Genomic DNA, 54,292 nt, shown 5'->3' with positions numbered 1-54,292 from the left:
CTATTTAACCAGAACATTCTTTTTATAAGACTTGTTGGGAGCACTAGTCTGGACATTCATGTTGCTTCCTTTGTGCACTATTGGAAATGTGGGAAGGGAGTCCATGTGTTCAGGTGGGAGACAAATGGTAAAATACCATCTGATTTGAGTTCACCACTCTACCTGCCTGATCCAATGCACGAGTACTCAAAAATAAGTCCCACTTAGTTTTTATGGGACTTGACCCAAAGTAAGTATGCATAAGAGCATCGCACCAATAACGCAGCACTTTGCTCTTGTTTCCTTTCACCCTAATTCTGAAGAGATTTACACTTACGCAGCTTTGCTGAAGCATTACCCATGGTCATTTTGCAGTGCATGACTAGGTCCAGCTGTTGTAACATTAAAAATTTCCTTTTGGGCATCTGCTCCTATAACTGAGGTCATCAGCTATGCCTAAACCCTGAGCAAGTACCACCATTTCAATGTCCTCTCACAGCTACATAACCCCACACATGGCTGTCTGTACCCAGCCTCTCCTTCTGTATCAAAGCGTTGTCATTAGGAACGTGTGTCACATTTGTACAGCAGCTTATGCAACATTGCTCATAAATCACGGGCCTATGCATTTCAGGGATCCTTCTCAAGATAAAATATTAATATATGGTCACTAAGTATTTTGTATTGTATTTGTATTGTAATCGCGTGTAGTGAAGCTAAAGGCATGAAGACAAAATAAAATGACTGTAAAGGAAGGCATGTGTTTGGCTGTGTATTATCTCTGCAATAACTCACCAAACCAATTAGCCTTGTATTTGGTCAGAACATGAACTGATAAAGCTTGGCCAGCAGGTAGAGTGGTTGAGCGGTTGTCTAATAATGATTGCAGCAAGGTTTCTAAGCTAGAAACTAATATTGAATAATAAACCTCTTTTTGACCCTGAGGTCAAGAAAATTCCATTTGGATCTATGCTACCAGATGGAGGTTAACATCTTCTGCATTGGTTACAGAAGATCCCTAACCCAGATGGAAAGGTACAGCTGTTCTAAACACATTGCTAATGCCATTTTAGGGCTTAGATTTTTCAGAATTACATCAGCCTTCCCCAACCTGGTTCCCTCCAGATGTTTTGGAGTACCGTTCCCAACAGCCCCAACCAACATGGCCTGGAATGACGGGAGCTTAAAAAAAAATCCCTTCCCAGCTGAGCCCCTTTCTGGTCCACTCACACCCTGACTGGGAAGGAGCAGTTTGCAGGAGCCTCTTGCAAAGCCTAGCCGAGTCCGACTCCTTTTCACCCCGACTGCACCCCTTTCAGGATGCGAGCGGGTTGGGAATGTGCTCCTTAACTTGGCTGGCATTTGCAGGAGCCAGAGCCTGCAATCACTGGCCAAGTCCCCTTCTGTCCTGCTCAGGGTGCAAACAGGGTGGAAAGAAGCTGCTCAATGCAAGAGGGGCAGGAAGGCCAATACGATGGCAATTTGCTAATTAGTATGATGGTAGTAAGTATAGTGTAGGCCTTGTACCATACTCAAAGGTCTACACCACATTCACATTACTATCATATTAGTTGGCAAATAGGAGGCCATACCTCACCTAAGATGGCATAACCAATAATAACAGGTTAATTAACATTTCTGAAGGTGCTAAATAACATTATATGGCTCTCCACACTTTCAGGAAAGTGAGGAAAGTAAATGCGTAATGGAGTAATAGGGTCAAGCCTGCTCCAGCATGCATGCAGTAATTCGTATATGCTCAAATCTGAGAATATGAATTGCACATTATAAGAGGTACATCATGTGCCATCCATGCTCATGTGCAAGTACAGACTGCATTATAGTAACTATATGGGGATGTCTGTCTAGTGTCTACTAAGAAATCTGACTAAGGGCACAATCCTATGGGGAAAGTCGTCCGCCTCCGAACTCAGAGGCCACCAACTATACAATACAGGGCAGGCGGAGTGCGGAGGGGATCTTCTCCTCTGCATTCCAGCCGCCCTGCATTTGTGGCTAGACAGCCGATTTTGGCTGTCTAGCCAGAGCAGCTCAGAGCAGGAGGTGGTGGCTGGACAGCGATTTTGTTGTCCCCTCCCCACCCTCAGGAACGCCCCCTTTTCCCCTCTCTGCACTGCTCTTCTGAGCGCGGAGCCGGGGATGAAGCGTGCTGCCAATGAGGTGGCAGGGGAGGGGGCAGGGAGGTGTTTTTCTGGGAATCCGCCTTCCCGCCCCCTCCCCTGCCGCCTGCTTTATTACATCTGTATTAAAGCAGATGTAGTTATTACATATTACATCTGCTTTATTATATTACAGTTGCTGCTCACTATCCTAAGTACATAATCTTCAAGTCAACATTTAAAGAAAGTGATTCAAAAAAAGATACTACTTCGGAGCGCTGGCTCCGAGGTTGGTTCCCAGAAAACGAAAAATCCTATGGCCGTCTAGCTGCTATCTAGCGGCCATAGTATCGCGTCCTAAAACAAATTCAGGCTGCAATCCTATACTTACTTACTCCCAAGTCCCACTGAACTCAATGGGGCTTTCATCTGGGTACAAATGTAGAGGATTGCTCTACAACATTTGACTATGTTGAACAACTTTTGATTTAAGTAAACCAAGTTCCATTACTATGGTTGTCAGAGTAGTGATAAAGACCAAGACTTTGTGAAGCACATAACCACAGTAAAAGATAGTAATAACCTGTGAATACTATGCATACATATTGATATTTTGGTGATGGAATTGCCACACAATGGGAAATCTATCTGCAAGTATCAAGAAATTGCTGTCTTTTAATGCTATCTGGGAGCCTCATTACTCAAAGAAGTGGAGGACAGCAAAAATACAGGGAATGCATAAACATTTTTAGTTTCAAGATTGGCATATCTATAGAATACGTCACTATCTTATAGACATAAAAAGGTATTTAAAACATCTGCTTTATTACATTACAGCTGCTGCTCACTATCCTAAGTACACAATCTGCAAGTCAACATTTAAAGAAAGTGATTCAAAAAAGGATACTCTGTGATAGCTCAATTTTCTTAAAAGCAATGGGCATGGTTACTGTCACACAACTATTATCAGAAGTCTTATGAAAAAATAAAATTTAAACAAGGAAACAGACGTTGGACATGGCAAGGTTCAGTGATTCAAGGTACATCTGCATCCTCAAATACAGAGCACTAGTTTTCAGATGGCTTATAACTAAAAGCAAGCTTATAGTCACAATTTACTACTGTTACCTTAAAAATATGCATTAGCAATATTGCAGCTTTTTCATGTTTAGTGCAGATTAGGATAATTGTAATGCTGAAAATATAATACATACTTTTATAAATTGCTAACATTTAATCAAAAATAAGAGACTAATATCACTTTAAATTGTTTTACTTTTAAGTGCAATTTGACAAGACACCTCATTTTCAAAGATAACGCCATCATGTTATTTCTGTGGCTTTTATGTTATATGAATACATATTATAAGAGTCAAAATACGCCAAACAATTAAGACGTATGATGTCTTTCATATCAATAGAAATGATACATTCATAATCCGTTATTTAAAAGTGTTTTTAATGCTGTGCGTGTGTTTTTCAAGATACACCAATATGTCATGCTTTTCGCAACATTGAAGCTATTAAAGAAAACTAGAAAGGGCTTCATCACAAAACACTATGACTAGCTTTTTCAAACGATGTGCCCACAGTGATAGAGAATTCTTATTGTGCACTATACAGAACATCAAAGACCAAATGGCTTTGGGGATGCAAGCACCATATGGCCTAACTCACCCCCTAGGCTGTGGCTAGCTTGCCATAATGGCTCCAGCTAAAGATCCTGAGTCAGCCTGAGGGCTATCCTAGGAGAAGGAGAAACTTGCAGCTGCAGTAATACTGGAATCATCCAGAGGTTTTCAGCAACTTCTCCTCCAAGATGGCAGTCATGATCAGACCACGCTTAACCCAAGCTGGGAACTCTGGCAATGGCTCCTGCTATCACAAGCCACGAGGAAGAGAGACTGCCTCCCCGCCTCCCCAGGCCAGGAGGGTACATGTTCCTACAGGCAGGACTGGGTGCACCTCCATGCACACATGATCTTGGCCTGTTATCTCTACCTGACCTCAAAGTGACCCATCAGCTAATCTAGCTGCTGTCTGGAAAGCTTTACTAGACAGCTTTTAGTACATATAAAATGTTGCAGTGCTACAGACTGCAGACTCAACTGAGAAAACCATTTCTCCAAAACATCAGGGAAAAGCTCTCCACAGAGGAGAAATAAAAGTGCATCATCCTTGTGACAACCATATTTCTGGAAGTGCTTCTGGCATGCTGCTGTCTTTTTTTTTTAAAACACACGCACACATAGATACTGTTAAAAAGTGCTTTTACTACAAACCTGAAAATATTTGTGCTCTTGTATTAGCTCCCCCCACCAGGCCTTTATTAGGGCTGCTCGTTTTCATAGCACTGAAGAAGCATATTCTTCTCTCTAGACTCTTTCCAACTGGTTATTCTGCGCTTTGGGGGAGCTGTCTGAATAATAAGATAACAGCTTCTCAATATTTCCCCCCACCCCCAAATACTGTCGTTTTCCTCCTTCATTATTGCTATATATATTTTTCTAGAGAAGGTGAAGACAGTTGACAAATCCTACTGCTTTGTTCAACAAGCTCTGCTACATCAATTCGCATTACAGCTTCATGAGGACATGGGATGAAAAAGCGCATTTGTGAAGTGGCAAAGCATGGCAATATGGAGCCAAAGGGAAAACAGTCTGTTATTCAAATAATATGGCAGCTCAACCCCAAGATGTCTTTTATACAATAAGCGCTCAGGCAAGGACTGTTCTGTAGGGGAAGCTATTAAGATGACAGTCCTCTGAGTCCTAATGCGCTCCAATCTGGCTAGAGCTCTTTCTTGTTACAGAAGTGCTGCTTTAGGACTTTAGATAAGACAGAACTCCATGCAGGCGATGGGCAGGATTCCTTTGTGTGCTTTATTTCTTACACCCTCACATCCCAGGGCTAGGGCATTTTCTTCAACAGATGTCATCCACAAGTTTCATCCCATTAATCCCACGATATGTGACTCTGCTTGGCCGCACCAAGACTCCATAGTTTGGCCTGCAAGTGAAGTAGCGCTTGTCACCCACAGAGCCATCGTTTTTGCCCCTGGCGCTCCGCAGTTCCAGGCCAAGCCATATGCCTGGGGCAAAGTCCGTGGGCCCAATGTAGCGAATTGTGCCCATCTCACTGGAGCTGCTCAAGAGGACCTGGGAGCCCTCGTGGAGTTTCACAGGGCCCTCGGCGCTGGCTGTAGTAGTGGTGTTGCTCCAACTGCGTCGCAGCGAAGAGGTTTTGGATCTGGGCAGAGAAGAAGACAACAACTTGATGCTTTGTTTTGAAAAATAAAATAAGAACAAAACTAAGACTGCACCTGCACACAGAGAGGAGATTTGCCGCGTAATATTACGACTCCAGGGGGGCCCCTTTACAAAGATCAGATTGCTTCTGATCTGGTCTCAGTAACAAAACATGCATTCAATTAGTTTAAAGGCCACAAAGTACACTCACTGTCAGTCCAAGAGGAAACCCTGCATATGTTCTGCTTTATACACTTTAGGTACATCAAAGTCAAGGAGGTCAGAGAAAGTGTAAAATGGTGATGCTTTCCTCCCAATGCAAATTTTAGCTTTGGAAAAGCTGTTTTTCTTGTCAGGAAGCAACACTGGAGGAAAGGTTTACACTTCCTTCCTCAGCAGATGTGATCCCAATAATTATCACACACCCTTTCCCATCAGTTGCTAATTATTAGAGAAATATTTAATGTCACATCTAGTTTTGCCCCAAGCAAGGCCCCATTAAAATGTAGCAGGAAATATTTGGGGGGAGGGAAGGGTAGGGAGACAAACATTGTTTTAAAAAGTCATCTACTTTGGCCTCACTTGAACTGGCAGGGAATACAGACAATGATTCTCAGAGCTGAGATTCTGGCCAAAGCCACTTTCTCTATCATTCTGATTTTAGTTATTTCACTTTTACATGTACAGCCAGCTGTTTCTAACAACTATCATCACCCAGAGCGGAAAAAAGGGTAAGGGGAAAGCAAAAGCCATCATTGCCATTGCTTCTTCCTAGAACCATTCAGGATGAGAGCTGGGAGTTACACACCTATATCAAAATGCCTCCTTAATCACAAAGATGTGGGTCAAAGGGACAAAAAGATATAATCACAGCAGATGACAGAATACACATATTCTGCTTATTTTAAAAGAAGTCACTCACTTGACAAAGGAATTTTTCCTGTTTATCTCCTTCTGGGAAGATGCAGAGGTTGTACTGAAGCTGCGTCGAAAACCTGAATACAAATGATAAGGAACTTTTTAGACCAGTCTAATAAGCAGCAAACCCATATTTCAGCCTTCTCTGACCATGTGCCCTCCAGATATGTTGGACTACAACTCTCAACATGCCCAGGCAGCAAGGCCAATGGCCACCATCCCCTACACATCTGGAGGAAGCTGTGCTGGAGAAGGCTGCTATATACATACTGAAAAGCCACAGCACAAGAAACTAAGAACAGCCACCTTCCCTCCACCCTCATTTATCCAGGCCCTTATTGATAGTGGAGTTGTCTACTCAACCTAGATGGCACCCCATCTTCTAAGCTTCAGCTACGAATAGTGCAAATGAAAGCACTGGACACTGCACAGCATCACAGCCTGCTGAACTGTAACACTCCAGGTGAGAGATGGAGTGTGCATGAACCTACCGTAGTAGCTCTGAATGACTGGGAAATAGTTTGCTGGTGGGTTGGCAAGCCTGATGCGCTTTATGTGACCAGTGGCTGGTTATTTCCACTAACTATTATCTGTTACTATGTTAGGTTGGCTGTGGGTGATTGACTGGATGAACTGAGTATGTGAGTTTTGAATGGTTGTTGGCATGTTTGAGTTGTGAGTGGGTGTTGGCAGTGTGTGGGAAGCTCTATTGTGTAGCAAGGATGTGCTTAGAAAATACAGAGATCCATGGAGATGGTGCCTCTATCCCAGTGACTTGGGGCAGAAGGAAATATGATAGGAGGAGGGGGTTGGGACATCACAGTAGAATGGGTCACAGATTTTTATACATTGTTCCCCTTCTACTCCCTCCCCCCACTCCTCCTCTAGCTCTCATGTACCTGGTAGTTTATCCACTGTGCCCTCCTGTCTTGTGGTGCTGCTATTTAATGCCAGATCGGTCTACAATAAGACCACACTCATCCATGACCTAATCATGGATGAGAAGGCCGATCTGGTGTGTATTACCGAGACCTAGGTGGGTGAGCTGGGTTGGCTTAACCTGACTCAGCTTTTCCCACCTGGGTACTCGGTGCAGCACCAACATAGGTTGGAGAGCCAGGCCGGGCGGGGCCGTGGCGGAGAGTCACTTTGGTTCATAAAACCTCCATCTCTATCACCAGGAAACCACTCCACCTTAGAGCTGGCCTTGAGGGGCTGCACCTGGAGTTGGGCCATACAGACAGATTGGAGATGCTGCTGGTGTACTGCCCACCCTGCTGCCCAGAAGCCTCCTGACTGAGCTGGCGGAGGTGGTCTCAAGTGTGGTATGGGAGGAATCCAGGACGGTAGTTCTGGGTGACTTCCACTTCCACGCTGAGGCTGTCTCTGGAGGTCTAGCTCAGGACTTCATGGCCTCCATGACAACCATGGGGCTGTCTCAGTTTGTCTTTGGCCCAACACATGAAGCAAGGCATACCCTTGACTAGGTTTTTGCTCCAAGTGCCGCAATGAGTAATCTGAAAATCCAGGGGAGGGGGGATATCCAAGTAACCCCATTGTATGGCCAGACCATTTCCTGGTGAGATTTGAACTCATGGCATTACTTCCCTCCTGCAGGGGAGGGGAACCCATTCGGATGATCCGCCCTAGGAGACAGATGGAATCTGATGGATTTCTGAATGCTCTTTGGGATTTCCCAGTGGAGAAAGCTGGTGATCGATCCAGCCGAGGCCCTAGCCTCACTGTGGAACAGTGAGATGCAGAGGGCCATCGACTCGATTGCAGCCGAGTGCCGTCTCCGGTGCTGTGGAGCCCGTTCTGCTCCCTGGTATACTGGGGAGCTACGAGCAATGAAAGAGCCTGGACACTGGCTAGAGCGCAAATGGCGCAAGTCTCGAAGCGAAGATGACCAAGCACGCTCTAGAGCACATAATCGTGCCTATTGTGTGGCGGTGTGGGCAGCAAAGCAGGCTTACTTTGTTGCCTCCATTGCATCCTCAAGTAGCTGTCCAGTGGAGCTCTTTTGGGTGGTCCAGGGGCTAACACTCTCCCAGCGAATGGGGCCCTAGTCCTCCCAAGGACCTGCTATGACCTTTTTGCATCGCACTTTGAGGACAAAATCACTTGTCCCCACAGCAAACTTGATGCTGTTGTTAGCGCAGCCCCAATTGAGGTGTCTGATGCCACCATCTGCCTAATTTTGCAGGATCAGTTTCAGTTGTTGCAGCCTGATGTGGACGAGGTGCTTGCAGCAATGCAACTGACCATGTGCCCTCTCAATCCTTGCCCTTCCTGGCTAATAAAAGCTAACCAAGGGAGTATGACTGGGTGGGTCCAGGGTGTGGTGAATGCTTCCCTTCGGGAAACGGTGGTCCCTGCTCTAAGGAGGCAGTAGTGCAACCACTCCTGAAGAAGCCCACTCTGGACCCAATGGTATTAGACAACTACCACCCAGTTGCAAATACCCCTTTTTTAGGGGAGGTTCTGGAGAGGGTAGTGGCGGAACAACTGCAGGCACTCTTGGAGGATACTGATTAGCTAGACCCATTTCAATCTGCATTTCATCCTGGTTACAGGACTGAATCAGCCTTGGTCGCCTTGATGGATGACCTTCATCGAGAGAGGGATGGGGGAGTGCAACCCTGTTAATTCTCCTCAATCTCTCATTGGCTTTTGATCTATCTATCTATCACCTCCTGATAACAGCACTGTTAAGAGGCTTAATTGACCAGTCACAGTTTTTATTGGCATTGTGTGTATGTGTGTGTGTTTTTTAAACAAGTATAATTTCAATGTGGTGTTTTAATCTTTTTATTCTTTTATTGTTTTATTTCTTGTGTTCATCACTCCAAAATCTGTTCTAGATATGGAGCGGTGTATAAACATTGTAAATACATAAATAAACTAGGTCTTGACTGAATCTTACAAGCTTAGTCCATATACATAAAGGTGACCTGCTACACAATATAAAGGCAAGGTTTTCAAAGCTCCTACCTTCAAGGCATTTCCATTGCAGTCTCACTCCCCCCAAAATGCCCCATTTGCAATTGGCATAGATAACGTAGATAACAAAATGAGATGCATGTCCAATTCTTACCAGGGAAAGAATTATTCATTTTACTTGATGAAACATCTGTGAGGGAGCCCACTGACCCTGTTAGCCTGAAAGTGAAATCATGTGTTAATACTTCTCTCTCTCAAAAAGAACAAACCAAAAAAAAATAGGTTCAATTCTTTACTTATGACAGAGGTGGCAGCAATTGACTTCAGTGCGTAACAAAAGCCTCCAGCTGGAATTAACAGAAAGGTGAGATTCCTCCAAAGCTGTGAATTTCACACTGACCCAAAGGAATAAAGATTAAATGCAGCAGGAATAAAGGAAAAGCTATGACATCTCTGCACAGAAACTGGTTAAATAATGTAATGCATATGTGGAAATGCTATATTTGCATCATTAGAAAAGATAAGTACTTCTTTTCTTCTGGATTATGAACAGTGGGAAATTGGCTGTGCAGATTACAAAACCTGTCCTGGTCCCTGCAATCTGACCCCCACCCCACAGCTGCATGAGGGATAGAGAAGCAGCATGTGCTGAAGCTTCCAAGGTGCAGAAGGACATTAAGGATCAAATAATCTGCAGGCCACTAAGCATGCACCAACCTTTATGATTCCTGCAGCAGTTCTCCCTATGTGCTTTTTACCTCTTTTATTTTGGTTATTAACTCTAAAGATCAAAAATGTGAGCAGATCTACTGCTCAAAGACACACAAATTGGGCAGCTCAGGCACAGGCCTTCTGACAGTGCCACCAATGAGTGAAAGGTAACTATGAACATTCCGCAACTTTCCTCCCTGCAATTCCAACTAACGTAGCATTCTTATTTATTGCCATTCCCTCCTCAGTTCCATCACCTCTTCGGTAAGTTTAGAATGTGCTGCCAAGATAATATGTCATCCCTTCTGCTAAGGTCATGTCACCCTTGTGTGCCTCTCCACATCCACTTTCAGCTCATAGCCTTTGCACTTCAGGATCTCCAAGACACTCCCTCCACCCCTGCCCTATTGCTTTATTCACCTTCCTACTTCCTCTGGCTCAGGCAGTCTAATCTACCATTAGCCCTGCCATCTGTCAAGCCATGTACCTCTCTTCCTTTCATTAAATCCCCACTCAGACTCACATACTGCAAGCCCCAGCATTCACCTGTTCTATGCAACCCATTACCACAATACTGTAGCCTGTGCAATCTGCTTGAAAATTACCTCCACATGGTGGTTGCTTTACCACAAAGTTTGACCCTGACCATGTGGGCTGTCCCCACACTGTCACAAGTTGCCACCAAGAATGAAAAGTTGCCCTTAGATTTTTAACTCTATACAGTTCTGTAGAGTACCTAGCAAAATGAATGCTAAATAAATGTTAGCCTATCACTATCACTGCCACCCCAACTGGATAGTTTCCCAAATCCTTACTGTAGGTTAGGTACCAAAGGAAGAAGCTTCACACCACAAGAACCTAAGTGTTGTTCCTGGGGAGAAGAAAACTTTTACTTAGACTTTTTCCTTTAGGAATACAAGGAGCTGCCTTATACAGAGTCAGACCATTGGCCTATCTGGCTCAATATTGCCTAAACTGACTGGCTGCAGTTCCCTAGGGTTTCAGGCTGAGTTGTCTTTCCCAGCCCTACCTGGAAATGGTAGGGCTGGGAAAGGAGGATTGAACCTGGCACTTTTTGCGTACAAAGCATGGCTCTCCCAATGAGGTACAGCCCTTCCTTTGTTCTAAAAGGTAAAGGTGTCCCCAACCAGTTGTGTCCGACTCTAGGGTGCGGTGCTCATCCCCGTTTCTAAGCCGAAGAGCCAGTGCTGTCCGAAGACGCTTCCGTGGTCATGTGGCTAGCATGACTGAACACCGAGGTGCACGGATCGTTGTTACCTTTCCTGCCAAGGCGGTACCTATTTATCTACTTGCAATTTCTTGCTTTCGAACTGCTAGGTTGGCAGAAGCTGGGACTGAAGACGGGAGCTCATTCCGTCATGCAGCACTCGGGTCTCGAACTGCTGACCTGCCGACCTTCCAGTCTGCAGTTCAGCGTCTTAACCACTAAGCCACCGCAGCCCCACTAAGCCTACTGGGTGTCAAATGTTTTAGAAATCCCTCTTGCAAGGACTAGACCTCTTATAGTGAGAACAAATTTTAAATCCTAAGAATTCATTGATACCAAGGAAAGAGTTTTAAACGTCAAGAAAAATCTGACACAACCATTTTTCTTTATAGCAAACAAGCCCTAAATAGATTTCAGCTTTATTTAATGTTCCCATATTAGCTCCAAAGACTGAATACTTCTTTCTGCCAAGGTAGTCTCAGAACAAGGATGATCTAAATCTTGGCAGGAGAACTGTGTGACACTCCTCTCGCCTTCCCCCCAGTCGGCAGCAGATTCTGAACGGAAGTACTTTCTAAATGAAAGTGAAGCACAAACCATTTTGCTCGGCTATCATGAAACTCCACAGTTACCTCTGCACTCTGGATGGTGGTGCAAAGACACCATATCTTGGGGGGCAGCTGAAGTACTGCATGCCGGCAACGGAACCATCATTCTTTCCATGAGGTTTGTCCAGTTCTATTCCACACCAAAACCCTGCAACAGTCAAAATCCGACATTTGAAGCGTCATGGATACACAAAAATGCACTCTTTCATAAGAAGTGTTACTGTCTGCTGCAGAGAAGGGTTTTTCTTTGTACAGAAATGCCCTTGACAATTAGAATCTCCAATTAGCATAGCAAATAAGGAGGAGGAATGAATGGCGGGGGGGGGGGGAGAATGCTTCTTAAATAAATCAGCTTGAATAAATGATCAAGATGACAAGTGCGCTCTCAAATTTTGTTTCAACTTGTAAAGTAGCAATTAATCCCATTTCTAAAGATGATTTTAGTGAGGCAAAGAAAGCGGAGGGGGGCGGGTCTAAAACATTGCGGTTCTAAGTAGAACAGACCAATAAAGCTTGAAAAGACGGATAGCCTACAATTTACAAGGACAGTCAATGCTGCCTTCTTCAGTCCTGTTCCAAAACCATGGAAGCATGGAAGCAACCACTTTCAACTGAACACCTGGTTACTTTCACTCAACTTGCCCTCTGAAATACACGGAACTTGGAATGGAAGTTGCAGGAGGGGAAGAACTTTACAAGAAAGCACTGTCGAACAATTCATCTTTCCACAGGTCATTGAGACACTCATTAGACAGCAACACATGGGTTGTTTGTTGAACCATGGGTTAGGAAAACGCAGCATGTTTTCCACAGGGTGGGTTATCGTGTTGTCTGAATACAGCCGGGGTGACTTGTTAACCATGCAGTGTGGTTTATTAACCCCCTTGAACAACTGGACAACAAACCATGGTTCTCAAGGTAGCTTGTTCAAGAAAATAAGTCCCACTGGATGGTTAACAAGCCACCCTGGCTGTGTTCAGACAACACACTAACCCTGGGTTCAACAAACAACCACAGTTCAAAACAACCCACAACCCACCACTGAGTGTGGGTTAGCATGTTGTGTGAACAGCCTCATTTAGACATGACAATTTGCGACACATTTGCTAGTTCTGCAGGAAGCAGGGAAGTTCCATAATGCCCCATTACTATTTCTTATGTCACCCAATCCTTTAAAGAGTCAAAATTAAAATTAAAATCATTTGGCACTTATTAGGGTGCAGTTGTAAGGGCAACGCTAATTACAAGCAGAAGCAGCCAGGACTCCATCATGCATTTAAAAAGCTCAGCTGGTGAGGTGTGATTTTCTTTCAGCCTTCAAAAAGCAACAGTGACAGATTTTCTGCCAGTTTGTCAGTAACTCTGCTTATGCAACTAAATATGCCTTTGCCTGCTGTATTTTAAAGCTGTCAGTTCAAGTGAGATGCTGCAGTGGCAACATTTTCCACAAAAAGAGCAAGTTTTCCCTTAGGTCAAAACTCACATTAAGGTGTGTGTGTGTGGGGGGGGGGGGGGGGTTTCAGGATAAATTTCCTCCTCCTCCCCATTATTTGTAAAACAAAAGCGCTATGCTCGTAGTAGAGGTACCATCACATAACACAAAAGAAACCCCACACCTGCAATTATGTAAGACCTACAGCAAAAATGCCCAGTGTCAAACACTGGTGGTAACAGCAAGACCCAGTGTGACCACACTGCACTTCCTTTCCAATGCACTGAGTGTCCTGCGAAGCCATCCGCCAAATCAAAGCAAGTTCAGGGCAATAACGGGAGGAGAACCAGAGGAAGAGAACCAGCCAAACAAGGGCAAGCTTCGGTGGATCCCAAATGCCCTAGATATGAGCTAAAATGTGTGCCATTGTCGCAGCTGCAAACAACAGTTAATGAGCATGCATAATCAGCTGATTAGCAGTGTAACTAGGCAACATCTAAACAAATGCAGAAAACAGGAAGCCCAGATCATTCATGCTTCCTGTTCCCTGCACAAGGATGTTCTGAAACAACACTGTAATGTTATGAAACAATTAGGGTCCTTTATTTGTAGCAGGCAATGGGGTGAGTGGCTGAATTTGGGTGTGCAGTTACAAGAGGTTAAGTGCTTGCTTCAGTGAACATTAACTTTCTTTAAAAATGCAGGCAGATATTTACCAAGCTAAAACAACTGCCCCTGAAAGGACCCACAGTTCAGCACATCCTTTGTATTCAGATGTGGGCCAGGTTCAGTCCCTGGCATCTCCAGTTAAAATGAGACACCAGGGATTGCCTTGGCTGTAGAATACTCTCTCCACAGTTTCGGCACCATGTTAAAAGATGATGTGCCTGAACTTTTAATGAACAGTTATGCTAATTTCTAGTACCGCTATTTAATGTTATTGCTATGTGGTTCTATTGAGAAAGGGTTTTTTAAATTTACTGATTTCGAGTTGCTATTTTATAGTATTTCATCGCTATTTTACAATATACTGTTTCCTATTGCATTTTTCTCAAAACTGAAAAGCAAGGAATAAACAAATAAAGTATTTTTTTCATCAAAATGTCCCCTCAGACATAATAAGCCTTATAAGCTGCGTATCTACAACCTCCAAGCTAGGTTTCTGAGTATCAGTCCAACATATTTCTGTCCTTACCTGGTGCAAACTGGGTTGTCCCATAGAATCTAACTATTCCAGTTCTCTGTCCTACCACCAGGACTCTGTCTCCAATCTGAATTTCTCCTTCATCAAAAGGATTTCTCCTTGCAGATGGAAAAGTGTTATTTCCTCCTGTTCAGTTAGATATACAAAAACAGAGAAGAGGAGATAGTTGAATCACACTGAAGGAGAGAAGAAATATTACAAATTATTCATACAGAGAGAGGCATCTCAGTAGATGGTGCATTAATGGAACTAAACAGGATCTCAGTAGCAGGTCAGATAGTGAATCAAATATGCCTATGTGCTCTTCTGAAATGTGGAAAAATTAAAATGCACAGAATATTTGAAATCAAGATTGGCATGATGGGGGGCAGGGAGGTTATGTCCAAGAGGTTTTATAAAATGTCTTCAGAGAAGTGAGCCCAAAATTGCAGCAACCCAAAGAAATGTGACCTGTGCTCCCCTTTGTGATGGACAATGTATTTCCTTGCTTCACCTTCAGGTGTATTCATGGCACCACACAAAAGCCTGCTGCAGCTTGGAAACAGGCAACGCCAAACTTATTTTGATGTAGTTCAGTGGAGGGCTGAATAGGAATTTAGAAAGCTACACAAAGTACTCAAGGACAGACATACTTCAAATCAGAACTTGGTCGGGGGGTTTCTCCTGCAGTGAGAGCCCAGCTTCCCCCCAAGCCACCTTTGCACTGAAAAGACAGATTCACTTGCTTCCAATTCAATGCTGATGTGCAGCCCTACCTCCTGCATGCTTACTTGGAAGTGTCCCATGGAATTAAATGGCGCTTACTCCCAAGAAAGTTTGCACAGGATTGCAGCCTCAGATTTCAGGGTTCCAGCCAATCAGTGCTGTGTATAAGTGGTTTCTTCTGAAAATTGGCAGCACTGGTATCTCCTGAGCTCAATACAGAGAAGACTGTATGTCTGACCCAAACAATATAAGTGCACTTCCCACAGCAGCCTCACTCTTCATTTTTAGGTATGTCTAATCTACGCTACTTGCAAGAAGACAGCATAACTGCTTTGTAACCTGGCCAGGGAACATGCGTTGATGGGCAGCCATATCAGCCTAATAATAGAAACAGCACTGGAAGCTGCCTTATACCCAGTCAGGCCATTGGTTCACCTAGCCCAGTATTGCTGACATTGACTGGCAGTGGTTCTCATGGGTTTCAGGCAGGATTCTTTCCTAACCCTACCTGGAAATGCTGGGGCTGACCCTGAGTCCTCCTGCATGCAAAGCATGTGCTCTACCACTGAGCTAGGGCTCTTTCCCTAATAAGAACAACAACCCACCGTTTACAAGTTTAAGAAGTTGAATCAGAGTGGGGTCTGCATGCAAGTCACTTGAAGCTGTCTCTGATACAGTGAACAGACATGTTTGGGGAAACTTGGCTTCTCTTCCAATCATGGGATAAGTGAAGAGGAAAAGCACAGTTTCCAGAATAAAGGGTTTCCATTACAGGGCCTTCAAATGGGTTGGTGGTCTCACCAGTGTGCTTACTATAACAGTTATTCAGCCAGTTATAACCCTGCAATCCCACCAGCACTCCAAATAACAACAATGAAAGTTCATCTGAAAAATCTGCAGATACCTTATTTTAAACATTTCACAGTTGCATTAGAAGTCTAGGTTCACCTTGGGCACTAAGAAGCCCTTTTCTCCTATCATCATCATCATCAACACCACCACCACAATCAATTTTTTAAAAAGAATAATGAAACAAATAACATACCAGCAACTCCTTTGGATGCAGCAGAATTTGCTTTCACGTCTTCCTTCTTATCACTTCTGGAATTCCACTTCTTGGGACAATTCCGCTTGTTGTCCAATGATGTGGTGGAGGATGAAGAGCTGCTGGATCCGAGGGAAGTTGCTAAAAATTAATAAAACCAAAGAGTTATTCAGATATAAGAAAGACACATAAGATGCACATAAAGCAGGAAATATCAATTTGCCAGGTTTTTCATTCTCACCTGCCAGGGAAGAAAAAAAACCCATATGCCCAAAGCTACTCATGATGGACATCACTGAGTTAGTCTTTCAAGCCTACTTTAATACTATGTAATACTTGTAAGCATGAATTATAATTGTAAAAATAATGCAGCTCCAAGTAATAAAAGACATTAGCCCTTTGCTTTTGATAGCTAGTCTATTAAATCTTTGATGAGAAACAGGAGGAGTGACATTTTGTGGGTGAATTATGAAGTGCCTACTGCATGCTATTACGTACAGTATTAATATTAAAATCGAGTCTATAAAATAAGATTGGGAGGTAAATCACTTTCATTTCAATTTGTGAAATCGTGATGTACAAGCTACCTACAAGACTGGTCTCTAGCTTTCTCTTCTTTATAGCTTCCTCTTCTGGCCTATTCTAACACTGAAGAGTGTGTGGCAAGTTGTTGAGCCTTAGCGTATCATCCCTTACCAATGTCTATGCTGGCTAGAGCTGATGGGAGCTGTAGTCCACCAACCTCCAGAGGGCTACATGTTCCCCACCCCTGGCTTTATGGAATGGAGATTTATTGGCCTTACATGTAGCGTATTTTATTGTCATGTTAGTTTTATTCATTCTGCTATTTGGTTTTAAGCTGTTAGATTAGAACAGCTTCCTTGTAGTGTTTTATGTGGTTGCATTAGTTGTATAGACTGATCGACAGTCTTAGCAATTCACTTCTTGGCACTATGGTTTATTTGTAATTGTCCATGATGTGTTTTTGAATTGTTGTATTTATTCAGTTTAATGTGTTGTGAGCTGCTTTGGGCACCATCTAGTGGAAAAGCAGCATACAAATGAATGCATGATCCCAAAGCTTCTGTCAACCTGTAGTACAGGTGATACCATCTGATCAAAAACAAACAAGCGTATAGCTAAAATTAAGGATGTGTTATTCAGTGTTAATTGCATGTTTAAGCACATTAGGCCCTCAGCCAAGCCAATCTCCACTTATGTGGAAATAAGCTCCATTCAAAATCAACAAGATTTGTATACAGAAACAGGATTTTCAAGGGGTGTGAATATTTATGGATGGTTACAATAGTAAGAAACAGTGTTCAGTAACTCTGTATAAACACATGATTCTCAAATCTACAGCTTTGGGTATCTTTGATCATGCCAAGCAAAGACTGATGTGGATTACAAAATGACATATTCCTTGTCCCATGTGTAATGGTTATTTTTTTGTATTGCCATACACCCCATACACAGATGTCCCACAGCTCATTCCTCCTCTTACTGAGGTGGTCACAGAGCTTTATGGAGTCATAACACAGGCACAAACGAGCCTTTAGTAGCCTAATTCTACACCTATTTGAGAAACAGTGGTTAAGTGCTGAGTCAAACTCTTTTGGGGAAACTCTTCACCACCCCACCCTGCGAAAGAGGCAGTAGAAGGGTAGAGAACATTTTGTTAAGCAGGGACTTGTAGCTTACCTTTAAAAGCTTAACATTAAAAGGTGACCGAGGTGTGTGTTCTTGGTTAAAAGAGTCCTTATGCTGCATTCCGTAGCGTCCTTGTCTGCCTGGGAAGTCGTTTTAATTTAAAAAAAAACATTGCATCAGCCTCAGGTGCTCCACAGGCAGCCTCTGAGGCTGCTGCGCCTTGATGTCCTCACAAAGGCTTCCAGAATCGCTGGCAGTCTGGAAAGATGTGGAGCACAGCTCAAGGGTTGTTTTAAGCAAGAACACGCACACACACACACACACACACACACATGCACACACAGGTCACCTCATAATGTTACTAAGCCTTAAAGTTAGTGTGAAACGTCTGCATACTCCGAAAGTGTTTTCCCCAAATTTCCCCTTTCTCCTATTTTCGAGGGCAATTTATTTTTGCCTATTCCCCCAGCGAAAGACCAGAAACTCCTCAGCTGTAGTTACCAGCACAGCACTAGTTATTACGGAATTTCTCATGATCATGCCAACTACAACAGCCAAGAACATCTGGAGTTCACGTTACCTTTTTTACCTGGTGGAGCTTTCATTCTTTCTTCGCTGCCCAAAAATGTGGAATCAGAAGTAGTTTCTTTTTTCTGTGTAGATAAGCCTGTGAGCCAAAGCAAATCAATGAAGCCATCGTAGTCTACCAATACTCCCCACCCCACCGCTCAAGAATAAAATCAGGCAATGGGACTAAGGGCACAATCCTATGCATGTTTAGCCAGAAAAAAGTCCTGCACTTCCCAGCATTCCCAGTTTTTTTGTCTAAATATGCATAGGATTGTGCCCTAAATCAGCTTAAATCTTAGTACTTCTAACACAGTTTGGAGATCACCTACTCACACTTTAACATCAGATATGAGTAAAAAATGGAGAGGGATATTTATTTAAATCATCCCCCCCCCCCCCGACAAAATACTGAATGTAGCTCAGTGGTAGAGCCCATGCCCTGAGGTTCATTTTAACATCCAGCTAAGAAACCTCAGGCATCAGTTAGGAAAAACCTCTGGTGGAAACACTCAGGAGACATGTATTCCAGATCCCCAGCCAATTATTTTAAACTGGCTGTGGATGGGTAGAAGGCATATCAGGATCTACTGGTAGATCTCTGGGTGATTTGAAGTAGATCAGCAAGGATTTCTGATTCCCAACTGTTTAACAACGGCAACAAAAAATTACCACCAGGACCCCAAGCGAGCAATTTAAACTGCTAAAGTTAAGAAGGCAGGGTGTGGGGGGCAACTTGGAGTGGATTCTTGGGTCGAGGACCTGTGAGCTCAGTTCAATTCTGGTACAAAGTACAGATTACTGGGCTCAGAATTTATGAATTCTAAGTGTGTGACGCAGTTCACCCATAATTACTAACTATGGGTTAAACAACCCATATTATTTGGGGCCACACCGCAGCTTCTGCTTTGCGTACACTTTGATAAACTACCCAGGAACATCCAGTTCCTGGATTGTTAGTCGTGACATCCAGACCTGGCACTCTGCGTTTTTGGGGATTAAACAACCCAGAGTTTGAACCCATGGTTTCAAAAGCAGATGCAAAGTGGAAGCGGTGAGTGGATAGGAGGCACCATGCTCTCAAAACTTCTCAAAATTCTAGCAATACAATTGCCATCAAAATTTGATTCCCTTTGGCTTCAAAGGATGGCAAAAAGATAAAAGGTGATAAAGAAAAGGCAGAAGTGCTCAATTCCTACTTCAGCTCAGCCTTCTCCAGAAAGAGGGTCTATGACCCTCCCGCCCCTCAGCAAAGGCGAAGTACAGGCTGAAGGGGCAGGATTGCAGCTCGAGATCAATAGGCATATGGTCAAGGAACACCTAATTACTTTGAATGAGTTCAAATCTCCAGGGCCAGAGAGTAATAAAGGAACTGGCAGAAGAACTCTCAGAACCACTGTCTATTCTGTTTGAGAAACCATGGAGGATGGGTGAAGTGCCAGATGACCGGAGGAGGGTAATGTTGTCCCTATCTTCAAAAAGGGCAAAAAGGAGGAACCTGGGAACTACAGAGCGGTCAGTCTGGCATCAACCCCTGGGAAAATTCTGGAGCAGATTATAAGCACCTTGAAAACAATGCAGTGGTTACTCAAAGCCAACATGGATTTGTCAAGAACAAATCCTGTTAGATGAATCTGATCTCTAGAGCCTCTTGTTGAGGGTGAAAGAGGAGAGTGCAAAAGCTGGTTTGAAACTCAACATTAAAAAAACAAAGGTCATGGCATCTGGCCCCATCACTTCCTGGCATATGGAAGGGGAAGAAATGGAAGCAGTGACAGATTTTATTTTCTTGGGCTCCAAGATCACCGCAGACGGTGACTGTAGCCAAGAAATTAAAAGACGCTTGCTCCTTGGGAGGAAAGCTATGGCAAACCTAGACAGCATAGTAAGAAGCAGAGACATTGCTGATAAAGGTCCGTCTAATCAAAGCTATGGTTTTCCCAGTAGTGACGTATGGCTGTGAGAGCTGGACTATAAGGAAGGCTATGCGCCGAAGAATGGATGCTTTCGAACTGTGGTGCTGGAGAAGACTCTTACGAGTCTCCTGGACTGCAAGGAGGTCAAATCAGTCGATCCTAAAGGAAATCAACCCTGACTGCTCATTGGAAGGACAGATACTGAAGCTGAACCTCAAATATTTTGGCCACCTAATGCGAAGAGAAAACTCTCTGGAAACGACCCTGATGCTGGGAAAGACTAAAGGCAAAAGGAGAAGGGGACGGCAGAGGATGAGATGGCTAGATAGCATCACTGATGCAGTGAATATGGACTTGAGCACGCTCCGGGAGAGAGCGCAGGACAGGAAGGCCTGGCGTGCTATGGTCCATGGGGTCACGAAGAGTCGGACACGACTGAACAACTGAACAACAACAACAACCTCCCTTGTGGACTGTGGGAATGCTGTGGACATAATATACCTGGATTTCAGCAAAGCTTTCGACAAAGTGTCTCATGATATCCTGATGAGCAAACTAGCTAAAAGTAGGCTAGATGAAACAACATTCAGGTGGATAGTTGGCTACAGAATCAGACTCAAAGAGTGCTTATCAATAGGATCTTCTCAAACTGGGGAGAGGTAATGAGCGGGATACCACAGGGTTCAGTCCTGGGCCCAGTGCTCGTCAACATTTTTATTAATGTAGGGAATGCTGATCAAATTTGCAGATGACACAAAATTGTGTGGGATAGCTAATGCCCTGGAAGACAGAAACAAAATTCAAAGCGATCTTGATAGGCTGGAGTGCTGGGCAGAAAACAACAGAATGACATTTAATAGGGATAAATGCCAACTTCTGCACCTAGGAAAAAGAAACCAAAAGCACAGTTACAAGATGGGAGATACTTGGCTCAACAACACTACAAGTGAGAAGGATCTTGGAATTGTTGTAGATCACAAGCTGAATATGAGCCAACAATGTGATATGGCTGCAAAAAAGGCAAATGCTATTTGGGGCTGCATTAATAGAAGTATAGCTCCCAAATTACATGAAGTACTAGTTCCCCTCTACTCAGCACTGGTTAAGCCTCATCAGTTCTGGGCACCACACTTTGAGAAGGATGCAGACAAACTGGAGAGGGTTCAGAGGAGGGCAATGAAGATAATCAGGGGACTGGAAACAAAGCCCTATGAGGAGAGACCGAAAGAACTGGGCATGTTTAGCCTTGAGAAGAGAAGACTGAGGGGAGATATGATAGCGCTCTTCAAGTCCTTGAAAGGTTGTCACAGAGAAGAAGGCCAGGATCTCTTCTCGATCATCCCAGAGCGCAGGACACAGAATAATAGGCTCAAGTTACAGGAAGCCAGATTCCGGCTGAACATCAGGAAAAACGTCTTGACGGTTAGAGCAATACGACAATGGAACCAATTACCTTGGGTGGTGGTGGGCTCTCCCACACTGGAGGCATTCAAAACAAGGCTGGACAGCCATCTGTCAGGGATGCTTTGACCTGGATTCCTGCATCGAGCAGGGGGTTGGACTCAATAGTCTTACAGGCTCCTTCCAACCCTTCTATTCTATGATTCTATGTTGACAACAGAATCAACTATTTGTCTAAGAAAATAACCTATGCTAGAATAGCAGCAATTCTCAATAAAATATGCATGGAAAATAATAATAAAGCTCAGAAATGTTCCATGGGTCCTCCTTTCCATATGAATAATAGACAACCTGCTCATGATTAGCAAAGAACAAAAGTCTGCAGCTGATCTTTCTGGCAGCAGTTATAAAGGGCAGAACTTTATTTTTCATCAACTAAACCGTACCTATGGGCTTAATCCAGCTGTTGGGATGGGTTTCTTTTCATACTAACTCATGAATGTAATCTATTAGTAGATGTTTTATCAGGCCAGCTTAAAAAGTCTAACAAGAACAAATGTGTTTACAGATCAGCTTACCAAGAGTTTACTCTATGGAAACAAATCTAATAAAAGAGCCATTACTAAGACCATTTGAATTTTCAAATTAAAAACAATAACAGAAATAATTCCTTTAAGCAGAATTAATATGAACAGAAAAAAGCAGTGTTGTTTTTTTAAAAAAAGCAGTGCAACACACAATTTCTTAGTTCATTCATCTGATACTTAAAAGTATCTCTGCCACAATAGGTCCCATCAAGTCAAGGAGTGGGGGGAGGGGGGAATGAGTTTGTCCATTAAGCAGAACTAGGGCTGGGCAGGCTTATTCTCATGTCATCTATAGGTAGCTCACAGAGTTGTAGAGCTCTGCCAGGCTCATGCACAAGGTGGATGTGGACCAGCCTTTTTCTTGCCTTTTCCCCCCCTGCTGATTGTTGTTTAAAAAAAATGTTTCCATCATACTGGTTTCAATGGGAGGGAAAATAAGTACAACAGCTCCAGGTAGGGATGGGTGAGAAATTTGTTTGGTTTGCATTTCAAATCAAATTTGCAGTGCCCAAACCTACAAACAAACCGAAACACAATTAGATGTCAAAATCCATACTTTTCAAGGTTTGCAATGCAGTTTCTCAAAAACAAAAGCACACAAAAAGACATACATTTGAAAGAGTGTGCAAAAAAAATGAGCACATTTGAAACAGTGCACAGCAAAAAAAGATTTTAAAAAATGCACAAAAAACCTTTTATTCCCAAAGCATCCCCTGTTCCCCCCAAAATGCCCTCGCCCCTGCTACTGCTGTCAGAGCCTTCTACCACTGCAATCAGGAGTGGACCCACCAGCAATGGGCCCTCTTGTCCTGCAGAGAGAAAACTCCAGCGTAGAAAGGGAGGTCTGCAACATCCAACAGCCCCTCAGCTGCCCTCCCCAGGAGTTTAGGACTAGCTCCATAGCCTTTTGGAGGTTTTATGGAAAGCTGAAACTGGAAGGATAGTGTTGAAAGGGAGGTGGAAAGTTGAGAAGTTAAGTGGGAATAAAAATACTCCCATGATAAACTATTTCAAAATACATTCATGTTCATTTCAATAAAAGGTATTAAAATTAATAACAGGAAAATAAAGAGAGAATTTGTGTAGCACATATTTGAAATTCCTGGAGGAGGACTCCACAGAATATAGAACCCTACAAAAAGGGAAGGGACCATCCTCAGTGTGTAAAACTCCTGCTTTGCATGCAAAAGGTCCCAGGTTCAGTCCCTGCCATGTGCAGGCAGGACTGGGAGAGACTCAAGACTAAAACCCTGGAGATCTGCAACCAGTCAGTGTAGACCAAGAGTAGGCAACCTGGTGCCTGCCAGATGTTTTGGACTGCAATTCCCATGAGCCCCATCTGCAAGAACCAATTATCAGTGATTATGGGAACTGTAGTCCAAAACTACTGGAGGGCACCAGGTTGCCTACCTCTGGTGTAGACAATACTGATCAAGTGGGACCAAGCTCAGTATAACCAATGTTTAGTTACTTATTTTAAAAGTTTTGTATCCCATCTTTTATCAGAGATTTTAAAACAGTTTACAAAAATTAAAACAAGTAGACCAATAAATACACTCAAAACAACAATATGTGGAGGTGGGGTAAAAAACTGCATGTTGGAAAAGTGGGTTTATGCCTGCTCAATCAGCCCTAAACTAATATCACGTTTGTTTTTATTGCTTAGCCACCAAGACCAATGCAGCAACAATTGTCTACAAACGATGGATTATGATTTGAGGTAGAAAATAGCTAATGTTCCCTTTGGCTTCAAAATAAAAAACTAAGGACTGCAATGCTTACCAGAATTAACTTTGGAAGTTACATGTGTTACGTCAATTTTCTTGGACTTGACCGTAGGTAAAGGTCGTGAGGAGGAAGCTCTTGCATTCTTTTTGTGTTCAGAAGCTTTATTTATTTTAGAGAGAGGTGCAAAGATACCTGGTAGAGAAGAGACACAAGAGAGTAAAGGCTATTAATTGCAGAGCTCAGCTATTCCTCAATCACCCTACTAAAATATTTATGACTGTTCAGTTATTTAGAGGAATGCTGAATACTTGATAGCTTTGCACTTGGCCTTTAATGTAATTCTTATCCTTACAATACGGCTCCATGTGCTTCCCTTTTATGGCTAGAAGATGAAGCACACTACAGATTTGAAGGTTTAAGCTTTCACACACACAGCCCTTTGACTGCAAGGAGAATTGGCCTCATTAGGGTCCCCCAGACATTTTGCCATCACTTCCAGCCTTCCTAAACATAGCCATCAACCATCATTCTTGTGTAATATAAACATAATTGACTTCACGGATACCACAGGTAAGAGGGATACATAGCACACTGCTCACTTTCCTACTAGTGATACCAATAGGAAATGTCAGTCTAAATTACAATGCAACCTATTCAGCACGCAAGGAGAAGACGCTCCTGATACCTACTTAAGGGCTTAGGTGGAGAGCTACTTAGGAACCATGAATTTCATGATTTTAAAACCGTGATTTTATGAGAGAAAGTCCAATGTGCTGAGTATGACAGATATGTGACTAAGTCAAAAGGCAGCTTATGAAAGTGTTTGCAAGGCAGTGCATCTAAAATGAAATGCCATACCATGTTTTGGTGCACACTTGAAGTACTGCACCCTTCCAACAGTCCCATTGTTTTTGCCTTCAGATTCATCCAGTTCTATGCCGGCCCACTGTCCACTGGCAAACTCAGTTGTGCCACAAAATCGTAATGTGCCAACCTGAAGAAAGGGGAGGGGGGGAGAATTTTGTAGTGGGTTATTTTTAAAACTGAAAAAAAAGGACATTGAATGTAATGACTGAATTCATGTATTCCAAGGACAGGCAACTTTTGGGGCCCATGGGCACATTTGGCAAGTTGAGAAACTATCCTGGGCGCTACCACAACATGGCTGCCATTAAAGTGTGGCAAAGGACAAGTAACCTGCCCAAAAGCCTGAGTGCAAGGCAGAGGTGGGGTCTGAGCCCCAAGACACTGAATAACTCCTCTGAATGCACAGTTTTCAGAATCCACAGAAAAATATACCACATCAATCCCAGCTGCCAGTAAGAAAATGTGCTAGCATAAAAAAATTAAAGTGGGAGAGGTAGGGCACCTTGGCGGATGCCAAGAAAAGTGTCTAAGGGCACACTGGTGCCCACAAGCACTAGGTTGCCTACCCCTGGTGCAGTGGAGGCTGATAGCGCCAATGCCGGTAGGACAGAGAATCTGCTCCAGGTTTCACTCAGGATCAGTCAGAGTCTGAAGGGTCTTGTAGGCCATCTAGTCCTACACTATGCTTGATATAGGAAATCTAGAGCTAGGGCATCCCCCCAAGATGGCTGTCCAGCCTCTGTTTGTAGAAGGAGGGTCCATCCACCCATCTAAGTAAATGGGCAGAATCCAAGGGGGCGCTTACGCACCAGCCGATTCTCTAACACCCTGCCAATTCCATTGCACAAGCAGCCCCCACTACTTGTGCAACATCAATTTAGCACTTCCAGGGCAACCTCAAATGAGCAGAAATACTCGTTTCTGGAAGGAGGCAGATTGGCGGAGCTTACAAGGGAGCTCCACCGACCTGCCTCCTTCCAGAAACGAGCGTTTCCACTCACTGTAGGGCTTCCTCTAGGAAGTGACAAATCTCTCTTGCATAAGCAGTGGGTCCCACTTGTGCAGCTGAATCGGTGGGATCCACCACTTGCAGAAAGGAATTGGCAGGGCAGAAGGGAAACAGCAGCGGCTTCTGCCCATTGGTTCCATTAACTGCACTTATCATCAAGATGTTTTTTTCTAATGTTCAACCAAAATCTACCCTCCTGAAACTTAAGACAATTAAATTTAGTTCTCTGCTTCCTCTGAGGCCATTACAAGTCTCTTCTTTGTGACATCTATTTGGGTATTTGAAGTCTGCTGTTATGTCGTCTCCCCACCTCCCAGTTGTCTCTTCTCCAGATAACTGTCCTGTCTTTCCTTCCATTTTTTATATATGTTCTTGTCAAACATATATAAAAAAGTACCTTACTGAGTAGTAGTTATAAAGATCTCCTTCAAATAGATCATAGTAGAGATCTCCTTGAAGAAGACCATTATCGACCCTTGTCTAATTGCATCAGGGAAGGGCACTGGAGCATAATATAGTTACATATACTGGCCTCAGCCCAGGATTGCAAGCCTAGTAGAGGGCTCTGTACCCACTGCAGCACCCTCTGCCTGCTTCAGACTTTTATGAGCTCTGTCAAAGCTGACACTGCTATCAGTTAGATGGCAGTGAAGAGAGAAAAGGGTGCCTGGCCAGTTTACTTCCTAATACAACTTGGTGCTGTCCAGGTATGTTGGTCTACAACTCCCAGCATCCCCCAGCCAGCATGGGGATGCTGGAAGTTGTAGTCCCAACACATCTGGATGTGGTTGGGAAAGGCTGTTCTAATAGGTGGGGAAGGCTGTTCTAATAGGTGATCACTTCTGGCCAGTGCCGATTACACCTTGAAAGATGCATATGTGTGGTGCATGAATACTGCATACATAATCCTCAGTGCTGGATCTAGGCTTCTCCCCCTTCTGTAGCCGCCTTTTTGCGCTGGCATGGAGCAGAACCATGAGCATAAACAAATTCTACACTTGGAACGCTTTTTTCCTCGATTGGAATAATGTGAATACATGACAGGGGAGGCTGGTAGTTCCGATGTTAGTGGGGAGGTGAATCCCCCCCCCCCCCGGGTTTCAGTCAGAACTCTAAAGGAGCTATCCTTTGTCTGCTTATAATGTTTAAAAACAGAAATTCTAATCAGATTATCAAAATGCAGCATTCCTGCAAAATTAAACATGCTTGTGGAAATTTAAACATACTAATCAGCAGTTTCAGAGCACTTATTAGCTTTTAAAACAAAATGGCATAAACTATAAAGAGCACTGCATAAGTGTACTTGCAAATCATTAGCAGAGACATTACAATTTTCTGAAAAAAGACTGTAGCTTTGATACAATTCTCCCTAATTTTTTTAAAGTGCAATGGTGGCTGGGAAAAGGTGAGAGTTGTAGGCCTTCATTCTGTCTAAACATGCATAAGGTTGTGCCCTTAGTGTCTTTGCCACTTTACCCCCAAAAGGTAGATGCACTGCAGCCTGAAAAGAGTAAATTATTAAAGGATAAGAATTAATCTACCTTTTACCAGTTTCTGGAAGTAGCAACCAGAGAAATAATGACATGCAGAATTCTTCTAAAAGATTGATTCTGGCACAAGACCAATAGGTAGCTCCGCAGTGGAACTACCTGTTGGCATAGATTTTCGTTATCCAAAGTATATTTGAGTCCCATTTTAAAGGTAATCAACAAATCACAATTGTAAATTCACATATTCGAGAATTAGTTATTAACGGTGAATTTCAGGAACTTTGTACTAGCAATAACACAGTGATGAATCCCTACAGTTTGCAAAATTGAATTTGGAATACAAAATGCATTGCAGCTTTATATGAACAACAAGGGAAGAATCCAACTTCTGGGAAGCCCCAGTAAGTCACTCTGATAGCATGTTTTGAGGGTAAGTTTTAGGACGGACAACAGCTGCATATTGCTTGTGCTGGCAAGGCCTGTGTGACTTTTATATATGGCTTATCCAAGAGATGCAGAGTTACAGATGCCCCTTCAAAAACTAATCTCCTCTGGCTCATGACAGTAAATGGCTGAGAAACATTTGCAGAATCATGTGCAGACTTTACTGTCCACTACTGGCTTTCCTCCCCACCCCCCAAGTATACATGGAGAGGATTCATATTGAAAGCATACAGCTTTGCATAGAGGTTTTATTTCCTGCTTGCATGGGTAGCTGTGGAAATGGCTTCATACTTTATTACATTGCAGAGCAAAAGTAGGATTCATTATCACCTAAAAATCCAATTTGCACAGAATTACTGTGAATCTTTCTGCCATCAGGAACAATAAGTGTTCAAAAATATGACTGAATTCTAAGACATGCAACCATGAAGAGCAATAATGGTCGGCCAAAATATAATCAGGACGATGTACCCACAAGCTCAATAAGTCCCTTAAGTTAAAACATCCAGAGGTTGGGAATAGAGTACTTGAAGTCTCCTTTCTTATTACACAATTCTGCAAGACCTAAACTTTAGCAAGTTTCCTCTTATGGGTACATACTAGGCTGGTACTGCTAACTAGGTTCTTCCTCATACTACTAGAACTCAATGGACTTGATTGCCATTTTTTGGTGGAAAGGAAGGAAATACATTTAATTAATAAATAAATGAGGAAGCAGCAGCAGCAACACAGATGGGAGCTACATTTAACAGCCTCATCAGGCATACAACCATCTTGAGACTGGGACAGCCCACCTCAATCCAATGGCTGGCTCTACACATCAAGCCCGGAGGCCTTTTGAATCCAGTCAGCTTTCCTTCTGCACAGTTTATTCAACGTACCTTCTGTCCTGCAATGACAACTCGATCTCCCAGCTTTAAGCCAAGGGATTCAAGCATGGCTTTGCCAGTGACATTATCATAGTTTGGAAGCATGGCCTTGGAAATGTCACAAGACAGAGGTACTGCATCTAAGAGCATCTGCTTGATTTCTTTGGCACTTGCAGCTGCATCTGCCATCTCCAGCGGCATGTCTACTGGGTCAGGAACCACATCTGCTGGTGTCTGCCCTTTGTCATTCTGCAGAACAACAACAACAAATAAAGCAGGAAGGGAGTGAATTCAGGTGCAGTATTGACACAATTCAAAGCACAGCTATAGCACATTGATAACTGGTTAATAATAACAACCAAGGTTTAAATAGTGTTCTAGCTATATGCCTAGAGCAAGGGTAATTTAAAAAAAAACAGATGCAATTGATTTTTTCAAATAATTTTAAAAATTCAGAGGCAACTGTTTATGCAGGTCCTAAAAATTCAGTGTACTGGCATCTAGGAATTTAAATTGTTTTCCCAGCTGTGCCTAAAGACAGGCTAATATATGTACAAGCCTAATACATACACCCAGTTATTTTCCTGACTCATTTCAGATATTACTTTTCAAATATCCAACTTTCAGGAACATTTGTGGACAACTGCTGTAAACAAAAAGTCATTCAAATACAGTCAGATAAACCAAAAAAGGTTGTGAATCAAAACCTCACCCTAAAGGCAGGATTGGCTCCATGCTCCAATAAACGCTTTACAGCTCCTGTACACAAGTTGAAAGCAGCAATATGCAAGGCTGTTCCGAAATCAAAGTCACTGCAGGTGGCATCCACATCTACAATTAAGCATCAGGTACATTATGAGGATGAACATGCATCAGTTTCTGAACATTATAGATTGGTACCATATGTTGTTTTTATCCATGATCCAAATGTTAATGGTAAACACAATTATTAGCCACAGTAGCAGTAGTAGTGGTATAATATACAATTCTATCCTGTGTTTTTTCCATCTTAGAAGTCAAGGCAGAGTACATATGGTTCATGCAGTCTCCCATTCAGGCACAGACCAAGCTGAGAGCTGCTTCTAGCTAAACTAGATGTGAATGAAATTAACATGCGTGTTTTTGAAATGCCAAATAGCAGCTGCGGGGGACCCTAAACAGCATCAGGAACGCAGAGGAAGAGTTTAATCCCCCCCCCCACCATGGTCCCAACAAAAATCCCTTCCAAGCAGTTATTTGCATCCGGAAGCCTAAATAGCAGCTGTAGGTAGGATTTTCATCAGGACTATGGCAGGAGGGCAGGGAAGGGGAGAATGGTTAAACATTCCCTCCCCATTCCCTGCAGACCTGATTCTGTTCAGGGTCCCTGGCAGCTGCTATTTTCCATTTTAAAACCATGCAAGTTAATTGCATTCATGCAGTTAGCGCCACATCAAGTTTGGCCTTCACTTCCACAAGGTTGCTGTACTATGTGCCTTCAAAACCTAGGATCTAATTAATATCTCAGTAGTTTATAAGTACCACAAAGAGTCAGTTGTGCCAACCAAACATTAGGTTTTATAACAAGACAAACTAATTTAAGTTACATGATATTTAGATTCACTACTGTGAAAATCAAACATCTTTTCTTTAAAAAAAAAAAAAAGTGTATCTCAATCCTTTCCAGACCTTTTCTTTCTTAACACCAGTTCAGTTGACCCTGAAAGCAGGCTGAAATGTGGGATGACAATGTGTGGGCTGAATCTAGACATATGGACAGGACTATAGGATTGCTTTGTTACATACTGAAGTCCCAATTTTCCAGTGTGGGTGAGCAGTTTATTTTGCTTCCACCCCATGCCAAATTCCAGACACCTCTGTATAATAAAATGTTAGCCTACACTGAAAGAACAAACCTTGGGCATATGGTGAAGAAACTCAAGGATCAACATACCCAAATGTCAGTTCCCAAATCTACAACCTGCATTTCAGATTGCAAGCAATTGTGAAAGCAAATAGTGTGTGTGTGGGGGGGGGGGGAATCTAGGTGTTCTGGAGAACGACAGACTCCCTGCATATTTGATTCAGTGTGGCTGGCACCCGCAAACCTCTGTCTGTGAACACCCTAACTTTCTGGGCAAGATCAGCTTCAGTCTTGACAACTGCACTCTAGCAGATTAATTAGCAGAAAGAGAGAGAGAGAGAGATGTTGCTGCACAAACGTAACTACATTCCGTTTGTAGATAAAACCCCTGGAAGTATTAACATGAATGCCATGAGCCAATATCAAACAGACTGTTGCAACTTCTTCCAGATCTCATTTTCCCTAGTTGAGAGTTTTAGTCTTCTGGGAGTCAATCAAGCATATTTCTCTTTCAATGTTACGTAAACCCCGCCCTTTCCTGAAAAGGGAGTGTACACCCAAGGGAGTATACACCCAAGAATTTGTAGGCAAATCTGTCTTGCACCAGAGAGAACAGAACATGTTACTGCAGATCCTAATGGCTGGGAATTATATGTAACCACAGCATGATTTCTAACTGCTGATCGGAGCAAAGTGATCCGTTTGCCCACTCTTTCAACAGTTGTCCTGACTGAGGCAATGGTCTCTGCATGCAAAAAGAGGCTGTATTGCAGATGAGTCTTACCAAACAGCATAAAAGAGTGCTAAAGGGAGGCTATCCAGCAGCCAGAACTCATGGGGAGTGCTCCTGAACTGTGCAACTGCCACCACATAGTTGATTCACACTGTCAGCCTCTGAAGAATCCAGTTCATCTGTTTCCAGAGGGGGGAAAAGGGGTTCTAACCACCAGCTGAGTGAGGGTGAGGGGAGAGAGCTGGGAATGCCTAGAGATGGCATCCTCCTTACACCCCCAGCCCTCAAAACAGGGGAACTGAGCTGCAAGAGGCTGACAACATAAAACACTATACCCTGCAAGCAGAGAAGCAGGCAAATAACTGTAGTCCCTGGATCAAGAGCAGTGTGGGTGGAGAATTATCTCTGGGAACTTGCTTGGAAAGACCACAAGCACCACGTTGGAGACCCCGAGGCTAATTCGTCAGCATTGTAAACACCTGGTTAGAAACAGGGAGATCCAGATTCAAATCCCCACTTGGCCAATGATCTTCCTGCATAGCCAGGCTTGGAGGACTCAAGATAGAGCTATGTCTAAAGACCATTTTCAGTGGTGAACACTAAATAATCTTGGTTTTTACTTTGGTTGTATCCTGATTTAAACTTTTTATGTTTTACTATGATGTTATGTTTTATAGTTTTAAGTTTTGTCTTGTGAACCGTGCAGAGAACTTTGGCTAATGAGCGGTAGAGAAATGTAATAAATAAGTAAAATAGCAGGACACAGGGGCTCTCAAACCTTGTTATAATGTCTTCTGAGATGAAGAAATGATAGTAATATGAATGTTAAGGTTTCTCGTTAGAAGACCCGAAAACTTTAAATAAGACATTGGACATGGCAACTATGTTAACACTTGCAAAGTTTTCAAGTATAGGCATAAAAATAGAGCAACTGGCACTCATTCTAACATGCCTCCCAGGTCAGATGATACCATTTCCAATGAAGAGACGTATTCATTAACATTCAGGCAAGAACTACATTTGCACACAATTCTAGAGAATCATTCTCTGGATGAGTCCCTAATCACTCCTGTTTGGCTCCTCCCACCAGTGGGAGTGGCTAAACTAACCAGGAATCAAAACTTAGTATGTCATCTAAATGGGGGCTCCTGGCCTGTTGCTCCCAAACAAGTCAGGAATCATAAACCAAGAACCCTGGTTTGCAATCCTTACTCACGGAGTGCAACAAGCCAGGAATACTAAGCTTTGACTCCTGGTTACTTTAGCCATTCCTGGAGGTGTGATGATCTAAGAGGAAATGAACACACTACAACATGCTCATGTTGTGCATAATATGTAGCTCCAGCTTGAAATCTTCTCTGAAGAATCTACTTCCAAACAAATAGTGCTTGCTCTAAAGGGTAATAAAAACCCAGCAGACAGAAGTGCTACAATATTTCCTACTGAATGGATTAGCTATATTTTCCAGCTCCAGTGCTTTTCCTATAAGAGGGATCAAAAAGTCAGGAAACAGGCAACTAAAACAAGTTTGCCATTGTTTCTCTGCTCTTGCATTACATAACCAGCGTTCTAGAAGGAGAATCAACCCCAAATGTGTGTTTCATCTCTCCTCTCAAATTTTTCCATCCATCCCATTAACAATTTATAAAGTCTTCAGCTCTCTCATATTTATTCTTTAGTGAAATAAAAGATGATTAAGAATAGCTTCCAACAGACTGATTCAGTGCATTACCCCATTCAAAGTGACAGCTGAAAAGATTAGCATTAATGAAGATCACATGCTACAGTTTGTAATCTGAAAAGATAACGTATAAGTATTTTAATATAGTATAGTATCAATAGCTATGTGAAAATATACATTTACTTGTAGGAATTCTGTATTGAATGCATTATTTTTATCCCTGCTGCTAGTTTTATTATGTGCTGTTTTACTGTGATTATTTTATTATCTTGCATTTTCTGTTTTTAATTTATCTGTATACTGCCCAGAGAACTTCGCTTATTGGGCGGTCTAAAACTGTAACATATAAGTACATGCTGGTCATTGACCTGGCATGTTAATAATATGGAAGTACAAAAATCAGAAATGAGAAAAAAATCTAAAAAGGGATACGAACATCTAGATTAGAGAAAGGTTGTACATTTTCTGTGTACTGGTTGGAACAAAAATATCACTTTTGATATTGCTTCCCACATACTTAGTGTAAGATGTGTCCCTTCATAAGATTCAAAATATGCCATTTTGAATGGTACAAAGACACACATCTTAAGCGCTTGAGCATGTTCAGATGAACACATGGATGGTAAACATCCATCTAGCTATCTGGAGATTGCAAAGGGGAAAACTAGATGTGCCATGTTTGCCATCTCCCTGCCCCCCAATCCCCAGTAGCAGCCAATGATGTAGAGCAGGAGTGGGGAAAATCTACAGTATGAAGACATCATGATACAGCTAAGATTCACTACAGAGCACAAATGGGCAGGAGGCAAACTTGACATGGCACTGCCAATTTTGGCAGCTTCACTATGTTAACACAACATCTAGTTCTGCCTTAAGATGTGCATCTTTGTCCAATTTTTCAGTTGTCTTCATACCCAAAAGCAACATAGGAAACAGCTCTTTGTGATGCAAGTAGGTTGACAAGGGTAAGAAATACAACATCTATTGCTATTACATTTGGCAAGATTTACCTTTTGGCTTTGCATTTTTCAAAATGACAGTAATGAGCTCTGGAACATCAAAGTAGGCAGCATAGTGCAAAGCATTCATATTTGTCCAACGGCTCCTCAAATTGATATCTGCACCCAAGTCAATAAGTTGGGAGGCAAATTTGGCTGCAGTCTCCACATCCCCTGCAAAGTAGATTTTTTTTAAGGCATTTTGTATCTGATTTTGTGAGTGTTTAATAGGCTACAGTGACACATTAGATAATCAAGTACCATGACCAAAAAATGTTGGCATCTTTACAGCAACAACGACAAAGCCAAGGCATTCCTAGCAAGAGTTTCTTTACAAGAAGCTAGTCAGCCAGCTATTGCCTTTGAACACCATGGAAAAACTCCAGTGCAAATACGCTTCATAATACTCTCTACATGTAATTGCAGCACACAAACACACAAAAATACGTGTGGGTTTCGCTTTAGTTTCTCCAGGGAAACGCCTTCCCTATAGGATTTTCATAACATGGCAAGCAGCTCTAAATGCTTTGATTTAAGCTAAATTAGGCCTTGATTTGCCCCTCTGTTTGAATACAGCAGAAGCATGAGAAGGGGCTGCAAGATCCTTTGTACCTCTTACAACAGCAATGATGTGTCATACGTTTACTCACAACTTACACCATTCCCTCCCTTGCACAGATGCTTGAACAGCAACCAAATCAGTAACAATATTGGTCTGTAACTAGGTATCATTGTTCCAGCTCACGGTGGCAGAGGGCCAATGCACAACCATGGCACAGTGGGTCACATAATCTGTGGTGCAATGTCAAAGCATGTCTGGCCAGAACAGTTGTGTTGATATAGATATGTCTGTTGACATGAATAGGAGTAAGACAACTTAAAGGCGATGCTCTGACCCAAGTGGATCATAAATCAAAGCTCTCAGATGTATATAAAGGCACACAAATGCTAGCGGGCGGGGGGAGCTTGTGGCCCTCCAGGTGCTTCAGCCTACAGCTTCCATAATCCTTTGCTACTGGCTATGCTGGATAGGACTGATGGGAGCTACAGGCCAAGATATCTGGAGGGACACAAGTTGCCTATCCGTTCTTGGAATTAAAAGCCTTCCTTTTTAAGTATCGAATTATTTTAGAAAGCATCTATCTGTGTCATGTTCTGCCATGTGGTTCTATTTATCATTATTTTAATTTCCTTTTAATCAATACCATGTTGTTGGGTTTATACTCCATTTTAAACTGCTGCTAGAGAAAGGTGCTTATCACAAAGTGACATGTAGGATGTCACAAAACAAAGCCATACAAAAAAAACTGGAAGTGGAAACTTGATGGTTTCATCTTTGTGGCTGGCAACTCCCTTTAGAAGACTTAGTAGGAAAAGACCACAAATAGTCAACTGAGTTCCATGGCACCTGACAAAAGCGAAGTAAGCACACACAAGACCTCTAGCTCCTATCGTAAGGAAGGGTGGGGTGGTCTTACAGATGCTCAAACATCTCCAGAGATGAAGTGTTAGCAGTGGGAGAAACAAGGCAGACATATTCCTTAATAACTTTTTATCAACTGGGGAAAACTATCCTATTTTGTGCAACTGGGCTGGCAGAAGCAGACTTCCTTGCCCCCTCCTCCTCATGGCAGCCCCTCTAGCCCCCTGAAAATCCTGCAGATAGTTGGGGGACCCAGCTGATTGGGGTGAAGGCACCTTATGTGAGTGGAGCCCTTCCATCAACCAAAGGCCGATCCTAGATACAACCCAATATTCCCACAGACCAGTCTCTAGAAGCAGCAGTGGCAGCTCTTTTCTGCATGGAGAGCCACATGGATGCAGCTTCAACCAAAAATCTAGAGATTGGGCCAGAACAACCGGGGGAAAAGGTGGAGAAGGACAACTACTCCTGGTGCCACAAAGACAATGGCCACTGAAGATCACTGATTTCTTCACTTACCAATACCGTGAGCCCCTGACTTGCATGTGTAATGCAAGAGAGTCATGTCAGTCAAGCCATCTCTGTCATTCACACTGCAGCCTCTCTTGATGATCTTCAGAAATGACAGAACAAGACCAAGTAGGAATCTGATCCAGTTATTTAACAAGTCTTACTACTTTCAGGCACATAAAGGTAATTGGTTTCACAATGACGCCTAGCAACAAATTCCATTTTAGTTTATTACCAGAGCAATCTTGTCATACACTTCATATCAATGGAGAGACATTGCCATTATCGATGTACACTCCACCAATTCAATGCCTTTATTCCTCCATCACTACCATATTTTCCTTAAACTCCAGGTACATGTAAGCTTAGAATGGCATGTAGCCCCCAGTGCACTTTTTATGGAGTTCACCAGCTCTTACTAGAATTCCAACAATCTACATTTTTATTTTAACAAAAGTTACATTTCTAGCCCATAAGAAAGCAGAGGCAATAATACTTTTGATAGCATTAGCTCTCAGATAAAAGAAGAATTGGTAGTTCAGTACACCAAGTTAGAACACAAAATCAAAAAAGAAAAACCTTTATACACTCTCAGGAAATCTCAATATATTCCTCACCTCATTCCCAATGATATCAATGTTCTGTTGAACTTGGGGGACCCACTGCCTTAAGATAGCAAATAGTTCAGACACAGACGTTTTTGGGCTGAAAAGAATTTCCTGGCATGCTGCATCATTGGGATCAAAAAAGGAGAACTCTATGGGAGTAAAGAAAAAGTAATTTATTCTCTAAAAAGAGTTTCAGTGACTTGGGGGTGGGGAGAAACCCACTCCCAAAACATTCATGAACATGACATACAGATGTTATAAAAACAAACAGTTATGAATTTTCTGACTTTGTGGCAAACACTGTAGGTTAACTGATGTTCAATGAAAATGCAAAATGTAAAGAATATGGGGAGGGGCAACCCTCATGTCAGTATATGTAACTGTTCTACAGAGCAGAAAAATTGGAATCACTATTCATAAAAACTATGGACCAAACTACCATTGTGCAGAGTTCCATGTATCTTCCCTCCTACATTGCCCTCCTCAAGCTGCTCTACCCACACAGGAAGAAAAACAGACAGGTGTAATTCTGAAGGGAAATATACTTGGCAGGGAATCCTGATTCTTTGATTCCAAGATTCAGCTCAAGCAGCTTCATTTATATATAAAAGAATCTGTTCATGGGAAAGTTGGAACTCCATGGAATGTGTAGTTTGGTCCTGATAGAATTCTATGTGCTAAGCTGCTAAATGTTATATTCAATTGAGCAAGATCTCTAGAAAACTGGACTACAGCTGCAGGGCAAGGGGGGGGGTAATCTTACACACACACACACACACACACACACACTTAAATGCACTTACATAACCAATAATTATTAGCATCAGAAATAAAGCTTCTCATCAGAAACCTGAGTGGTCTAATTAAGTTCTCTTACAGGCAATTTCAGCATTTTGCTGGCTATACAGAATTTACAGAGTTTACATAGCGAACAAAGAGCGGCCATTCCCTACATCTTAGTTAAATGCATTTGTTGTCAGTTAAGGAAATTTAAGGATGCGGTTTGAATAAAAACCTATTGATGTATGCAACTGTTGGAGTGGATAAACAGATCAATGTATTGACATTAAGAGCACTGTACAGTTGGAGCTAGTTTTATTTGTGAGACAATTAAACATACTTTACTGACTGCACAGTTAGGTCAGGCATCAGAATGGCTATTAACAGGTAAAGCTTGAATGCTAACCACCCTCGTCCCTGGCCGTGCAAGGAAGATTTTTCTAATTAAATGGATTAGCATTGACAATTGCCTTCTTCCCAGCACCAAGCAGAACAGCACATACATCTCAGGTACTTAGGATGAAAGAGGAGAATAAAGAAAGATCTTGCAGAAGGCCCCAGTTTACAACACAGTTTTGCAAAAGGGGTCAACAGCGTGGCAATTAACCATGCTGGCTGGGGATGATGGGAATCCAACACACCTGAAGGTCACCAGGTTGGGGAAAGCTCTTCTATAGCATTGTCAAAGGAGACGGGGGGAGGGGAGTAAACAGCAGCTAAAATCTGTTTGCAAACATGAGGGCAGGTCAAGTAGGAACAACACTGGTAATCAGTGGTATAGTGGAGCCGGGGCTTGGAGGGACACAGCACCAGCACCTTTTTATTATCAGGGATGCTGATGTCATCTGTCAGGATCCCCTGTTCTCTCAGAGTTTAGCTGCAATCCCCACAGTAGTTGAGGGGAATGAATTTTCCCAGCAACAACATATTGTTCCCTGTTATATAATGGAAGTACTTTGGGGTGGCTTGGTCCTGAATGGGCAATGTAGACACATTAGCTTTACAAAAGACCAGCTCCAAGTAAAGATGAAAACGGCTAGAACTGGTTTGTTAAGGATTAACATAGCTGCCAGAATTTTTGGACTCTCCTTGAGGTGCAGCTATGGGACTTGTCATGATGACCATCTGTTGTGCAAAAGTTACCACTACACCACTGCTGATAATGATGAGCACACCCCAACATTGGGGTATACATACTGGAATTACCTAGAGGAGGAACTCCTGTTTTCACTGACATGGGCAAGCAAGTGAGCAAACTGGGATTTTGGGGGAGCAGTAGCAGCTAGGTCTTGTTGCACCAAACAGTGGAGTAGTTCTTTTGAAGTATGGCCATAACACTGCATTCTGGCTTTATGGTAATTCAATCTCTGGCAGCTGAAGGAATGCATATTGTCTGGTAAAGGGCAGCCATACTATACTGCAGAAGTAGGCAACTTGATGCCATCCAAAGGTTTTAGACAACTCTCATAAGCTCAAGCCAGCATGGCAAATGGTCAGGGATTATGGGAGTTGTAGTCCAAACATCTGGAGGGCACCAAGCTGCCTAGTCCCGGTATACTGGTCTCATCATCATCTAGGGGATGTGTAGTTTACAAAGATGCCTTCACCTGCACTTTCTGTTCAATAATAAGTAATTTATTCCCACAAAGACTTGAAGAAGAGAACCAGCCAGTCATTAAAAAAAAAAGGCATCAACTGCATGCCGATCACTGTTTTTTGCCAGCAAATTAAACACACTTCAGATCAGGTGAGTTTGGCAAGCAGTTTTTGAAAACTGACACTCAAGCAACATGTGCTTAACTACTCTGCTTTCAGGTAACAAACACTCTCTACATTGTCTACTGGGAAAACACTGCACATTGTCGAGGATTCAGCAAAATAAATTTTAAACTGGCTGACACAAGGCTTTTACCATTTTTTTCATTGCCGTGACCAAAAGCTTTCTGCCATTAGAATGCTCCTGATTAAGAAGTCTCCTTCAAAATGGGCTTGAGTGGACCAGCCTTCCAGAGGGCCTTGCACTGGAGATTTCTTAAAATTTTGGAATGAATGTAAAACAGAGATGAGTAGCCATTACAAACATTAACTTGAAAGTAGATGAACTACTGAACTGACTAGATTTGGAGCAAGTTTTTCTAAAATCTTAATTACTGTAGAAACCTTGAGTAATGACTCTGGAAGAACTTGCTCCAAATCTAGTCATCACTTCAAATTATGTACATTATGCTGCTCCCCAGCTGAATCACTTGTCTTAACATTTCAATTTGTTTTGTCACCAATTGATTTACTGTTGTACTTTTTAAAGTCAGAATCTGCCTGGGAAAATGCTATTTATTTCAGTTGGACATGTATACTAGTACAGTCTTTAGCTGAGTCAGGACAATTTGACTATGCCTGGAATATTAGTTTTGCTTGGTGTTGCTTTGGCTTCCCACAGCTCTTACTGCTGTTCCACCAACTTAGATTTAAGATCAGGGTAAAGTCACTAAACAAGATTCTTGTGTAACGAATGTGAAGGTTGGTCACCATCTTGGCAGCCTGTTCAGCCAGTTCATTACCTTTAATTCCACCATATTCAGGAACCAGCAAAAGTTAGTGTAAGTCTATAATAAAGAGTGTCCAACTGAGAAAAGGTAAAGAAATAGATATGTGCTGAACTTGAATCAGAACACTTGAATAAGACCATAGCTGCAAACTTATGGACTCTTACTAGGGAGTAAGTTCCACTAAACTCAGTGAAACCTACTTTTGAGTAAACAACCTTAGGATTGCAATACACCGCCAGCAATGAACTCTGGGAATCTGCATATGCAACAAATAATTTCAAGAGCAGGAATTTAATGCACTTCAAGGTCAGTGAGACTGCAAGAAGTTTTAGGGAAAACACTGATGAGTCTGACAGGAGCTTTCTGGCAACAAAGTAGTCCATATGATATGGACTATCTCTGCTCTCACCTAGCCTTGTGACTTGGAGCCATCATTAAAGTCATATAATTGTTAGGGCATAAACCATAATATAGGTGCTGGTATCTTGCAGAGCCATCAGAACCCATGAAATTTGGGCAAGGAAATGGCAAGTCCTCGGAGGCTTCCTGGTTTGTGAAAAAGGGGCAATTTCAACAGCGACAGATCCTGATGTTACAGGAGAGATTTAATTCTAAGAACTCCATGCAGCACAACAACCATTCCCAGAAGGGGCTGAACACACCTTCCTAAGTGGAGTGCTCAAGCAGGGATTAATCTTAACAGCATACTGGAGAGATAATTGTGCTCAGTAAGTGGTTCAACTGCCTCTGCATCAAGGCTATGGCTTAAGATGGGGTCTTCTTGGCCAATATGATGGGTATCTAAGGAGACAAGATTGTGCCCCCCAAAGCACATGGATGAGATGAATGTCTGGCCACGAGCCTGTCAAATGCACACCCATACATTTATCTTATATTGTGGGAAGGCTATTATGTATAACAAAAGGGCTTCGGATCCTGTGCGCCCATGACATTCTGGTGTAACTAGGCAAGGATGCAGACAGTGGAGAAGGGAAAAACTTTATCAGGATGGTTATACAATGGGACCAGTGGCAAAGCGAAAATGGCAACCTTCATTAAAAGATTCACTACAAGCCTTGAAAAAATAGGGAAATGATTTTGGGGGGGGGGGCGGTAATCAAGACAGCTATGGCTATTTTTAGAAGGAATGGAAACTAAATGCTTCACTTAGTCAAGGGATGGAAACTGAAGGTCACTGAACTTCTACTTCTCCTGAGGCTATCGGAAGGGCTGTACTTTGGGAAAGGATTAAAATTAAAACAAACAGAGTCAGCTTGCAGCAAACTTGTTCACGTGCATGCATACGTGCACGCACACACAGGGTTGTATCCATTACTGTGAGCAGAAAGGAGAGGAAGTGATTTTCTTCTACAGACCCCATTCAACTTCCCATGCTGGTAGCAGATTAGGAGTGAGGGAAGTTTGCAGAGGGAATGAGGAATCAACCAAAAGCTCCCCCCACCCCCGCAGCCACCTTTCCACTCATGGAATTCTGATGGATCAAAAAGTCTTCCATCACAGAAGGGACACAACTCGACACAACCCAGAGCCTCAAAACAAAATACAGAGATCTGAAAATTGAGCTATGTACAATAGTGTAAACTACTTCAGGATAATCCCTCATTATCCTTTTGCAAAGAAGTTCAAAATTACTTAATGTTGATGAAGCATATGACAACACATATCATTATTCTAAAGCTCCACTTATTAGTTGCCTTTTGGCCAAAAGCCATTTACTGTTCAAGGTTTTCCTGTCCATATCATGCCACAGTCAAATGTGTGAATTTGTATGCCCTCTGGATCCTAATGCTGCTTCAGTTACTATAAACAGAAAGGAGTCCATGAGTTGTCTATGTTGCAGCTCAATATTATGTACAGGTTGTCTATGCTGCACTGCATTGGTCTGCAGGATTTACAACCGCTTTGTATCCTCAGTTCCCAAGGCTAGCTCCAAACAGAAGCTGCTCCATACAAATAGCCTCCCATGTAATAGCAACAGCTTCAACAACATCTGAGTAAATCCCCAGAAGAGAGAAATGATGTGGTCCTGGTTCAAACTGCCATAACTTCACAAGATGTCACTTTACCAATACTGCTTCACATGCTCTCACTACCTTTAACTTCCAGCAACAGTCCTGATTTTCTTGTTATCCACCCCTGGCAATTCATTGCCCCTTTTTTTGGTTTTGGGGTGAGATTTTGAAGACGCTTTTTTAAAAGGTCACATGTGCACACAAATATGAACTATAGTTGCTGTTCCAGTGGTTTCAGCCCGCTCCCTGGAGTCTCTAGAAGTTAAGCATCTGAGTGGAAAACAGATGCATCTTGACCCTATTACACATACATGCATTAATGGACCATCTAGTGCACAACCTAGCATTTTGCATGTGCAGCAGGCGAGGTTCACTTTCATTAAATACAAAAACCTCATACTAGAAGCAGTCCTACATAATAATCCTATCACACATGTTTTGCTTTTAAATGATGTGACCAGTGATGTGGGACAGAAAATTTTCCAGTGCTTTATTGTTCCACACAAAATTTTCCATTTCATAAATTCATTACCAACAGTGCATGAATGCTAATTGCAAATACAATATTAAGCAAGTATGGCAGTTTCAAAGTTATGGATGAATGGTTGTCAGTATATCATGCATGGTTCTTTAGGTAGTTAAAATTTATTAGTGTGTCAGCAGTGTTCAGTACCCTGTGCTGTTCTTCATTTCATTTATTATATGTCTATACTGCCCCATAGCCAAAGCTCTCTAGGCGGTTCACAAAAATTAAAAATTCTTAAATTTAAACAATATAAGGGAAGTACATGCTACTGTCTTTACTTTTTTACAAGTATACCAACAACAAAAATTCTACATATAACATTTAAATCACATTAAGTGTGCTTTAATTTTTCCCTTAAATATTTCAAGTCTAACATTATAGTGTATTGGGATAAAAAATTAACATTGGGTACTTTTTTAGCTTTGTTGTTTATTAAATACAAGTAAAATAAACATGCTAAATTAGATTACCTGAACATTTTCTGATGCAAACTCAAAACTTTCCAGTACAAATTATCCTATGCAAATTAATTTCAATTCAAAATATTCTTAAAAAAACCCATATCATTAGGTATGAGCAGATCCAGGTTACTATGTCAATTCTTGGTTATTTAAACCCGAAGTGCAGAATAAATGAATACAGCAATGTGTAAATTGGGGGGACGACGCCACACAAATGTGGGAATGGAGTATACAAGAGTGCCCCAACTCTTGGAGTGCATGCCGTTTAATAAAAGGGCTCCGGCTGAAGCAGCGTCATCCATTTAACTTATTGTGCTGAGTTGAGATCTCCCCAGTCTACAAGTCCAGCACTCTACTTACTACACTGGTTCTCTCAACGTCACAGATAGTAGACAATAGGCCCCTACAATGTCATGGACCCTAGGCAATAGACACTTACACAAACATTTCACACAGCACTTCAAACTGTAATAGATGACTTGATAGGGAACCAATTTCATTTGTCTTACACCAAAATACTGCTATCTTAGTTCTGGGAAAATGCAGGTTCCCAACAAATGCAGGTCACCCCAGAACCTTGGGGACAGATGTTTGCATCTTTTATGTTTTATTTGCATAATAAAACGACCTAAAAAAGGCCCTAAAATTGATTTGACTTTACAGCATGTAGCATATGATGATTTGACACATTTCAGCTAAGGAAGACAGGTGTAGCATTTTCAAACAGAACTTTGGTTTTTGAGTTAAGAGTATCTCTTTGAGATCCATCTTTCTTCCCTGATTCAATATTTCGGAAACAGTTCTCCCTTTCTACAAATATCCATACCACATTCAGAAGGCATTGGTGCTGCAGAAACTGAGTAGGTTACTGAATCTTCAGAGCCTGGGATGAAATATTGGTATCTTCTAGTCAATGAATCTCCTTCTGTGGAAGGGTCAGGAAGATCCTCTATGGTCATCTTCTAGAAAGCCCCCTTTAACAAAACAAAATAAGAGAGAGAGAGAGAATTCCCTCAGAGAGCATAAATGGCATAGTGTGTTATAATGTCTATTATACTATTACACAATTTACACTAACATTCCCATTTTCAAGCACACATAAGACAGTAATCACCAGAGACTCTCTGGCAATCTAATACTCATTACCACAACTGCCAGTACATTGAGTATAAATCAAGACATTCCACAAACCTAGAAAACCTTCTGAATTCCACAGTTGCTGTACCACCTCATAAATCACTTTACCAATAGAATTCTGCCACAACACTTGGGATGAAACACAAAAGAAGGTAGTGAAACAAGGTGCTTCTAATGGTAAAGATGGTACAGGAGCAGCAGACCTTTGTCACAGATATTATTTTATTCCAAGTCCACACATCACAATCTTGTATGTGGTGTTAAGCCTGCAAATTAGTTTGTCTTTTTTTTTTAAAAAAAAAAAAAAGACAAAGTTCCACTAGCTCTCATACGGTCAAAGGAAGTGAGTAACACCTGCTGAAGAATCAAAAACCAAATGGGACATACAGACATACATGACACATCCAGCAAAACGTCAATGCCCAGCAGAGCTTCTCATATTCCTAAAACAACCAAGAGTCTTGTGGCACCTTAAAGACTTAACAAATTTATTCTGGCATAAACTTTCACAGACACCTGTCATATTCCTAGTTTGTCTCTCCTATTTGCCTCCATTTCAGTCCCTGCTAAACTATTCCAATTCACATTTGTACCAATTAGTCTAGAATTTAGAACTCATCTGCACAGGACAGGAAGAGGGAGCGAGAGAGGTGCCTGGCAAAGGACAAAGGTTTTCTGACTTGGGGAGAAAATTACACACCAGTCAGGAACAGTTTTGCTTTATTAACTTACATTTGCTTTCAGCAATAAAGTATTAATGGACAAAACCCAACTTTTGAATATGTTAAATATGTTAACACGTTAACCATATTGCTTTTTCCAAATGTAATCTTATAAAAACAAAGAAATAAAAATTCAAAGTTGCTTGTGGGTTTTTCTCTGTGCGTCAGGAAGTACCTTGTGTTCTCCACAGTACTATAGATTGAAATTTGGGGATGCTTTCCAGTGGAATGAAGTTAACCCACATTTACTATCTCACTGTAAATACAGAGCTGCTGCAGGTCACCTGAAACCATTATTCCTGAATGAACATATGGCAACTGTTCCATGGGAAATTGCTTTATGGGCCAATCTAGCGTGTTTATCAAGAGACAAGCACTTTCAGGTAGTACTAGGTCAGACTTGCACAGCCTTCAGCATGCTAAAATTGTGGGGTTTGTTTCTCACCCATGAGCAAGGAATAACAGTTTTAGACGTCACTATTAAGTGCACTAAGCAATGACACAAAAGTCTTAAAAAACAGTATTTTAGGCATCATGCCACAGTGTAATTACTATGTAGCATTGAATTTGCTAAGACATTTCAATGCTAGAAGAGTCTCCCACAGTACAGCATAATCCATGGAACTTAAATGCCTCTGCCATATAAAGAACACTTAATAAGCATGTTCTGTATGAGTACTAGGTAACCTGAACTAATTTTCATCCGATGCAGAACTGACAGAAATGTTTGGCTATCATTTAATGATAGCTTTGCTTGTTTTATATACCATAAGGCCACTACTGTCTACCAAGCAAAGCTTAGAAACAGAAGTGGAAGAGTTAGAGGGGTCACCCCCTTCAAGCTACACATACCAGTCCCCAGGCCATACACAATGCTATCCTGAAAATAGAATCCAAGTGCAAATAGGGAGTCTAAAAGTGACATGTACCTCCTGTTCTACAGCTTGATTAAGATGCAGGGAGCCTACCATTTCTCATCCATATTCAGCTCATCAGGAAAAGCCAAATAGTTCATAAAACACTTATGGTGCGCCAATATGTTTGCTTGTTTTTAACTCTTAGTCAAATCTGGAGGGTACCAGGTTGGGGAAGGCTGCAGTAGTACTCTGAAATCCTAGGAAGGCAAGCCTTTCAGCATTTACATAATTTATCTGGGTCAGGCCTCCACTGGGAGAATACAAAAGGCCACAATTCTTTATTTAGGAATGTGCGTGTGTACAATAATTATATATACACCATAAGTCTCAAAAGGATAGACCATAGAAAATCTCAGATGCTTCTGCGTATAGTCTCAGCACACATCTCTGAAGGTTGACTGGAGGGCAGACTTGGCGAGATATTGTGAGAGTTATTTCTCCCTGGATTACATATTACTCCAGGGCATATTTGCCCTTACTTTTTTGTTCCTTTCCCCGACTACTCAACCCCAGCCAAGATCAAAGCAATGGTTAAATTGAAAAGAGCTTGCCTGTCAATCAGGCTTGCAGTAGAGGTGTGCTTCAAAATTCAGCAATGCACCCGGTGACATCTATAATAAAGTTCTAAATGGCTTGAGTCATGCATGCAATAGATCAGGGGTGGACAGAAAGTAGATCTCCAGATGTTTTGGACATCAGCTTCCAGCACGCCTGACCACTGGCAATGCTGGCATGGGCTTCTGGGAACTGAAGTCCCAAACATCTGAAGATCTACCTCTTGCCCACCCCTGCTTTAGATGACTTTTCCCATATGATAAATATGTAATAATTCTAAATAAATTTGCTCTTCTCATCTTTAGCATCATGCACATTTATGCAGTTCACAGCTGACTGCCGTGTTCCCCAAATACAGATAACATAATGTTTTTTCACTGATGTCATTAATCGTCAGAGTACTCTGAAGAAATTTATTACTATGATGAAAAAAGTGAAAGGGAAAGTTTGATATTTGCACCAGCAGCTACTACAAGACTCATCATTGCTACTTCACTGGTTAGGACACAGCCTGAGAAAACAACTTAAGTATTGTTATAATAAATAAAGGTATTCAGTGGCCCGAGAAAAATTACATGGGGTAGTCTCTACTCAGTACCCCATCCATAAGCCATTCTCACAATTATGAAGTCTGATGAAGTAGCCTTTAATATGAGAAAGAAAGAAAAAAGCCTTATAGTCTATTAATTTAGAAAATCTAAGAAACATGGAGGAAGCAATAGGGAAAGGAAGTACAGCTAACTGCAAACATGAACTTACGAGAAAAGTGGGGAAGAACAGGAGAGAAAACAGCATTTAAGGAAAATGAGACCAGAGGTACAACAGCTATAATTATGGCAAGCCAACTGAGAAGAACTTAAGTTAGCAGTATCTATTAAAACTGGGGATCCCAGAATAATCTCTCAAAAATATTTTCAATACCTCCAACTTGTATTGTTGCACACAGAGACAGTGCTGAACAAAATGAAGTACTTGTTATTACAATTGCAGCTTTGCTGTTTCCTTGGCACCTTTCACTTTGACATATGAGCAATTAGAAGAGCTCATGAGGACAGGCTTGAACTTAAAGATATCCGGTGGTACATGCATACTAAAAATGTATAAGTCATATTAAGATAGGAAGGGGCAGAGCAGGTTAGGTCACCATGTTCTCACTTTCCTCACCTTGTGGCACCACCATCACCCAATATGTCAGAGCTAGGTACATCTAACGGACACATTTATTTCTGCGCGTAAGCCCCGTTTACACTACAGAAACAACCACCTCAGAGGAATGCTTGTTCCCATCTTCCACAGCAGACGATGGAGCTGGATTTATTGCCAACTGACTGTGGATAGAAAGGGAAGGCCTCCATATATTTTGAGGTGAGGGCTTTTGTCCAACTATATAGACTTCAGCACAGCACGCCTAGTCGCAATCTCAAACCTGCCATCCTTCTCACAGCTTTTAAAAAGAACATCTTACTGTTCATGAATCGAGAGCTGACTAAACATGGAATTTTAATTTTAATTATAAATAAGACAAACCATATTTATTAGCAAAAGGGTGCTATAATAATAGCTGACACAGCTTAGCAAGTCTATTGTTAGCAAGACAACAGCCAGGCTGGAATCTGACCTTTCTGGCCTATCTCTTCTTTAAAGGGAGCTCTGGATCTCTCTCTTTATTTTGCTTCACTTGGGACCTGTGAGATGTGCTAACTACATCCTTATCTTGGATGGATTCAAGCAGTCTCATCCATCTGTCCCCCTGCCCTTTAAAATATGATTTGCTTTCTCAGTCAGCATCTGAAAGCAGGCTATCTGAAATATTAAGGAACAGGGGAGTTGGGCACTTGCCCTGGGTACCAAGCTGAAAGGGGTCCCAAACTAAGTTCAGTATTTGTTGAGTGCACTATTTACAGTGAGCTAGGGCAAAGAAAAGCACGTAAGCTACAATCTTAAAGGGGAGTAAGCCCCACTGAACTCATTGGGGCTTACATTTGAGTAGGCATGTATAGGGTTGTACTGTAAGTGTCTTTAAACTTTTCTTTAAAGTCCTGCAGGCCTTTGGATACTAGCTGGAAGAATGAACTTCCATCAATTAGCTTTAAAATATTCCCCCTGTGCCATTTTCCGATTTGGTGTCAAAATCTGTTCTAGATAAAAATCAGTGGAACACAGCTTTACTCTAGTTGGTTTTGCCATGGCAACTCCTCGCCACAGGGTGCCATTTATCCTAGGGCCAACCCTGATCCAAAGGGGGTCAACATATAAACAGGCTCACAGCCAGCACTCATGAGATCATAGAATCATAGGGGTGGAAGGGGCCTACAAGACCATAGAGTCCAACCCCCTGCTCAATGCAGGAAGCCTCATTCCCAGGCGGGTCTCCCATCCAAGTATTAACCAGGACTGACCCTGCTTAGCTTCCAAGATCAGGCGCATCCAGACCTTTGCTCAGACATGAGCTCCAGCAATCTGATTTGCTCAATGAGTGGTGGTTACAGATTTCACTATCTGGATCCCCTCAGGCTTGATGACTACAGAAGTCAATATTTGCTGAAAAAAGTTAGTAGTCTATATATGCTTTAGTAGTTATATATGTCCTAGGCTGAATTCATCATAAGAAAATATCTAAACACATTAGATTATCACATACTACTGAATGCAAGACAAGCTTTATCAGTCTACAGCCAATCTTTCTATGCAAAAATTTCAGTACAACAGAATTTCAAAAGTCAAATGTGCTTGTCAAATCAGATCGACTTTCAGAACTAAACACTTAAATTAAAACATTACTTACAGTAATAAGATAAACATGAGAAGACAACTGCATGCAATCTACAGAAGGCTGTGAGCAGCACAGATTAATATGTCCTTTAAAATTAGGTATCTAATTTGACATGGAAGCATTAATCAGCCTTCACCTGGTATCTTAAAGGAAGCTTCCTGTTCTACTAATGAATGTGTGATATTTCTGGATCTTTAGAGAGGTATCACACCAAAGTGAAAACATACAAAGTAATTTTGTAGTATCTATTTAACTGATGCATAAGTTATTGCCTGAAAATTACTGACGAACAAGAATAATAATTAAGTTAGTCCAAAGAATAAACACACTGGTCAGTCCCTGAGAAAAGAATTATTGGAGTTCATATTATGAATCTCTGGATGGCTTTGGATACAAACCGTACTTCAACCTCAATCATGAATTCATAACTGCTTATGGTGAAAGCTACTCTTACCACCCTGCAATTTATTTATTTTTTACCATCTCAGAATAAACTCCTTTTTCTCTTAACCAGCAGTCAATGGAGAGAGAAAAACTACAAGCAACTGCAATGCCACCCCTTATGCCTTCCTCCATCCCAACTCTGCAGTTTTTCTAAGTTTTTTAAAAAATCAACTTTAAAACCTTGTCAATGCAAGCCCTAACACTCAAAGTTAGTTTCTTTCACACTTTACACTGCGAAGAAAAGGGCGGGGGGAGGGGGGGGTAACAGTCTGCCTAAGGCCTTACGACCTGGCAAGCTCCCATCAAACCTAAGTCAAACGAGATGAAGGGCCACCTGCTTGAAAATTTGTAAGGGTGAAACACGGTTCAAAGACACTGAATCATGAAGGTGAATTCACACAAACGCTGCAGACTACGCGACAAAAATCCACCCATGGGGGGGGGGGTAACCTCCCTCGGAGGAAGGGCCACACTATCCCCACATCCTTTCCTGCCACATCGTTTCTTTTTAATGAGAACTCAGGAACCCACCCGTGACACGTACAGCTATTCAGCAGCAGAACTACGGACCAATTTATTTGCGCCAAATTCTCACCGTTTACCCCTCCCTCTTCGCCCTTCAGCTGCGCCCACACGTCGTTACCATTCATTTCTCTCCCTCCCCCTGTAAAAAGATAGCCAAGAGTCACCTTTAACGGCTGCTTGACCGACTTCCGCGGATGCAGCACCCCGGGTCCGTCGCCAGAACCACCCGCAGTGCCCGCACCGCCCCTTACGGCGCCAACCCACTCCACGTGGGCATGTCAGAGACGCCTCGCTTCGGACGTCCGGCTGCCCTCGCACCACGTCGCGCAGGCCACCCCTCGCATCACAAAGGTGGGCTTACACACCCTGCCCCCCCCACACGCAGCCCCCTCGCCTTTGGGGCTGGGGTCTCTTCCGCTCGCAACCCCTCCAGACCGGCAGAAAGAGGACAAGCCGCGGCGGCGGCGGCCCCTCGCTCCTCCATGCCCCCGCCTTACCTGTCCTCTCCGCCAGTTGAGGCCCGCGGGCTCGAGGGAGGAAAGAGGATGGATGAAGCCCTCTCTCCAAGCGCTGCCCCCGCCCGTCGCACAGGCGCGGAGGGAAGCTGAGGCTGCCAGGCTCGTCCCCCGTGCCCGTCCCCCACCCACCTACCTCCGTCGACCGTCAGCCACGGTCTCCGAGCAAGCGGCGGTAGCAACGCCAGACTCCGCCCCCGCGCCGCCCTCCTCTCCCCCGCCCTCCTCTCCCTTTCGCTCGCTGTTCTCCGCCCAGCCAATCAGCGGCCTTAGCCCCGCCTAAGTCGTTTTACATAAGTTGCTACTGCTACTCCTCCTCCTCCAAGCTGCTTGGGCTGCCCGTTGCGCTTCTTTGGTTTGCCAGCTCCTAGGAAACGGCGCGCGGAGCCACGCCCACATCCAAGGGACTTCTTCCCTCCTCCGTGCCCGCCCGCCGTTCTTCAGCCGATCTAAGGGAGTGGGAGGCAGGCGCGCGCGTGCTGTGCCAGAATCTCAGCGCGCATCGCCCGCGCGCTTGCAGAGAGAGAGAGAGAAAGAGAGGGGGGGGGGGCCGGCGGCGGCGGCTGTTGTGATTGTGGTTGTGTTTGTTGTTTCTGCTGGCACAGTGTCCTTACCGCTAGAAGAATGTTACTGTTGGTTACAGCCTATGTTGTTTATTCGTTCAGTCGCTTCCGACTCTTCGTGACTTCATGGACCAGCCCACGCCAGAGCTTCCTGTCGCCGTCGCCACCCCCAGCCCCCCCAAGTCAAGTCTGTCACCTCCAGAATATCATCCATCCATCTTGCCTTTGGTCGGCCCCTCTTCCTTTTGCCTTCCACTTCCCCTAGCATCAGCATCTTCTCCAGGGGATCCTGTCTTCTCATGATGTGGCCAAAGTACTTCAGTTTTGCCTTTAGTATCATGCCCTCAAGTGAGCAGTCTGGCTTGATTTCCTGGAGTATGGACTGGTTTGATCTTGCAGTCCAAGGCACTCTCAGAATTTTCCTCCAGCACCACAGTTCCAAAGCATCTATCTTCCTTTGCTCAGCCTTCCTTTTGGTCCAGCTCTCGCAGCCATAGGTTACTACGGGGAATACCATTGCTTTAAGTATGCGGACCTTTGTTGTCAGTGTGATGTCTCTGCTCTTCACTATTTTATCCAGATTTGTCATTGCTCTCCTCCCAAGAAGTAAAAGTCCTCTGACTTCCTGGCTGCAGTCGGCGTCTGCAGTAATCCTAGAAAGACAAAGTCTGTCACTGCCTCCACGTTTTCTCCCTCTATTTGCCAGTTATCAATCAAGCTGCTTGCCATAATCTTGTTTTTTTTTGAGGTTTAACTGCAACCCAGCTTTTGCACTTTCTTCTTTCACCTTCGTCATGAGGTTCCTCAGCTCCTCCTCGCTTTCAGCCATCAAAGTGGTATCATCTGCATATCGGAGATTGTTAATGTTTCTTCCAGAGATTTTAACTCCAGCCTTGGCTTCATCAAGCCCAGCATGTTGCATGATGTGTTCTGTGTACAGGTTGAATAGGTAGGGTGAGAGTATACAACCCTGCCCTACTCCTTTCCCAATCTTAAAACAGTCCATTCCATGGTCTGTTCTTACCGTTGCTACTTGGTCGTTATACAGATTCCTCAGGAGGCAGACAAGATGACTTGGTATCCCCATACCACCAAGAACTTGCCACAATTTGTTATGATCTGCCCAGTCAAAGGCTTTAGAATAGTCAATAAAACAGAAATAGATGTTTTTCTGAAACTCCCTGGCTTTCTCCATTATCCAGCAGATATTGGCAATTTGGTCTCTAGTTCCTCTGCCTTTTCTAAACCCAGCTTGTACATCTGGCAATTCTCGTTCCATGAACTGCTGGAGTCTACCTTGCAAGATCTTGAGCATTACCTTGCTGGCATGTGAAATAAGTGCCACTGTTCGATAGTTTGAACATTCTTTAGTGTTCCCCTTTTTTGGTATGGGGATATAAGTTGATTTTTTCCAATCTGATGGCCATTCTTGTGTTTTTCAAATTTGCTGGCATATGGCATGCATCACCTTGACTGTATCATCTTGCAAGATTTTAAGCAGTTCAGCTGGGATACTGTCATCTCCTGCTGCCTTGTTATTAGCAATGCTTCTTAAGACCTATTCAACCTCACTCTTCAGGATGTCTGGCTCTAGCTCACTGACCACACTGTCAAATCTATCCCCGATATTATTATCCTTCCTATACAGATCTTCCGTATATTTTTGCCACCTTTTCTTGATCTCTTCTGCTTCTGTTAGGTCCTTGCCATCTTTGTTTTTGATCATACCCATTTTTGCCGGGAATTTACCTCCAATGTTTCTAATTTTCTGGAAGAGGTCTCTTGTCCTTCCTATTTGATTATCTTCTTCTGCTTCCACGCATTGCTTGTTTAAAAATAATTCCTTATCTCTTCTGGCTAACCTCTGGAAATTTTGCATGTAATTGGGCATATCTCCCCCTTTCACTGTTGCCTTTTGCTTTCCTTCTTTCTTGGGCTACTTCCAGTGTCTCAGCAGACAGCCATCTTGCCTTCTTGGTTTTCTTTTTCTTTGGGACGTTTTTTGTTGCCACCTCCTGAACAATGTTGCAAACTTCTGTCCATAGTTCTTCCGGGACCCTATCTACTAAATCTAGTCCCTTAAATCTATTCTTCACCTCCACTGCATATTCATTAGGAATATTCGTGAGCTCATATCGAAGTGCTCTGTGGGTCTTCCCTATTCTCTTTAGTCTGATTCTAAATTGTGGAATAAGAAGTTCAATCTGAACTACAGTCAGCTCCAGGTCTTGTTTTTACCGACTGTATAGATGTCCGCCACCTTTGGCTACAAAGGATGTAGTCAATCTGATTTCGGTGTCGACTGTCTGGTGAAGTCCATGTATAAAGTCGTCTCTTAGGTTGTTGGAAGAGAGTGTTTGTTATGCTCAGTGAGTTGTCTTGGCAAAATTCTATCAGCCTCTGTCCTGCTTCATTTTGTTCTCCCAGACCATGCTTGCCTGTAATTCCAGGTGTCATTTGACCACCCACCTTAGTATTCCAGCCTCCTGTAATGAAAATAACATCTTTTTTTGGCGTACTGTCCAGTAGGTGCTGCAGATCCTCATAGAACTGATCTACTTCTCCTTATTCAGCATCTGTGGTTGGGGCATATATTTGGAACACTGTGATGTTAAATGGCTTACACTGAATTCGAACTGAGATCATTCTGTCATTTTTTGGATTGTATCCAAGTACTGCTTTAGCCACTTAATTATGAAGGCTACTCCATTTCTTCTGTGGTCCTCTTGTCCGCAGTAGTAGATCTGGTGGTCATCTGATGTGAAGTGGCCCATTCCAGTCCATTTCAGTTCACTGACACCCAAAATGTCTATATTTAATCTTGACAACTCCCAGTAACCACATCCAATTTGCCCTGGCTCATAGATCTTACATTCCATGTTCCTATGGTGTGCTGATCTTTAGAACATCGGATTCGTCATTCACCACCAGCACCGTCGGCTGCTAGCCATAGGGATGTATGAAATGACTTACCTGTTTCATTTCGTACATCCATGGTGGGGGAGAAGGCGCTCCATCCCTCCCCCTGAAATCCTCGGCCTGCTCCACTCCATGGTGACTCCGCAGAGCTGCCGGCCGGAACAGCCCGCAGCGACATCTGGGCGCTGCTGGGCTGTGCAGGGACCAAATGGCGGCCGCCGTAGCTGCTGCCATTTGCGTCTGGTTTTTTTGCCATGATAGGCTACGTAAATATTTACGTAGCCTATATATTTATAAATATATTTTTATATATATTTTATATATATATTATATATAAATATATTTTTGCGTAAAAATATTTACGCAAATGGCGTCCCTGCATTAGCCATGATAGGCTACGTAAATGCTTAC

The 54,292-nt window shown here is 42.6% G+C and overlaps 1 protein-coding gene across 3 annotated transcripts; it reads right to left on the bottom strand.

The window, feature by feature from the left end:
• Nucleotides 1–2,749: 2,749 nt before the first annotated feature.
• CLIP4 (CAP-Gly domain containing linker protein family member 4) lies at nucleotides 2,750–50,627 on the bottom strand. 3 transcript variants are annotated; one of them, XM_084828607.1, is made up of 16 exons: nucleotides 50,382–50,612; nucleotides 43,638–43,785; nucleotides 36,475–36,614; nucleotides 35,867–35,960; nucleotides 33,937–34,098; nucleotides 29,382–29,500; nucleotides 28,682–28,918; nucleotides 24,849–24,984; nucleotides 24,045–24,182; nucleotides 18,372–18,458; nucleotides 16,142–16,282; nucleotides 14,383–14,517; nucleotides 11,780–11,903; nucleotides 9,363–9,427; nucleotides 6,270–6,342; nucleotides 2,750–5,348 (listed from the first exon to the last, which is right to left on the bottom strand). In XM_084828607.1, the coding sequence occupies exons 2-16, from the start codon at nucleotides 43,768–43,770 to the stop codon at nucleotides 5,024–5,026; spliced, it is 2,109 nt and encodes a 702-aa protein (XP_084684733.1). In that variant the 5' UTR covers nucleotides 43,771–43,785; nucleotides 50,382–50,612; the 3' UTR covers nucleotides 2,750–5,023. The 3 variants fall into 3 exon arrangements, with proteins under 3 accessions (XP_084684733.1, XP_084684734.1, XP_084684735.1); XM_084828608.1 differs by having other exon boundaries at nucleotides 2,751–5,348; nucleotides 50,536–50,627; XM_084828609.1 differs by having other exon boundaries at nucleotides 2,827–5,348; nucleotides 18,381–18,458.
• Nucleotides 50,628–54,292: the final 3,665 nt, after the last annotated feature.

The sequence above is a fragment of the Heloderma suspectum genome, chromosome 1, assembly GCF_057233095.1.
Source record: "Heloderma suspectum isolate Gila_16-S chromosome 1, 16-S_ref, whole genome shotgun sequence".
Taxonomy (NCBI): domain Eukaryota; kingdom Metazoa; phylum Chordata; class Lepidosauria; order Squamata; family Helodermatidae; genus Heloderma; species Heloderma suspectum.
The sequence above is the reverse complement of the archived record's forward strand: the minus strand, read 5'-3'. Positions and strand labels throughout refer to the sequence as shown.

Coding starts and splice junctions, on each gene's coding strand:
- CLIP4 (XM_084828608.1), bottom strand. CDS start 43,770: ATGACCATAGAGGATCTTCCTGACCCTTCCACAGAAGGAGATTCATTG. Junction 35,961..36,474: donor TTGATATCATTGGGAATGAG/GTGAGGAATATA, acceptor TCATTTCTGAAG/ATCATCAAGAGAGGCTGCAG. Junction 16,283..18,371: donor AGCTCCACCAGGTAAAAAAG/GTAACGTGAACT, acceptor ATTAATTTTTAG/CAACTTCCCTCGGATCCAGC.